At 37.8% G+C, this 72,089-nt stretch overlaps 4 protein-coding genes across 4 annotated transcripts in view; 1 reads left to right on the top strand and 3 right to left on the bottom strand.

Moving 5' to 3' along the window:
• The window catches only part of LOC145004831 (putative protein phosphatase 2C 6), a 2,967-nt gene extending 1,513 nt beyond the window's left edge, over positions 1-1,454 (bottom strand). Inside the window, exons 1-2 of the mRNA XM_078963838.1 lie at positions 785-1,454; positions 220-582 (exon numbers count right to left, since the gene is read on the bottom strand). Coding sequence (XP_078819964.1) covers positions 220-582; positions 785-1,087 — 666 coding nt within the window. The 5' untranslated portion in view covers positions 1,088-1,454. The remainder of the gene's footprint in view (positions 1-219; positions 583-784) is intronic.
• Positions 1,455-17,021: 15,567 nt separating this feature from the next.
• On the top strand, positions 17,022-18,559 carry LOC145004358 (RNA methyltransferase family protein). Its single transcript, XM_078963255.1, has 3 exons — positions 17,022-17,829; positions 17,932-18,177; positions 18,263-18,559. Exons 1-3 carry the CDS (start codon positions 17,098-17,100, stop codon positions 18,392-18,394), a joined length of 1,110 nt encoding a protein of 369 aa, XP_078819381.1. The 5' UTR covers positions 17,022-17,097; the 3' UTR covers positions 18,395-18,559.
• LOC145004357 (Chaperone DnaJ-domain superfamily protein) lies at positions 18,489-21,574 on the bottom strand. The gene is made up of 6 exons (XM_078963254.1): positions 20,656-21,574; positions 19,941-20,576; positions 19,785-19,865; positions 19,415-19,627; positions 19,242-19,325; positions 18,489-18,980 (listed from the first exon to the last, which is right to left on the bottom strand). Exons 1-6 carry the CDS (start codon positions 20,965-20,967, stop codon positions 18,633-18,635), a joined length of 1,674 nt encoding a protein of 557 aa, XP_078819380.1. The 5' UTR covers positions 20,968-21,574; the 3' UTR covers positions 18,489-18,632.
• A 24,190-nt stretch (positions 21,575-45,764) lies between these two features.
• On the bottom strand, positions 45,765-48,713 carry LOC145004908 (Protein kinase superfamily protein). The gene is made up of 7 exons (XM_078963932.1): positions 48,441-48,713; positions 47,914-48,055; positions 47,704-47,819; positions 47,417-47,627; positions 47,077-47,314; positions 46,772-46,922; positions 45,765-46,374 (listed from the first exon to the last, which is right to left on the bottom strand). The coding sequence occupies exons 2-7, from the start codon at positions 47,984-47,986 to the stop codon at positions 45,973-45,975; spliced, it is 1,191 nt and encodes a 396-aa protein (XP_078820058.1). The 5' UTR covers positions 47,987-48,055; positions 48,441-48,713; the 3' UTR covers positions 45,765-45,972.
• Positions 48,714-72,089: the final 23,376 nt, after the last annotated feature.

Below are 72,089 nucleotides of genomic sequence, written 5' to 3'. Positions count from 1 at the left end.
CTTTATTGCAAATATTGTCTATTTCAACCATTTATACAGAACAAGACGACAGAACAGAACAGACTGTATTGTATTTGACAAAATTTGCACTTTTTTGTCTCGCCTGAAAGGGTTAGATAGGAATTCTTCTATGCAAAAAGACGTAAATGTCCTCCATAAAATATATATGTCCGAAAAAACATGTCCAAATCATATAGTGTCCCATGTAACAAAAAGTACCTGTTTGATCAAAGCAACAGCAGTTGTTCCACTACAGAAACAATCAATAGATGGATGTGTCTTGAGTTCCATATCCATTAACCTAAAAGCTTTCAAAATCGACTTTTTAAGTGGAAGATGCTTTTCAGGAACTCGTTCTTTCTCACCATTACCAAACTCCAATTCTTCACACCATTTTTCTTCTTCTTCCTCCTCTTCTTCTTCCTCATTACCATTTTTGTTCTCACTATCAGAACCAGTCGTCCAGTGAGTAGACAACAAAACGGGAAGAGAATCCCTAACTTTCCTAGCGACCATATGTCCGTATGGGCCATGCCCATCGAATACTCCACAAAACACCGCTTCATTTGTCGAACAGAAGTTCTGATTCACAAAAAAATAAATAAATAAATAAATAAATAAATTTTTACTGTTTTAGATAGAATTTGAGTCGCATTAATTGCCACAAGTTGTCCCTGATTCAAGTAATTTCTAACCTAAACTGCTAACCCGTTTCAATTTGAAAGATTTCAATACAAAATCGTGTGTGTGGAGTGTGTGATGGTGATAATGGATTACAGCAAACCTCCCAAACGATCATGGCGTCTTGATTTGTGCCTTTCTTGCCCTGTTGCGTGTATAAACTGGCGACGCTACTGGACCCATTACCGAACAGCCTACCGGGAACCTGGTGGAGGGCACGTTCCTCCGCCGCAGCACTCCTGCTGCCGCCGCCGCCACCGAACTTGAGCTTTAAATCAGTGGATTTAAGATTGATCTTTCTACCACTCTTGGACTTCCACCGTCTATCATTTTCATCATCTTTGTCACCGTTGCCACCTTTTCTATGTCTCCGGCCGCTGCCGGTGGTGGAATAACACGTACCCATTTGCGGAAAGTTACAGAGGTGAAATCTTTTTTTGTTGGAAATTGGAATCGTAATTTTTAGATGGGGGTTCTCTTATTACATCAATCAATAAGAACAGTGAGGTGACATCTGAAAGAAAACAAATTTGGATCTACAACAAGCCTCCAAAAAGACAACTTTTACACCCTTGAATACAGATGAACAACTAGAAAAGAGGGTGTGCGTGTGTGTAATTATCAAATAAAAGTTCGTTTAAAGTTTAAAGTAGGTGGATAGAAGCCATTCCGATCAGTCCGCCCTACGAGCTCTACCAAGATTTCATTTCACTCAATTAAATATAATATTTTTGTACTTTTGAAAGAAAAAACATAAATGAATCTTTAGCTTGTTAAAAAAAATGCATAAAACTATATAGTGTTTTTTCTGACAAAATACAAAAAGTATCAAGTTTTTAAGCATTTTAATAGACTAAGAAAGATGATGCAAAAAGAATTTGAAAGATTCCTTTTATGTTGATGATAGTGTTTGTTCCTTTTGCCAACATTGGCGGACCACGAAGGATAAATTACATTTGGTGTTGGTTTGACTACAAGTGGGACGATTAAGGCTGGTTGAAGTGGTGATAGAAATTGTCGGGCTCCAAATCAGTTTGGCATATTTTTGCCGTTGGAAAGGGCTGTTGTTTGCCATGGCAAATAAAGGAAAAATGAGAGGAGAGAAAGTGTGGCAAGAGATGGGTTGCAAAGCTCCGGCCCTGTTTGATAGTTGCTAACTGAGAAAGTGCTAATTTAGAAATATCTGTCTGAGTAAGAAATTCTGGTTGAGTAAGAAATTATGTTGTTTGATTGTACATCTGATTGGATGTGCTGACTGATGTAAAATAACTATTTTACCCTGATGCTGACACACTATTCGTTTTTATGCAATTTAATAATAATAATAATAATAATAATAATAATAATAATAAATATGATGATAATAATAACGAAAACAATAATAAAAATAATAATAATAACCACTACACATTATATAAACCATTTGAGCAAATATAACAAAAATAACCTTCTAGCATAGTGGAAAAGATATGGGTCCTTGAATGTAAGGTCATTAGTTCAATCCTCATTGTTTTCTTTCTTTTTTCTTTTGCTGTGCATTGCCCTTTTAAGGGTAGAATTGTCTTATTTTCAGTCAGCAATGTGTATTAATCTGACTGGGTAAGCAACTTGAGCCAGCTATCTTACCGAGAAAGACACAAATCAAACAAAAATTGTCTGACTCGACCCAATCAGAAGGGTTTCAAACACACCCTCCATGCCACACATGAGGCACTGTGTTTGTCATGCCACATAAATGTTTGTTGAGCTTCACTCACTAGAGCCTAACGCCTATTGTTTTACTACATTCTTGGAATAACATATTGTCAAAAGGTTAATGTGTGTTCGACATACAACTTTTGAAAGTTTTTAGCATTTAACTTTTAGTTTTTAAGAAAAAACTCGGGGAAAAAAAAGTTTCGTTCGGCAGTAGAAGCTTCTAATTTTTAGCTAAAACAAAAAAACTCCAAAATCCAAAATTTATTTCGAATAACGTTTAATTGTTTGCAGAAGCTATGTGTCGAACACTTATATACAAATAAAAGCTACACTTTCCATCTTCTAGCTACCATCTACTAACTTCCAAATATCAGCTACTAACTTCCAACTTACATCTTGTTTTGTCGAACACATCCTAATTGTTTGTAGTAGTCTGATGGCAGTTAGGCTTGAAGACGTACACAACATACACTTCTCATATAGGAGTGTATGAGATCCCCTAAAGACATACACAACATATACTTCTCATATAGGAATGTACGGGAGCTCCACAGTATGGACATATTTTCTTATTCTTGGTTTTCTTGTATATAGGTTCGACCCAATAGTTAATATGGATTTGGTTATAAGTATCTGTAGTTAGGGATTTCAATATATCACTTTTGTAAACATTCGAGTAATAGAAGATTTACCCGCTTCCAGTCTATGGACATAGTACGTTGATCAAACCACCTAAATTATTTTGTGTCGTTTTTTCTCTAGGGGGTGTTTGGTACGGGGAAATAAATTGTAACGACCCGTTCCCGGTATGTTAATAAATTGTTAATTGTCCAAGTTTTCAAGAGGGACTCGGCGAGTTCTAGCCTGACTCGCCGAGTTGGGTCGCGTATTTTGTGCACGCGGGAGCCGGGGACTCGGCGAGTCCATATCCCGGACTCGGCGAGTCCGTCCGTCTGGGTGAAACCCTAAATCCCCGGGTTTGCCCACTATTTAAACCACATTATAGCCTCATTCTCGCCACTTTCACCCTGAGAACACAGTGAGAGAACCCTAATCCTCCCTTGAGAGCTTATAAGTGATTTAGTGCCATTTTTGTGAAGGTGTGAAGAAGGAGAAGAAGAAAGAAGCAAGGAAACGAGTTGTAGTGCAAAGATCCAAGGGCAAATCTGAGTTTATTGAGGTATTTTCGGAGTTCCCTTCGTGTTATATGCTTTAAACTTCCATTAGAGCTCTTCTAAGAGCTATTTGATGTTTGTTCCAAGCATTATGTTTGCATGAATGTCTTAATAAGTCGAAATACCCTTGGATCTGAATGTTGGGGTGCTGTAGAGCCCAGATCTACTGTCTTTTTGGAGTTACATTGCATATTAGCCATGGATCTACTCATTTTGTGCATCTTTTAGCCTTATTTCCCTTATTCTTGAGGTTGTGCACGTAAAGTTGGAAACTTTACGTGGTAAAACAGCTTATTGGACCCAGATCTATCATTTGCATGTGTTGGATTCAAGAGAAATCGAGTAAAAACTAGCTGCATGGCAGCGACTCGGCGAGTCGGGATGAGCGACTCGGCGAGTCGGGCCGCGAGTCCCCGATTCCTTCGTTTTTAGCAGTGCCGAGTGCACCCAGTGAGTTAGAGAGTGGACTCAGCGAGTTGAGGGTAGACTCAGTGATGGAGGGACTCGACGAGTTGTTCATACAACTCGGCGAGTCCAAGGCAATCTCCTTAGGATCAAGAACAACTCGTCGAGTCTGTTCATCCGACTCGGCGAGTCGTATGAAGATTGTCTGAGTTCTTGGATCAAGAGGGTACTCGTCGAGTCGATGCTACACTCGACGAGTCGCAGTGGGTATGAGTTGGAAGTGAGAGTGAGACTCGGCGAGTTGGGCGGCCCAACTCGGCGAGTCAGCCCCAAAAGTAAGTTGACTTTGACCAAGGGTAAAAGAGTCATTTTACCCCAAGTGCAGTGTTTAGTATTTGATTGAGTGTGTTTATGGACTTGTAGCCGAGGAGATTCAGGAGCAGCAGCCGTTAGCTTTCAGAGACACACACTCAGCCGCCAGTTTACGAGGTGAGTTTCCTTCCAATAGGGACGGGTCTAAGGCCACAATGCCGGCCCGTCCAGTTAGCAGTAGTTTCCGGACTTGATCCGATGCAGTAGTTAGTATGTTTGATGCCTTCGTGGCTCAGACAGGATTTGTGAGCTATGTTTTAAGTGTTATGTATCATGTGTTCCGGGCTACGGCCCGATGTAGTATGCAGTATATGTGTTCATGCTAGTTGTTATGATATGTTATGCTATGCTCAGTTCCGGACTTCGGTCCGATGCAGTTAGTTCCGGACTTCGGTCCGATGCAGCCAGTTCCGGACTTCGGTCCGATGCAGTTAGTTCCGGACTTGGGTCCGATGCAGGGGACAAGGTCCCAGTCAGTTCCGGACTTCAGTCCGATGCAGTTTCCGGGCTTGTCCCGATGCAGTGGGCAAGGCCCGATATGTGTTTATATGATATTGTTATTGTATGGTATGTGGTATTTTGGGGGAGCTCACTAAGCTTCGTGCTTACAGTTTCAGTTTTGGTTTCAGGTACTTCCGCAAGCAAAGGGAAGAGCTCGGGATGACGGCATCGCACACACCACCGCCTCAGCTTTAGCCTGGGATTGATTTAGTTGTTTGATTTGATGTAGTATGATACAGTTTCCGCACAGTATTTTATTATGCTTTGGAATACATCACGCATGGTTTTATTATATGATACTCTGATTACAGTTTTGATTATATTAAAAAAAAAAAAATGGGTCGTTTCATAAATGCAGGGAAAAAGAATTGATTCATTTTCTCTTGTTTGGTTAATAAAAAAAAAGTAAGGAATTGTGAAATAAATCAATTCCTTTTCCATCAAATCCATTCTCTATTTTTAAAAGAGAAAAGAGAGAAATGGCGTGATCGAGAATCAAAAGAAAAAATGCGGAGAAATCAAATTACCCCACATTCGAACCTCACTACCTCCAAGCGATCAAGATTTTTCAAACTTAGCTGCTAGATTTTCATGTAATCGGCCCATGTAAGTGATCAAAACCAATCATTTTTTCCCTACATATGTCGATACATAGGATCAAAGTCAGCAGTCTAGGATCGAAGTCACGACTGTATAGGATCGAAGCCAATATTGTTTCTCCATTCACACATTATTTGTAGCTTCTTCTTGGACGATTTTGGCACTATCCTCTTCCAATTCAAGGTGTGATTGTTAATCTTGATATCAATTCTTCCAATTAAAAATCCAGTTTTTTGAATTGTGTTAAAATCTTTCCAAGATCGATTCTTAAAACATGTTTGAATTATATTTTTGATGTTAAAATATGGTAACATTGTTAACAGTACAATGGAAAATGTTTTTAGTAATAATTAATATTAAAATAAAAAAAATAAAATAAAAACAAAAGGTGCATAATTTTACTAATTAAGATGTACATCATAATGCATTTTTATAAAAAATCTTGTTTGAAGATAAATAAACAAGGTAAAAAATACTCATTTCCATTTCATTGATTAATACAATCAAACAAGTGAAATGATTCTCAAAAATATTTCTCTAATGGATTCTCAGTTGTACCAAAACAGGGGAATCAATTCTACCAAACAGGGGAATCAATTATCTTTCTTCAGCTTAATTATCTTTCTCTGCATTTCCATTATCTGCAGCAATTTCATTTCTTTGTACCAAACGCACTCTTAATTTCTTTGATTGCTTACTTACAAAAGGTATATAGTTCTAAACCTAAAATGACCAAACTATTGGTGGTGTTTCAGAATTTACTCTCAACATAATGGACCAATAAGGAAGCTTGATGTGGGTCGTCCGGATATTACAATCTATCTTTAGACAACACTCGCTCTCGTATAAGATGAGTTCATTGAGACCTAACTTATCTTTTGTTAGACAACACTCACTCTCTTATAAGATGAGTTCATTAAGACCTAAATTTAAGATCTATTGAGAAAAACCACTTGGGTTGTAGTGATTTGATAAGACATGCGGAAAATATGGTGTGTAACATATTGATTCGTGTTTAAATCCTAGCACTACTCGACATATATGGCAATAAATGCTTGCATGCACTGACTCCATGACATAAGGTATAGCCTCATGTTTGAAGCGGGTGAGTAGTCGATGCGCAAAAGTTGGTCTGAGAATCCTCGTTAGGAAGGTTCCCTTTCCGAATAAAAATATCAATTGAGAAATGGAGAAACATGCATATAAAATTTACATATGTGCAATCCTTCCCAACTTGTAAGATAATATATATTAAGGGGTTTCTCATTTTGAAAGAGTACGAATTTATAGAATATTGAAAACCCCAACCAGTAATATTTTGATCATTAATAACCGTATATAAAGATATAGATCATTAATATTAAAATTTTGAAACCCCCAACTAGTAACAAGAAGAATTTGATCGATAAGTGTAGATATCAAATTAACAAAAACAAAAGTAATTATTGTTTCGATGAAAGAGTTTAACAATCAAACAACTATCTAGATTACTCAAAGTGTTTGAATACAATACATTCTAGAGAAATTAAATTGATTCTTACTTTTTATGCCTACAAATGTTCCTACCCAATAAAATTATGACAAGTATTATCTTTCCATATTTTTTAAACTAAATAATTAACACTATATTAGGAATATATCAAATACAATTAAATTGAATAGTGATTTGTCATAATTTTAGTGAGTAGGAATAATTATAGGAATAAAAGGTAGGAGGCAATTTAATTTCTCTACATTCTATTAACAAAGTTGCTATAATCAAAGTGTAACATTATTCGATAGATCCTAGAAAACATGTTACAAATTATAAGATAACAATTAATGCGTCCATTACTTTAAAAAATGTAACCTATAAATAAATGACGCCACATAAAAGTCATGTTGAAAATAAATATCTTAATGTAAAATGTTACATGATATGATAATTGTCGCTGTAAAATGTTGAAAATAAATACCCTTAATAAAATCTGTTTTTCTTTAAAAATTGAAAGGGTCAATGGTCAAGAATTCATCAACCCAGTAATGTTTAATTAATGGGAACATTAGTTTTAAAAGAAAAAGTCAATTAGCATTCGGTTTTCGTATCTCGTGTTGGACTTTACCTCTTTAACGAATAAAATCCTTTAATTTTTTTAACCGACGAGACAATATATTAAAAAAGCAAAGCTAGTAATAAGCCACACAAAGCAAAAGGATTACAAAATACATATTTTATATTTTATTAGATATGAAATACAATTTAGAGATCATATATTTATGGAATATACGATGAGACCTCTAAAGGTTAAGAACCACTCAAGAAAGAATTTTCATCTTTTCTTTATTTTTGATCTACACACATTTGTATATGGTTATCTTTTTTTTCATCTCAAACTTGAAGAATACACAAACATTATCACCATTTGCCACCGCTATCACCCCCGTATTACCACCGGTGAACCACCGCCATCAGATCCACAAGCTTCGACTGGCTCTTGATTTACAATTACAACTTCATATCTACAATTTTCAGCTTCAGATTTATGATTTTCCCGAAATTGAAGTCGGTTATCAAACAAAACTCTTCCGGTCCATATACCATTTTCGTATCGCCTACTCTAAAATATAACCGTTTTATTCCATCTAGAGATAAAACAGGGTCCGGTCGGATCTGATGAATGAACATTTTATGGAATAACAATCTGTCCTTTTGTAAACGAAAGACATCCAACAAATAACCAAATAGGGTATCTCAAAAATGTCACGTCTGACACCATCTAACACTTCGAATACTTCTCATATATTACAGCCCGAGCCTTTTAAGTTTACAATTGCTTTCACATTGAAGTAATTAAAATCATGTTGCACAAAACACAAAAACATATTAGAGAACTAAACAAATATTTAGTTTTTAAAATATATGATTATTAAGTGCAATAAGTATATAAACAATAATAATAATAATGCAAATACAAATATTTAATAAATAATTTATATATTTACAATAAAAAACAATAACATACACACAGTATAACAATTTTTCAACTTAAACGACAAATATATAAACAATTTTCCAAGTTATACGATAAATATACAAACAATTTTTATCTTTCTAATTATATAAAATAACATTTTCTAACCATATAAACAAATAATTTTTCAAATAAAACGACAACTAAATTAACAATTTTGCAAGTTATGCGACAAATATATACAAATTTTCAACTTATACGACAAATACAGACAATTTCTAATGATATTATATAAATTTTTATACTTCAAAAACAAATATGTACAACTTTTCTACTTATACGACAAATATATATATTATTGTGCACATACTGTAATTTAACTATTTTTCAATTTATAGAAACAATTACACGATAAGAATATATAATTTTTCAAGTTATACAACAACTATACAAACGACAAATAACATATTGTAAACATTACTCTAACAATTTATTTAACTAATAACTTAAAAAAAATAAGCATATTCTAACCATTTTACTAAATGTACAACCACCTAATGCACACTCTACGCAATCTCTATTTGTACATTCAAACAATCCACTAACAAGATAGCATTTAAACTTCAAGTTTACTAATAACAAATATCAAAACTATCAAATACAACAAAATTACCTTTTCACAAACATTATAATTTTTTTTTTTTACATTAACTAATACAATAAATAATAAAATAATAAAGAGTTAAAACATTAAAAGAGTTAAAATCTAACCATATTTGCAGGATTGTTGAAATAATCCTTTATTTTCTTCAAAAAAATCGCCAAAATCGCCCCGAGAGAGAGAGGGAGAGAGAGAGAGAGAGAGAGTGTGTGTGTGCGTTTTTCTGTAATGAAGAGTGAAAAATGAAGAAAAAAAAGCTTATACAGGAAATTCGGGACAAAATCGCACATGAAAGCCCAAATCGCAGATGGACTTTTCCATATGTGAACGTACAAACAGCTAAAGCACAACTGTGCTTTAGCTGCTTGTACATTCGCAGATGGAAAGCCCAAATCGATGATGAGGCTATTCCATCTGCGAAATTAGTGGCTATTTTTGCAAATTCGATTTTTTTAGCTAAATTTGTAATGTAATTAGTGTAAATGGCTATTTTTGTCATTCTCTCTCTCTCTCTCTATATATATATATATATATATATATATATATATATATATATATATATATATATATATATATATATATATAACATCCAGAAAATTCATAAAAATTTTAAACTGTTTTCAAACATCCAAAAACCACCCTTTATTATAAATTGTTTTCAAAATAGTTTGACATCAAAGTAATCCCAAAAATCATAACATGAAATATGAGGATGTGACAACCTGAAAAACCCCAGAGCAAACTAAGTCAAAGCTTCACCCATGTATCAGTAGATTCACAACGCACTTGATGCAATGGAACATTAAAAACCAAGAGAGAGCATACTTATACAAGTTTATATGTATATACACTTTGAAAGCCAAGTTATAATGAACCTTTGAAAGAATAATGAAGGAAACAAGCCTTAAGGAGTCAAAAGGAATCAACACAAGTCCAAGTAATAAGTTTAAAAGTTTGTTGGTGTATAACACTTAAGAATTTAGATTTTTAGAAGCCTTGGAAACCTAAGGACCGAAAACACATCTTAAGGCCCATTAAAGATTCGAAAACAAGTACTTTGAAGAGTTTACATACGAAAACACCCTTTCTAGAAGGCATAAATCCGAAAACACCCTTTCTATAAGGCATAAATCCGAAAACCCTTTTCACTTTGACCTTAAATCCAAAAACTCTTGTCCTTTTTGACTTTAGGAACGAAAACCCTTTTCTCTAGGCCCATTAAGGGCGACAACTCGTTACTAGAACATGCTTAATCCGAAAACTCCCTTTATATATATAATTCATCCAAAAACTCCCTAAATATCTTGATATCTTATCTTCATTTGACTTACCAAGGAGATAATTCCAGTAACCAACGTAAACATCACCTCAACCCCTTATTCTTTCCTTCCTATTTAAGTTACCAAATAGAGATCATTTCTATTTTACAATCTAGTAAACGAATTCACTCCATATTCTCTCTCAAATATCAAAATCTCTTTCATTCATCTCTTAAGATAAAGAAACTCCATAGACCATTCTTGTAACGACCCAAATTTCGAGACTACAAATTTCTTTTATAAAACATTACTTAAAACGTAATTATCAATCCATATCATAACCAGAGTATTAATTTCCAAAACACGTGTTCATTATCAGAGTAAAACATGCCCAGGCTGCCTAATCTGTGGTGTGTGCCATGCGATCACCCCGAGCTCTTCCCTCCGCTACCGGAAGTACCTGAAACCAAAACTGAAAATCGTAAGCACGAAGCTTAGTGAGTTCCCACCCTACCACATACCATGCATAACCACATACTGCACATACTGGGCCATGCCCGCTGTTTTGGGCCTCGCCCCTACCTCGGGCCTTGCCCGCTACAACGGCCCGCCGTTCCAAGCCCAGCCTGGCTTCGTGCCCCGCTCGGATACAAATCTATCTAACTTAGGCCTCGCCTGTCACTGGGCCTCGCCCGCTAACATATAATAGCACATAAGCATATAACAACACATAAGCTAACATATATTCACAAATCTTGTCCTGAGGCCTCGCCTGTATTAGGCCTCGCCCTTGTCCTGCTATTGATGAGTCATGGAACCCCGTCCACGCCCTTACTGATAGTGAGATACAAGCCCAACCCACACTCACTCTTTCCCTAACTTGGGTCTCGCCCATGTTCTGCTGCTAATGAGATGTGGAACACCATCCACACTCTGCTATTGGTGAGATACGGGACCTCGCCCACACTCATCTCCCTACCAGGCACATACATGTATCACACAGACAACAAGTATAAACTAACATATAAACCATTCATTGGGCACCCGCCCGCTATCATTGGACCTCGTCCTGAGTATCATACTAGCATATTGTGCCTAAGGCTAACCCCCGGGTCTTCCTACTTCTATCTACATGGGCCGATATTGTGGCCTTAGACCTATTCACACAAAGGGAAACTCACCTGCACTTGCTGAACTTGCTGATAACCCCTCTAGTTGCTGCCTGACAACTCTTTGAACTCCTGCTCCACTTGCTCCCCGAGCTACCATATCAATGCAACACTTAGCTTAACTGTCCCCCGAAAGTCACCAAGTCAACTCTTGTCACATTTAAGTCCTGGTCAAGGTCAACCTTACTCGCCGAGTCTGCCTGCTGACTCGCCGAGTTCACCGATTTCCGAGTCCTGACCTGTCCAACTCACTGAGTCCCCACTCAACTCACTGATCCGAGTCTTAACTCGAAAGGGTTTGGGGTTTCGCGACTTGACTCACCGAGTCCAAGGCAATCTTCAACAGACTCGTCGAGTTTTTCTTCCAACTCGCCGAGTCCACCCATGTGACTCGTCGAGTTGCACCAGTTCTTAATCCATACAGTGCTTTTCGAGCCATGCAAGGGCTCCAACTCATAGATCCATACTCCCAAAGCTCAATCCTCACGTAAAGTTGCAAACTTTACGTATAACTAAAGAGATCAAGGCTTAAAACACTTTAGGGCTAGGTTTAGGGACAAAAAGGCTTCACCAACTACTCATCTTCTAATGCTTTATGACATATTGGACCATCCCAACACTAGATCTGAAGTGGCAACGACATATCTAGACCCCAAACTCGAATTGGGTCTCAAACAACCATAAAACCCCTAAATCTCATAACAAAAGCAGATCTAGATGCAAAGGAGGGAAGATAGCAGCTTATTACCTCCAAGATGAACACCAACTGAAGTAGATCCCGAATCTTTACCTCCCCTTTGAAGCAACCTTCTTGATCTTCAAGTTCATTTCCAAAGTTTCCTTCCTCCAAAGCTATTTCTCTCAAATGATGGAAGCTCACACGAAATCTAGGGTTTACAGGTTCTCTAGGATGATAAGGAGGCTGAGGGAGGGACATAACACCCATTATATAGGATACAATTCTTGGGATTAGGGTTTTCCTCGTTCAGACCAGACTCGCCGAGTCCCCTTAGACGACTCGCCGAGTCGGTCACTAATTCCTGAACCTGGATCCCACTCGGACTCGCCGAGTTTCGCTCTGGACTCGGCGAGTTGACCCCTTTGACTTAGGGTTTTCTTTCCTTCTTGTCCTTACTGACTTTGGGTGTTACAATTCTCTTCATAATAGTTATAAGGTTAGTAAGTATTCTTCATTTTGGTGTTCATGCAACACATAAATTGTAGTTTTATCACTTTTCACACATATCATTATGTGTTTAAATATATTAGGGTACGACATCCTTCCCATGTTATAGCCTGAAGGTCACCGTTTTTATCTCGTTTATCAAACCACGACTAACCATAAGGTGAGTTCATACCCCCTACATTTTTATAACTTTTCCAATTTTTTTTTGGGGGGGTTGGGGGGGATACAAGTAAAACGCAAGAAACTTATGTTGATATACAATCACAGCTCCCGAAATTACTGAGCCATCAAATTCCTGACCTTGGTAAACTCGGCAAGTTGGGTCACCTCACAAGTAGCACTGACTGACAAGATCCAACTCTCAAATCACAGCTCCGAACTCAAATGTCGACAACCACCATGTGGCTAATTTCATTAAAATCCCAATTTACCAAAAATACCCTTAAAGTCAAACTTGGTCAACCTTGGTCAAATTTAGAGTCAACGGTCAAGGTCAACAGTCCACGTTGACCCAACTTGCCGAGTGCATCTACTGACTCGTCGAGTTCCTTCAGAATTCAGAAAACCACAAAAACCTGAGTCAACTCGTCGAGTCGTCAATACAACTTGTCAATTTCGTATAGTATCCAGAAGATTGAGGAAACCATGGGCCAACTCACCAAGTTGGCAGAGCAACTCGTTGATTTTTCCTTGTCTTAACTCATTCAGCCATCTCCCAAACGAGTCTAATGCTACAAACTATAGATCTGGTGTCATAGGACTGAGATACCATGTAAAGTTGCTAGCTTTACATCCATGCATGGCATTAAAGGGGCAAAAACACTCAAACACAGCTTAATAAGGGGTTTAGGGCATGAAGGAGGGCCAATACTTGATAAAGCTTGGAACTTTAGGCTCAAAGAGCCACAAAATATCCAGATCTGAAGTGGCGACTTCAAACATGCATCATTCCAAGAATGACTCCAATATGGACCAAGAATAACAATATCTTTCCACATAAGTAGATCTAAGCAATAAGAGGCCAATGTATCGACTTTATACCTCAAAATGGTTGCCACAACAGATTAAACACCAGATCTGTAGCCTTTCCCTTCAGCCAACTTCTTCAAGCTTCTTGTTCCTTCCAAAAGAGCACCAAAAATCACTCTCCAAGCTCACACACACGATGAGGGCAAAAGCACGAACTAGGGTTTTCTCTATATAAGGAGGCGATGAAGGAGGCCAACAATGAGAGCTAAGGCCTTTAAATGGGGTGCAAACCCTAAAAACTAGGGTTTTCATGTTCAACCTTCAACTCGTTAAGTTGGGGCCTTCCAACTCGTCGAGTAGACATTGAAAGATACGCAGGCATTATATACTCTACACGACGAGTTTGGAGCCTTCCAACTCGTCGAGTTGTCCTGAAAAATACATAATAAGCTTATATATATATATATATATATATATATATATATATATATATATATATATATATATATATATATATATATATATATATATTAACAAGGCCCCTCATGGGGGATTTGGGACGAGACTGCCCACCCCCATCCCCGCCCCCGAAATTAAAAGGGGGATTAAACTTCTCCGCACCCCCAATTTTTGTAACAAATAGAGTTAGAATGAAATATTATAGCAATGGGTATTATTTTGATTTTACACTTAAGTGATAAGTAAGTTATCTATATAGGTTGATATTAGACACTCAAAATACTCTTAAGTACAAGAAGGATAGTCCAAAGGGTGTGCAAAGTGTGTAACTATATAGACCCAAAATTTTTAAGGATCAAAATTATACTAATTTACCTATTAATATTCAAAAACTATGTAAAATGAATTTTATTTAGTTAATAAAAAAATACGATATACTTAAATGGAAAAGGTACACAGTTGCCTATTAAGCCTTTATGTATGGTGCTTTTTCGTCTTCTCCTTATATTCATGTATAAACATCCTCTTCCACCATCTTCTCTCAAAGTATACATCCTCCACCTCGATCATCTGCCCTCTGATCCGGTCACCGCCGCCAACTATCTTTGCCTCCAACTCAGTGAGAACAACCATTAGTTAAGGTTTTTTCTTATTCCAGTTTTGTGAAATCAAATTTGTGTATGATTATTAGATTTTTTGTTGAAAGTCTGGCTCTAATGGATTTTAACAACACTAAACATAGTTTTGCATTCCTTTTTTTTTTTCTTCAACCGTTGAGTTCTTATTTGCTTTGAAGTTGGTTATTACTCCCTCGGGTATTTGGATGCTCATGTATGGTGATTATTGTAATTTGCATTTACCAATTGATATTAAAAAACGATGCAAAATGCATTTTATTTAGTCAATAAAAATAGTATATACCTAAATGGAAAAAATACACACTTGCCTATTAAACCCTTATATGCTTGGTGTTTTTTCCGTCATCTCCTTATATTCACGTATAAACCTCATCCTCCACCATCGTCTCTTGAAGTACACACCCTCCACCACCATTATTTGCCCTTCGGTTTTGTCATCGTCGTCGTCCGTCTTCGCCTCCAACTTGATTAAAACTCAGTGACAACAACCATCAGGTAAGTTTTTCTCTTAAATCAATTTTGTGAAATCAAATTTGTGTATGATTACTAGATTTCTTGTTGAGAGTCTGGTTCGAATAGATTTTAATGACACTAAACATAGCTTTGTATTTCCTTTATTCTTCGGCCAATGAGTTCTTATTTGCTTGGAAGTTGCTTATTACTCTCTCAGCTATTTGGACGTTTATGTAAGGTGACTATTGTAATTTGCACCGACTTAGGGTTTGATAGAATTTTGTTTTAATTCTGATTTACCGATGCTTTATCTATAAGGCTGGAGGGAATGTTGTCATCGAAACCACACTATTTTCACTGCCACATGTGTGCCACATCACTTCTTACCACACCCAAAAGTGGTGTCACACTCTTTTTTTAATAATTTAATTAAATAAAACTTCATTTTTTATAAAAAAAAAAAAATATAATTTTTCAATACTTCAAAAAAAAAAAAAAAAAAAACATTACATTGCATTACTTAGATTTATTTTATTATTTTTTTAATGGATAATTTTTTTTAAAGATAATATTTTATTAATTAAAAATAAAAATCTCATACATTGTTTAACTTTAAAAAAGACCTAAGAATTTAAAAAAGCAAATTAGAAACATAAAACCTACAACTTAAAAAAAAAAAAAAAAAAAAAAACGATTAGAAACTTGAAAAAAAAACTAGAAATTAGTCGGGATTTGCGTAATGTATTTTGTAAAAAATGATAAGTATATAAAAGGTGAGTTAAAAGAAATAATAATAATTTCAAAAGCAAGGACAGTCAAAGAACACCAACCAATCTGAATTTGTGGCAGTTTTTAACTACACTGCGGCCTAAATCGTTGTAGACCGCACCTAGAGGCGGTGTTCCATGTGGCAAAACCAATTTCGACTCCCTAGAACCTAATTCTCTAAATGTGATTCTTTAGTAAAAGTATCACTTTGATTAGGCACATCGAAACACCCCTAAAATTCATTGAAAACTTGTACAAAATATGGAAACCTGACGCGACCATTTGAACTACTAATAGAGTATTGCTAGATGTTCAATCAGAATAAGTAGATGGTTGATCATAGTTGGGGATATATCATCCTTCTTAATAAATGAATGTTTTTTTTTTGTTACATGTCAATCTCTTATGAGTTTTGATACTTATCATTTTATAAATTACAATATTACAACTTATATAGTATTTAATAAGTTTCCTTTTAAATTCAAATTTTAAATTTCAAATTTAAATAAATTTTTGTTTAAAACTTTTGTATTTATTTTTTTTTGTTTTATCCGACCCGTATAGTTAATTTCTCATTTCACTAATCCGTTTCTTAGGTCAACAGAGTGGGAACGGAGAACGGTCGCGGGGAGGTTCCCGCCCGACGAAACACCGCACCGTCGGTGCGGGAATGGGTGATGGGACGATACCCTGCGTTCTCTCTCTTGCTGTGAGTAGCTGATTTTTTTTTTTTTTTTTTTTTTTTTTTTTTTTTGAGTTGCAGGTTTTAAACACAAAGGTTTTAAACACGAAGAAGATGAAAGTTTCTGGAAATAACATATTTGGCCCCTATATTTTGGTTTTATGGTAGAATACACTTAATTTTAAATTCTTTTTACAAAAATAGTTTTTGCAAATTACAAAATAGACCTTATATTTTTAATTTTCTACTAATTTAAATATTAGATTTAATGTAATTTTTAATTTAAAAATTATAAATCATAAATATCAGTTAATTTTATTTAAAAAAAAAAAATTGTGAAGGACTCATCCATTCCTTAGCTTTTAGTCTAGGGAAATGAGAGTGAGACCAAAAATGAGGGAAGTTCCGGTCTTATAACTATAACATCAAAATCTAATTATTTGCTGAGAATCTTTCGGAAGATCAAGCAGATGAATCTTTCGAGTTTGGCGCGACTCTCGTCTCTCTCAACTGTATTCGCATCAAGAACCCTCAATCGCTCCATTGCCTTCAAACCCATTTCTTGTTCTTCGTCAGTTTCCGTTCCCCATGCACCCACTTCATTAAACCCTAACCTCCCCCTATTTCTCCGACCACCCACCTTCACCGCAACCTTATCCGACCTGCAAAAATGGCAGAATTGGGCGAAAACCCTAGCGTCATCCATCGGTTCATCTTTCACAGATTCAGATAACGGCCCAGACTCCGAAATTTTACACAGAGAACTCAATTGGCTGATCGAAGATGCTCTACAAAACCCTAAACCATTACTAACTCGCAACGACTCGGAACACGACATTGTTTTGCAATTAAGAGCTGATTTGGGTGATCTTTACACTTTATGGAAGCAAAGGATTGAAAAGAGAAGGCCGTTTCAGTATATTGTAGGATGCGAGCATTGGAGGGATTTGGTTCTTAGTGTCGAAGAAGGTGTTCTGATTCCAAGGCCTGAAACAGAGTTGATGATCGATCTGGTGGATGATACGATCAAGCAGAATGTAGAGTTGAAGGAAGGTTTGTGGGTGGATTTAGGGACTGGTTCTGGCGCTATAGCTATTGGAATCGGGAGGATTTTAGGGGATTCCGGGAGAGTTATTGCAATCGATTTAAGTCCTATTGCTGTTCAAGTTGCTTCATTCAATGTGAACAGGTATAATTTACAGGTAATGTGTGTAAACATGAACCGATAATAGCATTAGATGGCGTGAACGATTGTATGTTTTGATATTCACTCGTGTGAACGATTGTCTCGTCATCTTTATCAGGATAAAATCTCTGTGAAACAAGGTTCATGGTTTGATCCATTGATTGAGTTTGAAGGAAGAGTTGCAGGTTTTGTGAGCAATCCACCATACATACCAAGTAGACACATCAATGGACTCCAAGCTGAAGTTGGTAGACATGAACCAATACTTGCATTAGATGGTGGTGAAGATGGCATGTCTGATCTTCTTCATCTCTGTAATGGCGCTGCTTTGATGCTAAAACCTGGTGGATTTTTTGCTTTTGAGGTAATGTTGTTTGACATTCATCATCAAGTTCAAAGCTTTATTTAATTAATATATCTTTAATCTTATTCGTGTTACTTGGATGTAGACAAACGGTGAAGATCAATGCTTGTTTCTTGTAGATCATATGGAAACCATTCACCATGACAGCTTCCACAATTTAAAGATCATACCAGATTTTGCTGGAATCCAGCGTTTTGTAACTGGGATTAGAATCTAGATCATGAATTATTCAAGCTTTAGTTGTAATCTGTTGAAATTATTCTTCAAAATTCTATGGTGTTTCTCTTCATTTGAGGATCTTGCATCATACATTTGGGGGGAGAAAATCCATTTTTATTATGAAAAACTCGACTCAATACATACAAAGGGAGCTGTTTTACAACCTTTCACTCCACCCAAATCTAACCAACCTATTACAAGTTTTACAACCACTAACAAACTAAATAATTAACTAGCTAATGTGACCATCGAGACATACGTGTCCATTGTTGCTTCACCTTCTTTGGTGAAAACTTAAAGGGGGTCCAATTCTTTCTACTTTTAGAAGATTCACAAAACAAACCAGAAGCAACAGCTTGTTGAAGCCACAAATCAAATTCTTCCTCTTCATCTGTCATTTGAGCATCCAAATCCCATGGATATAAGTTTGACTTGCACTTCTGACTTTTCTCCAATCCAACCATGTTTACTTGAAAAGTTGGTCTATGTGTATTTGGCCTACACGCCATTCCTTGACAAATCGCCCATTCCGACACATCAAATATCTTGCTTTGAGCACAAACAAACGCCCGTGGAATCTCCATCTGAATTTACAAAATTACATGTTAAATTTCGCAACAAAGTGACAATCTATCCGAAATTTACTCATTCAGACTGTTTGATATCATAATTAGAAGTCTCTAATTCGGTCTTATAGTCTTTGGTAATGCATGTTGAGTCAGACTGAATCTGACTCGATCAACAACTATCAAACAACCTCTTAATCACCAAAGTTCTTATTGAGTTCAATAGAGCCCATTCTAATTAGCAACTTAGTCTTTTCAAAATCTTGAAAAATTTCATACCTTTTGAGATTGATCTGACCCAAGTGAGCCTTTGTATTCAACCCATCCATCTCCATCCTTGGCTTGATGATATTGACAACAATCCTGAAACATACAAGCCTCATTAGTTTATATAAATATAAAAATAAACAAAAAAGGTTGAATCTTTAATTATCATTTTAACAACAACCCACCTGGCACCATCTTGCCTTTGACTTTGACCGATTTGTACATACCCATATATGCATTAGGTCACATTTTGTGCAATGTATGCGTCTTGATTCATCAGAAAAGTAATCACTCGTCTCTTGATGAGATGAACTAGCAGATTTGTGAAACAAAGTTTTTGAATCTTGGTTTCTCAAGTGATCATCATAGTCCCTTTTCTTTATAGAATCAGAAAGAATCTGAAAATTGGTGTGATTATGAGTTCAAGATCTTTATATATATATATATATATATATATATATATATATATATATATATATATATATATATATATATATATATATATATATATATATATATATTATATAAAATTAGAAGATATACTGATATACTTGCCTCATATGCACATTGAACTTTCTTAAAGGATTCACTTGCCAATGGGTTTCCCATGTTTTTATCAGGGTGCACTAGCATGGCCTATAAGGGGTCAAAACGAAAGTCAATTGACCAATAAAAAAAAAGAACCAAAAATTATATTGAATATTGCATAACCTTTTTCTTGTATTCTTTCTTCAACAAGATAGCATCAATCTTATCATATCGAGTGAACCCTAGTGTTTCATAGTGATCCACACAGCTTATAATTCTTTCCATTTCATTGACTTCATTTTCATGGGTTTTGACCACGGGAATGGAGATGCTTGACTTCGACTCTTTCTTCTCTTTGTTCATAAAAGTTGGCTTATTGCTTGAAGATTTACACGAGTTGACCTGTTCATGTTCATCTTCCTCACCATTAACACAGAACTTGCTCTCTGTAATGTCATCTTCAAGAAACGACTCTGGAACTTTTGGTTCTTCAAACTGTGTCGTTTCACTCTTTTCACTCAAATCATCACACCATTGGAGCATAAATGTCAATGCATCACATGATAGGAAAGCAAGATTAATCGATATCAAAACTCCAGACCACCCAACTTGATGTTTTACATAGTAGAGTGCGTATACCATTGCCACTAAAACCACAAATCTTGTGTGGTTTAGAGAAAACAAGAAACCTCCAAAAATTAACAAAGAGCCAGCGATCCAAAAGTTAGCATACATCCGTAGGATTAGAATGGTGAAAAGTCCCACCATTAATAGACCAGGAGTGTAACCTAGATAACGAACAGCACAGATAGCAGTTACCTGGAGAAAAACGATTAGCGACTTTCAGGGCAATGAACGAAGAATTTGAAGTTTTGTAAGGGAAAGTTCGTAATCTTACCATACTCAGAAGCAGATATAAGAGGCACGACATTGATGTCAAACTAAGAAAACAACTCCATATAATGATGAACAGAGCCGCTGTGCCCAAATCGAAAACCGATTTACATCCGCGAAGAAGACAATCCTTCCACTGAATCATCGAGAAACGCAATAGGTTACCCAGTCTTCCAAACGCATAACAAACATTAGGCCAATGCCGTCTGATAAATCCACTGAAACCAGAAGCTGTCTTCTTCGCAGCAACAGAGCACCAAAGGCTCTCCAATAGCAGCCACTTCCAGTCTTCATTGAAAACCCCAAATTTCTCCATTGATACCCAGTGATTTTGATCAATAATTTTGATTAGAACACATATTACAGAAAGATTGTTGCCCTATCCGTGTGGGCGCTCATGTAATTTGGTTAGATTTGACGAAAAGGGATTAGTGCTGTAGCTCGTGAAGAACACTAATTTGCTTCACATGTACGTTTTCCAAAAGAGAAAACGCACACTCTCTATGACTGTTGCTTGCACTTTTGACATAGCTAATGATGAAAAAGAATGGCTTGCTGTTCTTTTTTTTTTTTGACGCAGACAGGTAACTGGTTATTACAGTGGTCGGATCTTGATAAAGTGAAATCGAATAATGCAGATTATGGTAAGTAGTAAGTACACAATGTGATTGTGGATATGAATCAGAAGAAGGGAACAAGAGAAAGATGCTTATGGGTCTACGGAGGAAGAAAGGGGAGCAGCGTCTTTAATGGATACGTATCTTTATTACAGTGGCGGAACCCTAGCTCTCGTTGTTTCTTTTCCGGTGGAAAAGAAGGGGAAAAAAACCGTAGTGGTCTAGCGCTTTGAGTTTGAGCTAATTCGAGGAGAGGCTTGGATATTTTGAACTTCCACGTGTAATTCGTGGAAAATATTCTGTCTAAATAACTTCAATCTTATAATAATAAAATTTAGCTTTCATTAGTATATGTATAAGTTATATAATCTTTCGTATAAAGTTGGAAGATCTATGTGTCGTAAATTTTTTTGTATATAAATATATATTTTTGTTAAATACCAGGGTGCTGTTTTTTTTTTTTTTTTTTTTGGCCAAAATTTCTGCAGATCGCGGACCATATCTATAGACATGTGCAGTAGAAAAGAAGATCAAACAGTCTGAAAAAAAAAACTTTTATTTTTTTAACATCTGCAGACTATTAAAATAAAGTAATTTTTTTAACTTCAAAGTGATTTGTTTAATAATTTTATGACTTTTTTTTTATATAAATAGTTAACAAATCTAGATCAATTTTTATGTATTGTTGTATAAAAAGTGAAAATAAAATGGTACGAATTAACGTATATATTTTATAAAAGCTAACAATTTTGGTTGCAAAGTTATATATAAACATTGGAATTAAAAATTAAAGAATTTGACATATAAATGGATGAAAATAAACTTCGATTTTTCAATTAAATCAATTAAAAACATATTATAAATGTTTTTCCAAGAAATTGATGATATTGTATTAAATTATGTTTAATAAAATTGGCACACAAAATATAAGAATATATTATGATTTTTTTTCATATTAATATAAACAATTTCAACGATCATTATTATAATACATCTTTATTTATAAATTTATCAAAAATGTTATATTTGTATCGTCGAACTTTTTTTTAAAAGTATTGTAACTTTTTTTTTTCAAATTCTTTATCGTTAATAAAGTTGGAATAAATATAAATTAAAAAAAAAAAAAACTAAACAAAATAAAGATATATGTGGTTTTTTCGACTAGAAAATGTCTGAAGATGTTAGAAGACTCGGATTCACATCTGCGTCAAGAAGATCGCACGCAAACATTTGTAGGTCTGCAGTCTTCAAAAAAACAAATAGCATGTGAAGGCTAATGTATGCGTGTGGTCTGCATGGCGTAGACAGAAGAGCCCAAGAAGATCTGCAGACAAAAAACAAACAACACCCAAGAAAACGTATGTTGCATAAATTTGTTAACTAAATGAAAGATCAAAGATGTCAATACTATCATATATTAAATTTGGGAAAATTGTTTCGACTTTACCCTTTTAGTCCCTAAAGTTTTTTAAGAGAACAAACTATTTTTTATCGGGACGATTTGGTCACTTTTGACAAAATGAAGAGGTAACTCAGTTACCCCTTTGCTACATAGACATTTAACTAATTTCGAAGGAGGTGCCAAAGTAGTACAAGTCAGAAAGTTGAGGTTATATTTAATTAAAATGTAATTAATTTTTACAATATATCTTCTTCATTCGTAAATCGTATTTGCAGATTGCTTGAACGAAATTGGAGACCGACTTCCTGATCTCGAATGAATGAAACAAAATTGGAAAGGGAGACAATACCCTTAAGCGAGAGTGGTGGTTGGTCGGAGGGGGTCGACGAAAGCAGCAACCGGTGGTGGCGATGGTTCATAGCAGCGACGACGTGGTGGTAGGGGCTACTCTGGCAGCTTCTATTGGTTCGTTTTCGGTGAGCTCGACATGAAAGGGAAAGGATGGACAAGCAATTGGTCTAAATCAAAGCAAACAACAACAACAACAAGTGGTTGTAGGCGGAGGTTGGCACCTGGGTTTTACTCCGATCAACAGGGAAAAAAAGAGAATGGAAAGGGTGGTGCCTCTCGGTGGTGAAGGAAAACGGGACTATAGGTGGCTGAGAAAAGAGCTCCGACAACAACAATTATGGTGGGTGTTGGTGATTTCTGATGGGGAACAAGATGGTGGCAATGGTGGTTCTATGGTGGAACAAATCCAAGAAAGAGAGGAAAGTTGTGGTAGTGGTGTTTTTACATGTTTTATTAATCTAAGTAGTGGGGGAATATAAGATGGAGTTTATGGTGGATGGGTTCAGAAGGAAGAAACAAGTTTTTTACACATTTTCGTGTATATCACCGGAAGGGAAAATTTTAGCACGATTCTTCATTTATTTAGTTGACTTTTATATATATATATATATATATATATATATATATATATATATATATATATATATATATATATATATATATATAGAGAGAGAGAGAGAGACCCAATTTTTATTTTTATTTTTTTACTAAAAAAATTTCAAATCATAAATCACATCAGCTTTAATTTGATATATTAGGTCGTAGTAAAAAAAAAATAACATCAATTTGTTCCCTAAAAGGATACGAAAAAAACTTTATCAATTTGTTCCCTAAAAGGATACGAAAAAAACTTTATCAATTTGTTCCCTAAAAGGATACGAAAAAAACTTTATCAATTTGTTCCCTAAAAGGATACGAAAAAAACTTTAAGGAATAAAATGGTAAAATCAAAATATATAATATGACCATCATTTTCCCATTAAATTTCTAAACAAACCGAGAGATCTTTCATATCCATAAATAATTCTAGTGAGGGATATTTGTTAATTAAAATTGTTAGGATGTATATTTAAATTAAGTTTTTGTTTTATTTTTTTTGGTTCCAGATTGTTTAGCCATTTTTCTTGAATGAGTTAACCCTAGCAATTCTATCTATATGTTTTTGTATTTGATGATCGAATAGGGTTTTGTGTTAAACACCAATTTCTTGGCATTATTCATCATATTTTGCTTTCTCTTGGGATATATTTGTTCTTGTACTATATTTGATTATTCATCGTTTTTTGTGTACGTCTAGTTTTTTTCTTTGGTTTTAGGATTTATATGTCTTTGATTGTTGCTAACATGGTTCATAGATATGACTATCTTCGGTTTATTGGTGCTCAACTAGATGGTAAAAATTATGTTTATTAAAGTGATGTCATGAAGAACATGTTGTGTAGAAATATATGATATAATCTTACGGCACAAAAGTTAAACATACTAACGAGAAAGCTACCAATTATGTAATATCTTGACCTTTGGAAAACCAATAATTTTAAGATTATTATATGGATCACTAAGTATGTTGTTTTATTGACACTCAACTAAGTATAATACAACCACATAATATTGGATTCATTTAAAAAGATTATACACTCAGTTAAACATTTCCAAATATTGTTGGATACAGACACTTGTGCCATCCATCGTAATAATATAACAATACTTTTTATTCTAAACTTATTAAATATGTTGAATTGAATCATTAAAAGTATAAATTTCTAGGTATAGTTCTTAATGGTGTTATAGTCTTCTTTGGAAGGATTATGTGTGACAGTTCTTCATTGTACCGCTCATCCCATAGTTAAATCGATTGTTCATGGATTAATTACAAGAGACTTGTCCTCAAATCTCATTATCGATAAATGATATAAACTATGTACTTCCCTTGTTGTTTTGGTTATCCCGTAATGATCTCGTGTTACAATCTACTTTATACTAACGATTAAAGTCGTTTATGATTGATGTGCTTTCTACAAACAAAATAAGAATTAGTAGTATGAGTACCAATTATTATTCAACAAAGGAAAACAACAACACCCTTCACACCAAACCAAATCATTTAAAACATTTCAACAAAATCCTTCTAGTCCTACGCCATAAGCACCTTGTTTATCTTTGTTTTACTTGTCATCACCATGTGCTATCTACTTTGGATCCATATGTTTTTTAATAGTTCAAAGAGTTACTTGATCTAATCCCACTCATATGCCAAGTTCCTCACATAGATGTTTCTTTTCACCTAGTTCTTCCGGTATTCCATCCTTCTTATGGATCTTGGAATCTGGTGCATCTTATCATAATTCACCTTAGGTGTCTTCATTTGTATCTATGTATTTTATGATTATTAGTGGTATATATATGTCACTAAAGCTTTTGTGTTTTGTTTTTACTCCTAGTGTATCTCTTACTCCCACTTATGTCTTTATATTCCCAAGTTTGCTTTAAACTTACTTTAGTTAGTCAATTATGTAAACATGGTCATTAGGTTTTTCTGTTATGGTTATCTTTATTACGTACAACACGCACTATCTTAAAAGATTATCGGGACCGATGGCATGCTAGGTGGGTATATGTCATGGATGAGCAAAAACTTGATATGACTAGTCGGTTCATTACTTGTCATACTATATTCATTTGTGGCATCTTCAATTTTCTCGGCCAGAAAGACCGATTTAATTTATGCTTTTAAAATAAAATCAGAGTAATTTTCCAAAAGATGTTGCGGAATTTATTCCTAAAACAAAATATAATAAAAATTTTAACAAAACATTTCTTAAAGTGTGGAAAAATTGGGCATTTTGCCAATGAGTTTCCGTCTAACAAAAGGATGTGTTTTGGCTGTAATGAAGAGGATCACATTTTGAAAGACTGTCCGAAAAAAGAAAGAGGCAGCAAAACCCAACATTCCCCCAAAGCCGAAAGCAAGAGCCTTCCAGATGACACTTGAGCCTGCGAAGGATGAAGCTGATGTCGCTTCAGGTACCTTTCTCGTAAACGAATTACCTGCTCAAATTTTGTTTGATTCTGGAGCCAACTACTCCTTTATTTCGCATGAGTTTGGTAGAAAACTAGCTTTGCCTATTGATAGACTAGATAATGTTTTATTAGTTGAAGTTGCTAGTGGCAAGTTTGTATCTGTTACTCATCGCATGAAAAATATCTTCATTGACTTGAATGAGAATAAGTTCCACGAGGAATTATTTCCTATAGAACTAAATGGTTTCGACATCGTTCTGGGAATGGATTGGCTTAGCGCCAATGATGCCGAAATATTGTGCAGCAAGAAGATAGTAAAAGTAAACCCGCCAGGGAAAGAGTCATTTATGGTGTACGGGGATAAACGCCGAGTAAATTCTAAACTCATTTCCCTAATGAAAGCCAGAAAGTGTTTGACCAAGGGATGTACATCATATTTAACATTCGTGATCGATGCTAAGAAGGAAAACAAGGTGATGCAGAGTATTCTAGTGGTGTGCGATTATTCGGAAGTATTTCCCGAAGATCTTCCTATATTACCACCTGATAGACAAGTGGAGTTCAGAATAGACTTGTTACCAGGAACCACGCCAATAGAAAAAGCACCTTATCGATTAGCACCGATGGAGATGAAGGAGCTGATGATGCAACTTCAGGATTTATTGGACAAAGGTTTCATTAGACCTAGTTCATCACACTAGGGAGCTCCAATGTTATTCGTAAAGAAAAAAGACGGGGGCATGAGAATGTGCATTGATTACAGAGAGCTGAATAAGGCAACGATAAAGAATAGATATCCATTGCCGAGGATTGATGACCTGTTCGATCAACTGCAAGGCTCAAGTTATTTTTCAAAGATCGATCTTAGGTCAGAATATCATCAGCTGAAGGTAAGAGAACAAGATATCGAGAAGACTACATTCAGAACTAGATATGGACACTACGAGTTCTTGGTTATGTCGTTTGGACTAACCAATGCTCCAGCAGCGTTCATGGATTTAATGAACAGGTTCTGCAATCCATTCCTTGATAAATCTATGATAATGTTCATAGATAACATTCTGATTTACTCGAAAAGCCAAAAGGAGCATGACAGACACTTGCAAGAAGTATTAGAAATCTTGAAGAAGGAGAAGTTGTATGCAAAGTTCTCCAAATGTGATTTTTGGATTAGAGAAGTCCAATTCTTGGGTCACGTGGTCAACCAAGAAGAGATAATGGTTGATCCAGCAAAGATTGAAGCTGTGATGAAGTGGGAACAACCGATATGTCCCACGGAGATCCGAAGCTTTTTAGGATTAGTTGGGTATTATCGAAGGTTTATCCAAGGCTTTTCTTCGATAGCTACTCCATTAACAGCTTTGACCCACAAGGAGCTACTTATGCATGGAATGATAAGCATAAGGAAGCATTCGAGTTGCTAAAGAAGAAGCTATGTGAAGCACCGATTCTTTCTCTACCCGATGGAGTTGAAGACTTCGTTGTTTATAGCGATGCGTCAGGTGTTGGGTCGGGTTGTGTTTTAACCCAAAGAGAAAAGGTGATAGCATATGTGTCTTGACAGTTAAAGGAGCATGAAAAGAACTACCCCACACGGTAGTTTTTGCTCTGCAAATTGTAACATCCGGATTTTACCAGGTATCTTGTAAATTTAATTTTGTTGAATTGTGAGGGGGACTCGGCGAGTGGGAGCTCAGACTCGCTGAGTAGGGACGCGGAATTGAACAATGGATCGCGGCTGGACTCGGCGAGTCCAGGATATGGACTCGGCGAGTCTGCGCTGTGTAGAGAAACCCTAAAATCCCGGGCTTGAGGCCTATTTAAAGGGCCTTATGGCCGTCATCTGTGCTCACCCAACCCTTAGAGAGAGACCCTTGTGTTCTTGAGTGATTGTGGAGAGAGAAGAGCATTTCTTGACCTTGTGTGTGCCATTTAGCAAAGAAGAAGGAGATTCTAGGCAAGAGGAAGCAAAGGAGGCTGCTATTTCGTGGATTTGGAGCTTAGATCATCAATCTAGAGGTATGATTTCGGTCCATATTCTGTTTGGTGAAGCATTATGCGATTTAGGGCTTATTATGGTCATTTATGGGATGATTTGATGCCCAATGGTTCCCTCCTTGTGTTGAGGTTATGGATCTGGATCCATAGAGGTCCAGAGAGCCTCACTCATCAAGCTTTATGTATAACAATGGAGTCTAGGACCTTGTGTTGTGGTATTTGAGTCAAAAACATCATATATGGTCATATAGAGGTTGTATGTGCATCAAGATTGTAACTTTACGTGCTAAATGAGCTTGGAGGGACTGGATCTATGGATTAATGGACTGGATCTGACCTTATGAGCAAGATTGAGTCATTGCATGGCACGGACTCGCCGAGTCTGAAGAACAGACTCGGCGAGTAGCATGAATGTTGCCTGACCACACAGTGAGTGGTCTTGCCGAGTTGGGGAGGGTGGACTCAGTGAGTCAAGGGGGAGTCAGAATGGACCGGTGGATTGAGTCAAACTGGACTCGCCGAGTTGTTCTTGAGACTCGACGAGTTGAGTCGTGGTGGCCCCACAACTCATGCCAGGTGGAACTCGTCGAGTTGAGTGAATGCTCGACGTGTCAAGGGAGGATTCCAGGGAAATTGGTGTATACGCTCAGACTCGCCGAGTCGCTATAGCGCACTCGCCGAGTCCGGTCAAAGTTGACCGTTGACCGTTGACCAGCGTTGACCTAAATTTACTTGTTATAGTGTGGTCAACCCTAGTTGGGAAAGTGTTAATTAGGGATGTATTGTGCTATAGGGGGACTACAGCTCGGCAGATCGAGTGATTAGCGATTTCAGGTTTACGATTTACCGAGACACACGAGGTGAGTTTTCTCATTATACTTTACCTTGAGTAGGTAACCAGAGTTATGTGATAAAGTATTTGTATGCTATGTATGTTATGTGTTGTACTGCATTATTTCTATGTGGTTTATGTGGTGCATGTCTATCAAAGCTAGAACCTGAGGGTTCACCGAGTTTGGGTGCACGGACCCACAGAGTTATAGCCTAGAGTGGCTAATATGTGTTATATGTGGTATTTTGGGGAACTCACTAAGCCTTGTGCTTACAGTGTTTGATGTTATTGTTTCAGGTACTAGTGACGACCGCGGGAAGGCGCCGGCTTGATCCGTACACACACACGTTTGGAGCTTGATATTATGATCTTGGGATTTTGTATTGTCTTGTTTGGATAATTAAAATGGTTGTTTTTATGAATATTGATGGAATTATGTTTTATAAAAATTGAAAAAAATTGTTTTGAAATTTACGGCGTTACAAATTGGTATCAGAGCCTTGGTTTGAGGGATTCAGGTACACCTTCGGGGGTATTTGAACTCAAACTGAGGAACTGAAGAGGTATTTTCAAAATAAATCCAAAATCTTCTAAGAGGAAAAGATTTTCCAGGAAGAAACGTGTGTACGATCAGTCAGCGCCCGAACGGTGAATTCCCAAAATACCTTTATATTACGTGATAATTATTATTAATATGATGTGTTTGTATGCTAGAGTAGGCTAGGTATTGCTAATAGGACTAGAGTGGCCTGTTTTGTGATGCCTTAGCCTAGGGAGGGGTGAGCTGCTATGAGATGCTGAGAGTAATTAGGTAGCAGCTAGGGCTTTGTGTGAGATCTGTTACAAAGCGATTTAAGTATAATAGAGTACTTGGGGATTGGGATCCGAAGAGGAAGATTTGGGGTATGTACTGTGACGGTGCGGACAGCAGTATTGGGCCCGTACTACTGAAAGCACCGGTGCGGTACACAGTCCAAATAAGAATCTTGGGATACCAAGAATCAAGGAGGGGTGGATTGTCGAATGTAAGGGTGTTCGAGTGAATTCTAATTATCGCATGTTGTATTTCAGAGGTTGATCATGGTGAGGACACGTCACATGCCGGAGGATGCCGGACCTAGTGATGAGGAGATTCGACAGATCATTCATGAGGAGGTGGCTGCGGTCATCAGAGCTGAAATACCAGAGATGTTCGGGTCTATTAAGACCGCGTTGATTGAGACATTTGACGAGCGCTATGCCGCTCTTTCTGAGGCTGCTGTTGCAGCGGCTACCGCAGCGATCGCTGCGGCAAGACCCCAGGGAGGTGATGCGTCATTATTTAGGGAGTTCAGCAACACCAAACCACCAGAGTTTGATGGTACGCAGGATCCGGTGGCAGCTATGAGGTGGATATCTGATATGGAGGGATGCTTCTTCACTTGCTCGTCCCCTGAGCATTTGAAGGTTCGGTTCGCGCTGAACCAGCTTCGCTTGGGAGCGAAGGACTGGTGGAAGTTTGTGACGGCGCACTTCACACCTACTGAGCTTTCGGCAGTGACCTGGGAGAGGTTCACTACCATGTTTCGAGATGAGTACGTTCCTCAGGTGGAGAGGGAGCGTCCGGCACATGAGTTTCTGACCCTCAAGCAGGGTACCGAGTCAGTTACAACGATTACGAGGATGTTTCATGAGAGGGCGATGTTCTGCCCTGAGCACGTGTCCACCGAGCACGCACGTATGAGCCGTTACCTGAGCATTCTGAGACGGGATATTCGGGAGTTCGCTGCGAACTCCTCGTATCGGACATTTGCTGAGCTTCAGGCAAATGCTCAGAAGAGGGAGATTGAGCTTGAGACTCAGGCCAGGGAGGAGGCGGAGTCTCTAGGGAGGGATCGGCGGCCGGCACAGTCCCAGCCGGCAGCCAAGCGGGCCAAGCCCGCTGATCCCAGACCCGGGAGCCAGAAGGGCCGCACTTGTGGGAAGTGCGGCAAGGGTCACGATGGAGTCTTTCGAGCAGGGTCTTGCTACAAGTGTGGCAAGGAGGGGCATATGGCCAAGGACTGCCCCAAGGGGTTTGCTGTGTGCTTCCACTGCAACCAGACCGGACACCGGAAAGCAGAGTGTCCGCTGCTGCGCGGAGCATCTCAGGGGTCTGCTCCCGCCGCCATCAGGACTACAGAGAGTCGGCCCGTGAAGGCCGAGGCACCGAGGGCTCGAGGGAGAGCCTTTCAGCTGACTGCGGAAGAGGTCCGCGCTGCACCCGACGTTGTGGCTGGTACGTTTCCTTTCTATTATTTATTTATGGGGTTGAGATATTATGCTTATATTATGCTATGCATAGGTACCTTCCTTGTGAACTCTGTACCTGCTTTAGTGTTATTTGACTCGGGTGCGAGTCGATCTTTTGTATCTTTGACATTTAGTCAGCATATCAGTGTTAGTCGTGGGGCACTGAGTCGGCCCCTGCGGGTTTCCATAGCCGCCGACAGAGTGATTTGTGCCACGGAGGTCCTCCGGGGATGTGTATTGGAGATTTTTGGGGTTGAGTTCCCGATCGACCTGATTCTTATTGCGATGGGTGATGTCTGTGTTATAGTGGGCATGGACTGGTTGAGCCGATTCGGCGCGGTTATCGATTACGAGCGTCAGCTGGTGACTATACGAGATCCTAGTGGGGGAGTTCTTTCGGTTTACGGCGAGGGTACACGTTCTGGATCAGCCTTTTGTTCGGCTGCTAGGGCGAGGCAGTGTTTACAGCAGGGCTGTAAGGGTTTTGTGGCGTATGTGATGGATACACGAGTGATCTCCGAAAGACCGAGTTCAGTGGATGAAGTTCCGGTGGTGCGTGAGTTTCCAGACGTTTTTCCCGAAGAGTTACCAGGTGTGCCTCCCGTGAGGCAAGTGGAGTTCGGTATCGATTTGGTTCCGGGAGCCGCGCCTATCGCTAAGGTGTCGTATCGCCTTGCACCTCCAGAGATGCAAGAGTTATCCTTGCAGCTTCAGGAGCTGCTGGGGAAGGGGTTTATTCGGCCGAGTAGCTCGCCGTGGGGAGCACCCATCCTGTTTGTGAAGAAGAAAGATGGCTCGCATCGCATGTGTATTGATTACCGGGAATTGAATAAGCTGACGGTCAAGAACCGTTACCCGTTGCCGAGGATCGACGATTTATTCGATCAGTTACAAGGAGCATCTTGGTTCTCCAAGATTGATTTAAGGTCGGGCTATCATCAGGTGAGAGTGCGGGACGAGGACGTCCAGAAGACAGCATTCAGGACGCGTTATGGGCATTATGAGTTTGTGGTGATACCTTTTGGGCTCACCAATGCCCCGGCTGTGTTCATGGACCTCATGAACAGGGTATGTCGGCCGATGTTGGATCGGTCGGTGATTGTGTTCATTGATGATATTCTGGTATATTCGAGATCTAGAGAGCAACACGAGGAGCATTTGAGGGAGGTTCTTGGAGTTTTGAGATCGGAGAAACTTTATGCAAAGTTTTCCAAGTGCGATTTCTGGTTGCGGGAGGTCCAGTTTCTGGGACACCTCGTTAACCAGAAAGGGATATTGGTCGATCCGGCCAAGGTTGACGCAGTGATGAGGTGGGAGGTGCCAAGGTCACCTTCTGAGATCCGGAGTTTCCTTGGGTTGGCAGGGTATTATCGGAGGTTTATTAAGGATTTCTCCAAGATTGCAGTTCCACTCACCAGATTGACCCGGAAGGGTGTTGCATTTTTATGGGGTCCCGAGCAGCAGACCTCCTTTGAGACGCTTCGCCAGAGGTTGTGTGAAGCTCCGGTATTAGCTCTTCCGGAAGGGATGGAAGGTTTTGTGGTATTCTGTGATGCATCGATGTTAGGACTGGGAGCAGTGCTGATGCAGAAGGGACATGTGATAGCATATGCATCGAGGCAGTTGAAGCCTCATGAGACGAGGTACCCCACACATGATTTGGAGTTGGGGGCAGTGGTGTTCGCCCTCAAGATTTGGCGGCACTACTTGTATGGGGTTCGTTGTACGATTTACACGGACCATTAGAGCTTGAAGTACTTGATGGATCAGCCTAACCTAAATATGCGGCAAAGGAGGTGGTTAGATGTGGTCAAGGATTATGATTACGAGATCTTGTACCACCCGGGCAAGGCTAATGTGGTAGCCGACGCGTTGAGTCGCAGGGCGGAGAGTACTCCACTGCGAAATGTATGTTTGAGATTGACCGGATAGCTCCAGTTCTGGACGCCATTCGTGGGGCACAGGCCGAGGCTGTGCGTCCGGAGATGTAGAAGAGAGAGCGGGTCGTTGGGTTGGTTTCTGAGTTTGTATCGGATAGTCGAGGGCTTATGACTTATCAGGGCCGGATCTGGGTACCGTTTGTGGGCGGCACGCGTACTACATTGATGGAGGAGGCTCATAGATCGAAATTCTCGATCCATCTCGGGGCTACAAAGATGTATTTGGACTTAAGAAAGGAGCATTGGTGGCCTTGTATGAAGAGGGATGTCGCATGGTTTGTTGAGAGGTGTTTGACCTGTCGAAGGGTAAAGGCCGAACACCAGAGACCGCATGGCAAGTTGCAGCCATTGGAGGTTCCCGAGTGGAAATGGGAACAGATCACTATGGATTTCATCACCAAATTGCCGAGGACTGCCAGAGGAGTCGATGCAATTTGGGTGATTGTGGATAGGTTGACAAAGAGCGCTCACTTTCTTGCCATCGGTGAGAGTTCTTCGGCGGAGAAGTTAGCGGAGATTTATGTGAGGGAGGTTATGTCTCGGCATGGGGTGCCGATCTCGATTGTTTCAGACCGCGATGTGCGTTTCACTTCCCGTTCTGGAAGAAATTTCATGAGGAGTTGGGTACTAAGCTGCATTTTAGTACCGCATATCACCCCCAGACCGACGGCCAGAGTGAGCGGACGATTCAGACACTTGAGGACATGCTTCGAGCATGTGTATTGGACTTCGGGGGTAGTTGGGATACGTATTTGCCCTTGGCAGAGTTTTCCTACAATAACAGCCATCATTCGAGCATCGGTATGCCACCCTTTGAGCTGTTGTATGGTAGGAGGTGTCGGACTCCCATTTGTTGGGGAGAGGTTGGGCAAAGGGTAATGGGCAGTACAGAGATCGTGAATCAGACGACAGAGCAGATTCAGCTGGTCAGACAGAGGTTATTGACCGCTCAGAGCCGACAAAAGAGTTATGCGGATAGACGCCGGTCCGAGCTTGAATTCCAGTTCGGCGACTTCGTTCCCCTGAAGGTTTCTCCTTGGAAAGGAGTGATCCGGTTCAGGAAGAGGGGCAAATTGGGGCCCCGGTTTATAGGTCCATTTCGTGTGATTGCAAGGGTAGGCCGGGTAGCCTATCGGCTGGAGTTACCAGCAGAGTTGGGGCAGATTCACAACACTTTTCATGTATCGCAGTTGAGGAAATGTATAGCCGATGAGTCGGCAGTGGTTCCATTAGAGGATATTCAGGTAGATGCAAGCTTGAATTATGCTGAGAGACCAGTGGCCATTAGGGATCGGAAGATCAAGATTTTGAGGAACAAGGAGGTACCTTTGGTATTGGTTCAGTGGCAACATCGGAGGGGATCAGAAATGACCTGGGAGCCGGAACGTATGATGCGGAAGCAGCATCCGGAGCTGTTTTAGAGCGAGACTTCGAGGGCGAAGTCTAGTTTTAGTGGGGGAGAGTTGTAACATCCGGATTTTACCAGGTATCTTGTAAATTTAATTTTGTTGAATTGTAAGGGGGACTCGGCGAGTTGGAGCTCAGACTCGCCGAGTAGGGATGCGGAATTGGACAATGGATCGTGCCTGGACTCGGCGAGTCCAGGATATGGACTCGGCGAGTCTGCGCTGTGTAGAGAAACCCTAAAATCCCGGGCTTGAGGCCTATTTAAAGGGCCTTATGGCCGTCATCTGTGCTCACCCAACCCTTAGAGAGAGACCCTTGTGTTCTTGAGTGATTGTGGAGAGAGAGGAGCATTTCTTGACCTTGTGTGTGCCATTTAGCAAAGAAGAAGGAGATTCTAGGCAAGAGGAAGCAAAGGAGGCTGCTATTTCGTGGATTTGGAGCTTAGATCATCAATCTAGAGGTATGATTTCGGTCCATATTCTGTTTGGTGAAGCATTATGCGATTTAGGGCTTATTATGGTCATTTATGGGATGATTTGATGCCCAATGGTTCCCTCCTTGTGTTGAGGTTATGGATCTGGATCCATAGAGGTCCAGAGAGCCTCACTCATCAAGCTTTATGTATAACAATGGAGTCTAGGACCTTGTGTTGTGGTATTTGAGTCAAAAACATCATATATGGTCATATAGAGGTTGTATGTGCATCAAGATTGTAACTTTACGTGCTAAATGAGCTTGGAGGGACTGGATCTATGGATTAATGGACTGGATCTAACCTTATGAGCAAGATTAAGTCATTGCATGGCACGGACTCGCCGAGTCTGAATAACAGACTCGACGAGTAGCATGAATGTTGCCCGACCACACAGTGAGTGGTCTTGCCGAGTTGGGGAGGGTGGACTCAGTGAGTCAAGGGGGAGTCAGAATGGACCGGTGGACTGAGTCAAACTGGACTCGCCGAGTTGTTCTTGAGACTCGGCGAGTTGAGTCGTGGTGGCCCCACAACTCATGCCAGGTGGAACTCGTCGAGTTGAGTGAATGCTCGACGTGTCAAGGGAGGATTCCAGGGAAATTGGTGTATACGCTCAGACTCGCCGAGTCGCTATAACGCACTCGCCGAGTCCGGTCAAAGTTGACCGTTGACCGTTGACCAGCGTTGACCTAAATTGACTTGTTATAGTGTGGTCAACCCTAGTTGGGAAAGTGTTAATTAGGGATGTATTGTGCTATAGGGGGACTACAGCTCGGCAGATCGAGTGATTAGCGATTTCAGGTTTACGATTTACCGAGACACACGAGGTGAGTCTTCTCACTATACTTTACCTTGAGTAGGTAACCAGAGTTATGTGATAGAGTATTTGTATGCTATGTATGTTATGTGTTGTACTGCATTATTTCTATGTGGTTTATGTGGTGCATGTCTATCAGAGCTAGAACCTGAGGGTTCACTGAGTTTGGGTGCACGGACCCACAGAGTTATAGCCTAGAGTGGCTAATATGTGTTATATGTGGTATTTTGGGGAACTCACTAAGCCTTGTGCTTACAGTGTTTGATGTTATTGTTTCAGGTACTAGTGACGACCGCGGGAAGGCGCCGGCTTGATCCGTACACACACACACGTTCGGAGCTTGATATTATGATCTTGGGATTTTGTATTGTCTTGTTTGGATAATTAAAATGGTTGTTTTCATGAATATTGATGGAATTATGTTTTATAAAAATTGAAAAAAATTGTTTTGAAATTTACGGTGTTACACAAATATGGAGGTATTACCTCTATGGCACGAAGTGCAAACTTTTCACTGATCATAGGAGTCTCCAATATTTCTTTAATCAGAAGGAATTAAATATGAGGCAGCAATGTTGGCTAGAATTACTCAAGGACTACGGCTGTGAGATACTTTACCACCTTAGTAAAGGTAATGTTGTTGTTGATGCTCTGAGCCGGAAAGTCAATCTTGAAAGAAAAAGGCCAAGAGCATTGAGAATAGAAGTTTTCTTACAATTGTGGAGAGTATAAAGAAAGCTCAAGAAGAAGCTTCTGAGAAAAATGACCGAAAGGAGGCATGTTTGGGCAAAACGTTGGTGTTTGGTACAAACGGTCATGGATTGTAGGTATTCCAAGATCGTATTTGGGTGCCTAAGTCAGGAGGAATAAGAGATCTTCTGATGGAAGAAGCTCACAAAACCATGTACTCAATTCGTCCTAGCAGTACTAAAATGTATAGGGACCTGAAACCCTACTACTGGTGGCCAACGATGAAGCTTGATGTTGAAAAGTATGTGGTCGAGTGTGTGACTTGTGCGAGAGTCAAGACACAACATCAGAAACCATATGGGAGTTTAGAACCTTTACCTATGCCTATGGGTAATTGGGAATACATTGCCATGGATTTTGTCACTAAACTGCCCAGACCAAAGAACAGTCACAACATGATTTGGGTGGTCATTGATCGCTTCACTAAGAGTGCGCACTTCATAGCAGCCAATGCGAAATGGTCTATGGATAAGCTTGCAAATTCTTACGTGAAGGAAATTGTGAGGCTTCACGGTGTTCCGTTAATGATTGTATATGATCGTGATAGTCATTTCACCTCAAAGTTTTGGGAAAGTCTACCAAGAGGAAATTGGTACCAAGTTATGTTTAAGTACAACTTACCATCCGCAGACTGATGGTCAGAGTGAAAAAACGATACAAACACTTGAAGATATGCTGAGGGCATGTACCCTAGAATTCCTAGGTAATTGGGATGAACATTTACCTTTGGTAGAATCTTCCTACAATAATAGTTTCCACTCGAGCATAAAGATGACACCTTATCATGCTTTGTACGGACAAAAGTGTCGTACGCCGTCTTATTGGCTTGAGGCTGGGGAAAAGCAGTTTATGGGGCCCGAGATGGTCCATCAAACCGCTGAAAAGTGGAAAATAATTAGAGAAATAATGTTAGCAGCTCAAGATCGTCAAAAGAGCTATGCTGACAAGAAGCGAAGGCTGATGACTTTTGATGTTGGAGATTTGGTTTTTCTTAAAGTCTCTCCGTGGAAGGGACTTATAAGATTTGGTAAAAGGGGAAAGTTGAGTCTAAGGTTTATTGGACCGTTTAAAGTTCTTTAGAGGATTGGGAACCAAGCTTACAAGTTAGAACTACCAGAAGAACTAAATGGTATTCATAGCACTTTCCATGTGTGTTATTTTAGGAAGTTCAGGGGAGAAGTTCCTGATATAATTCCAATTTCGGAATTGAGAATTGATGAAAACAAGAGGTTAATTAAAGAACCAGAGACAATTGTTGACCGAAAGACTAAGAAGCTTCGACGCAAGATGGTTGAATTAGTGCTTGTCCGTTGGAAACATACGAATGGGCCAAATCTCACCTGGGAAACAGAGAGTGACATGTTGAGTCGCTATCCGCATTTGTTTGTTGATGTGTGATTCCGGGGATGGAATCATCCTAAAAGGGAGAGAATTATGAAGCCCGTGTTTCCAGGCTAGGCATTATCATTGATGTAATAGTCTAGGTTAACCCTTGTAACTCTTTTTGAAGTATTAATGATGAAATATTTGAGTATTATGTGACTTATGTGTTTATTTTCTTAATTATTATAATTTAATGAATTAAGAATAAAATAAGCATCAAATTTAAAGTGTTAGATAAGCCCGATATCTTTGCTTGAATATGTAGTGGTTGAAACAAGGATTCTGGAGATATAAAGAATGCCGAAAGCCGAGTTATAACGAAGAAGTTATGACCCGTCGAAGTTTCGCGACAGAACCGACAACGCTGAGTAACGTAAAAAGTAAAATTTACGTTAGAGCAATATTTAACCTTAGTGATCTAAACGAAATTCATAGATTTCGTTAAACCGAGAGCGTGCATAAAAAGAACGCCCAAATTTGCTCGTATGAGGAAGTTATGATTTTCCGAAGTTTCGACTTAGTAGTATGCAGTCCGAATACTCGATTTGAGACTGAGCGGTTTTTAGCCGAAATAATCTAAATAAGAATTGAAGATCTCATTAATAGTAGTGAAACGATAAAAATACAAGCGAAAACGGACGTCAGATGAAGATGTTATGAATTTATAACGGAGTTTTCCTGCCCCGGCCTACTAAAAATAAATAATAAAAATAAATTCAAAATTAGCTGACGGAGTCTAAACGAAAGTTGTAGAGTGTAGTCTCACTTACGCGTGGATATAAATAACGTCGAAAACGGAGTTCGTATGAGGAAGATACGATTTTTTGAAGTTTATTAAATAATTAAATATTAAATTTAATTATAAATACCCGATATTATCCAAGAGGGGGGGGGGGGGGGGAGTCAGCGACCTTATCCACATTACGCCCAGTGTAACTTAATTTACGCCCAACGTAATTCGGGGTTTCAGCCCCCTATAAAAGGAAGTCGAGGCTGCCGAGTTTCAGTTGCTCATTTCTCTCATTCTCTCGCATTTTTACCTCGTTTTTCGTGCAAGAAATATTCCGAAGCCCCGATATCATTCCCGAGACCCGAAGCAAGTCCCGAAGCCCCGAAGATCCCGAGAAGTAAAATTCCCAAGCCGAAGCTCTGCCCACGAGGATCCCGACTTTTGTGAAGATCTTCCAGATCTGCCGAAGAATACTACTTCTACAAGCCGTAGTGCTGTCCGATCATCTTTTGATCAAGTGAGTGTGTAGTCACTTTCGTCTAACGCATCATTATGAAGTATTTTATACGAAATATGTGTTATGTGTATATTTTGTTGTTATATGTGTGAATGTATAATCACTTTCTTCTATCTCATAGATATGATTTATTCTTTATGAATATATATTGAGTGAGAATGCTATACAGGTTTTATATATTGAGTGAATATTTATTCTTTATGAATATTTATACTTTCTTCTATCTCATAGATATGATTTATTCTTTATGAATATTTATTCTTTCGTCTCATCTGTTGTTTGGAATATATATTGAGTGAGAATGCTATACAGGTTTTAAACTATGTATAAAAATATATATTTTTATCTACTAATATGTTGGGTAGAACATGGGTAGATAGTTGATGTGTGATAAACATATGAGAGGCCTCAATGTTGTTTTTGATTCAGTCATCTAGCGGAGTTTAGATGACGACCATAGACTTTTCTAGACAGTCATGTGGAATGCTAGCAAGCTCGCCACCTGTAGGTGTTAATGAACTTGGGTGTTCATTCGTTGTACTCCATCCCCCTCATGGTTGCCTTTTTTGACATATATTGCCAGGAAACCCCCGAATGCATGTGTTGTCGCCCTGATGAAATATTCTAAGACTAGGTCCCTTGTGTTAGTTGTTTTAGGGACGTAAAGTGAGAATAACAGGAATGGATAATTGTGTTATTGTTGGTTGTTGAAATTAAAATAATTATTTATTGTGGGTTGAAAACCCTATATGCTCACCAGGCTCCCAAGCCTGACCCTCTCAGTTTCTTTGTATTACAGGTAGTGGTGCTAGAGCATAAGTTGGATGATTTGTCAGGATATTTTGGATTATAGACATGTTGTAAGGTTTGTATTGAAATGTTTATGCTTTTGGTCTGTTTATCGGAACATGACATCCCAAGTATTGTAATATAATGAAAAATACATTTCTTTAAGAAATGCTTTGGTAAATCTTATTTTTATCATATTTCGTTTTGGGAATAAATTCTGCAACTCTTGTAATCAAAGGATTACTCTGAAATCATTTTAAAAGCATAAATTAAACTGGTCTTTTATAGCCGTGATTTTGGGGATGTTACACCCCCCCTCCCATTAGGATGATTCCGTCCCCGGAATCACAAATCAGTAAACAAATGCAGATAGTGACTCATCATGTTATTCTCCGTTTCCCAAGTGAGATTTGGCCCATTTGTATGTTTCCAATGGACAAGCACTAATTCGACCATCTTTCATCGTAACTTCTTAGTCTTTGATATTTGCATATTTAGTCTTATATTAAGTATATATTTTTTTATCATTTATTAGATAATTTATTGCATATCATGGACAAAAGATACTTAAAAGTGTTTGAATTGTGTTTTCAGTCCAAAAGAAAAGCTTGGGGGCCACAGAAAGCAGGAGAAGTGGTTGGGAGCTCGGGAGTTGAACAAAGGAGAAAAATGTTAAAAACATAAGATACTCGGCGAGTTGGGTCGACTACTCCGCGAGTCGCATCGAAGGATCGAGAAGATAAGGACTCTAAGACTTACCGTGCACGGGAATTAAGTGATGGACTCGGCGAGTCGGTTCGAATATATATATATATATATATATATATATATATATATATATATATATATATATATATATATATATATATATATATATAGCTTTCCAGATCGACATAAAAAATTTATGGAACCCTTGGGGAGAAGTAAGCTGCGAATCAGAGTCAGGAGAGAGCTGGAGAATGAAGATACAACCCTAAAACCAATTCTGAAGAAGATTTGAGGCAAACCTACACCATTCTTACTTTAATCTATTGTTCTTCATTATGTTTAGACTTTTTGATTTCGTTTTTATGCTGTTAATCACATCAATCATGAGCTAAAACCTTTAAACTTCTGTTTGGGTAGACAAAGTTGATACTATGGATTGATTATTTATGGTAGGATTGATTTAATATTGGTGATTTTGTTTATTCTAGCTTGTTAAAGAACCTCATGTGTGATTGATATTTTTCTATTATTAGGAAGTTAATTAAGCTGTATGAACATCTCTTAATTGCTACCTCATATAATTTATATGACCACTTTGTTATATGACTAGGATTAGCGACTATGAAACTAGAATTAATAGCAAAATAGGTAAATTCATGTGTGAGCTTGTGTGATAACCATCAACAAGAGGTTAACTGAAGGACTAAATTAGTTAGCTGTTACAAGTCTAAATTAACCCGAATAAATAACCTAGTGAATTAAATTAAATTAGACAATTGATCACTGTTTGAGTTAGTTTGTTCCCTAAGGATTAGTGCAGCGAACACGAAGCTAATCACTTGCATCGGTAGCCAATAAAAGAATTAATCCATTACATTATTACCATAATATCAACCATAGGATCAATTGAGTTGAACTAAACAGAAGTCCCCTTCGTCATTGAATTTAGTTGAATCTTTGCTTTTCTAGTTTTTAGTTTAAGTAATAGTTAGTAAGTTTCTAGTCTTGTAAAACTAGAGAAAACCCCCTTTTTATTATTTAAACTTAGATATAATTAGCTCTTAGTTTTAATTTACCGTTCCCTGTGTTCGATACCCTACTTATTTAGCTTTATCACAATTGATAGGTCCACTGCCTTTGTGTGTTTATTTTATAATTAAAAGTAGGTTTAAAACTAGTTCGTTTCACACACACCAGTCTTACAGTCAACGATTCTCTCTGGTTCTTCGATTAACCTCTTGCTTTCATCCAACCTTAACTCAGAAATTGGAATTATGCCGGGAACATCTCCCGTGAACTTCCTCAAATAACACACATGAAAAGTGTTATGAATACCATCTAGTTCTTCTGGTAGTTCTGGCTTGTAAGCTTGATTCCCAATCCTATAAAGAACTTTAAACGGTCCAATAAACCTTTTACTCAACTTTTCCCTTTTACCAAATCTTATAAGTCCCTTCCACAGTGAGATTTTATGCAAAACCGAATCACCAACTTCAAATGTTATCGACTTTCTTTTCTTGTCAGCATAGCTCTTTTGATGATCTTGAGCTGCTAACATCTTTTCCCTAATCACTTTCAACTTTTCAAGAGTCTGATGGACTATTTTAGGTTCATAAATAGCTTTTCCCCAGCCTCAAGCCAACAAGACGGCGTTCAACACTTTTATCCATACAAGGCTTGATAAGGTGTCATCTTGATGCTTGAGTGGAAACTATTATTGTAGGAAAATTCTACCAAAGGTAAATGTTCATCCCAATTACCTTGAAATTCCAGGGTACATGCTCTCAGCATATCATCAAGCGTTTGTATCGTTCGTTTGCTATGACCATCGGTTTGCAGATGGTAAGCTGTACTCAGACACAATTTCGTACCCAATTCCTCTTGTAGACTTTTCCAAAACCTCGACGTGAAACGGCTATCACGATCCGATAAAATAGTTAAAGGCACACAGTGAAGTCTTACTATCTCCTTCACGTAAGCTTTAGCAAGTTTATCCATAGACCATTTCTCATTGGCTGCAATGAAGTGTGCACTTTTCGTAAACCGATCAACGACCACCAAAATCATGTCGTGACCGTTCTTTGTTCTCGGTAGTTTACTCACAAAATCCATGGTGATGTCTTCCCATTTACCCATGGGTATAGGTAAAGGTTCTAAACTCCCATATGGTTTCTGATGTTGTGCTTTAACTCTCACACATGTCACACACTTGGTCAGATACTTTGCAACATTGAGCTTCATCATCGGCCACCAATAGTAGGGTTTCAAATCCCCATACATTTTGGTGCTACCTGGATGAATCGAGTACATGGTTTTGTGAGCTTCTTCCATCAAAAGATCTATTATTCCTCCTGTCTTAGGTACCCAAATTCGATCTTGGAATACCTTCAGTCCTTGAATGTTTATACCGAATACTAACGTTTTTCCCAAAGGTTCTTCCTTTCGGTCATTCTTCTCTGAAGCTTCTTCTTGAGCTTTCTCTATACTTTCAACAATTGTCGAGACAACTTCTATTCTCAACGCCCTTGGCCTTTTTCTTTCAAGATTGACTTTCCAACTGAGAGTATCAGCAACAACATTTGCTTTACCAGGGTGGTAATGTATCTCACAGTCGTAGTCCTTGAGTAACTCTAGCCAACGTATTTGCCTCATATTCAATTCTTTCTGATTAAAGAGATATTGGAGACTCTTATGATCAATGAAAAGTTTGCACTCCATGCCATAGGGGTAATACCTCCATATCTTTAGAGCGAAAACTACCGCTGCCAACTCCAAATCACGGTGGAAACATTCGAATGGGTTGAACCTCACCTGGGATACAGAAAGTAACATGATGAGTCGCTATCCACATTTTTTTGTTGATGAATGATTCCTGGACAGAATCATCCTTTTGTGTGTGTGTGTGGGGGGGGGGGGGGGGGGAGGATTGTAACGCCCACGTTTCTAACTAAGCATTTCGGGGGCGGGGGTAAAAAGGTTGGATATTTCGGGGGCGGTGGCGGGGACGGGGGAACGAGGAAACTTTGGGGGCAGGGGCAGGGGATGTACACCTCGTCCCGTTTTCCCCCCGCTGACATCCTTACTCTCTCTCTCTCTCTCTCTCTCTCTCTCTCTAGGTAGCCTAAAATCGAGATTAGTGAAAGTATGGTGTGTGAGTAAGAACAAACGCAAAAATTGGCTTTACTGATGGAGTTCTCTCATTATTCACCGACCAACCTAAACGGAGAAGACGAAGGCCAGACGTTAATGAAAACAAATCCTGAAGAAGAAGCTCCATTAAATTGAGAACCCTAAATTGGAAACGGATTAAGCTATGAGGACGAAGAAGAAGCTCTAGTAATTTAAGACGATTCAAAATGATTTGCAGGTTTCTGATACCAATCTAACTAGAATGGGAAGAAACAGAGCAACATTGATTTCTCTTTCTCTAGCTCTTAAATAACAATTATCACATCTTTCAAGGTTGCATCTTTTGGCATCCTTTGATAATGAATAGTTGTCACCATTTTGAGCTTATAGCCTCCTTTGTTATAACAAATATGAATTGAAATCATTGAGTTGTATCGTGTCAAACACAAAATTAACAAGATGATCTATAGGTTATTATATGAACAATTGAAGTTTTCAAAGGTGTAACTTTAAATAACAAGGATGTATCTGATATAGGAAACACGAAGTAATCAATAAACGGATCTGATTCTGTACATACACTTTCAAGATTTTTTTTAATTTGTTCTTTCCATCATTTAAAAACACATACAAAAAAAAATGTTATACACATATCATCAGAGAATGTTCCGACTGGTAGCATACCTTTCGACTCTTCCGACTGCAACAGTTCCAATTCCACCAATTTAGTTCATAGATTTGGTCAAGAGCTCTGAGCCCTGAGGAGAGTTGGGATTCAAGGGGAGAGAGAGAGAGAGAGAGAGAGAGAGAGAGAGAGAGAGACCTTTTTATTTTTTAATTATTAGAATGAATACATAATTATTAAGCTTTAAAAATGAATTTAAAAATAAAAATAAATATCCAATGATATTAACATCATTTCAATTTATTAAGAGACCAAATCTAGTAAAAATAGTTCAAAACAATTTATTAAGAGACCAAATCTAGTAAAAATAGTTCAAAATCTAGTAAAAATAGTTCAAAGGATTATAAAATCAAAAGTCAATATATATTTTTTTACATAATCAAACACATGCGATATCAACTCATTCCGCAGCCATTAGCCCACCACACAAATACTTCCAAAAAAAGCATTATTTCAAAACTTGCCGTAGATGACACCTTACCACTTCTATTAACCTCATTTGTTTACTCCTAACACGACACTTTAATCTTCAATTACAATATCCTCCAAATCTTAATACAAGTCAAAATGTTGAAAAATCCCCAAAGAAAACCCAAATGACCAAAATCTCTACAAAATTTTCAGTCTAAAACCAAAAAATAAATATTGACAAAAAAACCATTTTAGCAAATTACAACAAAACAAAAATAAAAGTCAAATCTTTGAAACAATCCAAAGAACTGTGAAAATGAAGCCTGTGTTGATCAAGAATAGACCATAATCTCTAAATCTTTACTTTTTAAGAAAATTCATCTTAGCAAATCCCATAAAACAAAAATAGACAAGTTAAATCTTTGAAACTATCCCAAAAATGTGAAATTGACACAAAAATTGATCAAGAAAAAACCCTAATCAGAAATCTCCACATTTTCTATCTAATCGAGAAAAACAAGAAACTCAATTTTGGCAAATTGCTTAAATGCAACAAAACGCAAGTCATATCTTTACAACAATCTCAAAGAACAGTGAAATTGAAGCCAAAATCGATCAATAAGAAACTCTAATCTCTAAATATCTACTTTTTTTTTTTTTTTTTTCCATCCAATTCCAAACGAGAAAAGAAACCTTTACAAGAAACCCATCTTTACATATTGCCTAAAAACAACAAACCACATCATCAAGCACTCCACATAAAGCCCACGTGGAAGGTAGACATCAAAACACTAGTATTATTTTGCGCATGTGAGAATTTGAACATTGTAACTCCTATAAGGAAGCCAAATTGAAGCCAAAATTGATCAAGAACAAACGCAAATCTCCAAATCTCTACTAATCTTTCCATCTAAACCAAAAAAGAAACCTTTACAGAAAACCCATCTTCGAAGAATTGCATAAAGACAAAAATATACAAATTTACAAACCATATATACCTCCAACCCCTTGCCCTAACCTCCAAAAAGATCAAGTTTTTCAAAAACAAAAAAGAAAACAAAAAAACATGCGAATTCTTCAATGAACTTGGGTCAATTAGTCCGATCCCACACATCCGTAAAGGTCATCGTGGATTGTGATGTATTATTTGATGTTAATAACGAATGCTCTGCATTATCAGAACCTGAAGATGTAGTAGTATTGAATATGTTCTTTTTAGGATCATGATTTGCAGTCTTGTTTGGGGTGCTTCTGACCTTGAGATCCATGAAATCTGAAATAAGACCCGGTTTTGTAATATTTCCCTCATCAATTTCCATCTCACCAGATAACATTTTGACCACGGTTGACATCACGGGTCGAAGCTTTGGATTATCTTGGGTGCATAAAAGACCGATTTTTAAATATTTACACGCCTCTTCTACATCAAAATCACCATTTAATTCCGCGTCTATAAGCTCTATCAATTCGTTTTTTTCATAAAGATCCCAAGTCTGTTACATGAAACACAACAAAATTAGACTAACCCATGTGGTGTTTTCTATTTTAAATCAAGAATGTCATAAAGGGTATCTTTTTGTCCTAAAAAAAAGACCCTTTTGTGACATTCTTGATTTCAAATTAGACTATAACCCAAGTGACATTTTGTATTTGAAATCAAGAATGTCCCAAAAGGTTTTTTTTAAACACCCTTTTGGGGCATTCTTGATTTCAGATTAGACTATAACCCAAGTGATATTTTCTATTTGAAATCAAGAATGTGCATAAAGGGTATCTTCTTGTCCCGAAAAAGACTCATTTTGATGATCTTTTGAGGTCAAACCTGATGAGGATTTTAGAAAATCATTTATAGGAAAGATTGTTGCTTTAATCAGTATACAACTAACTTACCCTTTCAAGAATAAATTGTTCTTCGATTGGCAATAGTGAGTTTGTGTTGCATCTCCCACTAACAATTTCAACAAGAAGAACACCAAAACTATAAACATCGGCTCTGCGTGTCAACTGGCCACGAATTGCATATTCTGGTGCCAAATAACCACTGCCATAATCAAACCAACACAAATTTAGTGAATCTTGATGATAATAAGAATATATATAAATCAAAGACATGTGTCTTATGGACTTAATGGAATAATTCATAATCAGAAAGTACTTAATGGAAAAAAAGAAAAGAAAAGGAAAAAGGGTCTTACATTGTTCCAGCCACACGTGTACTGACATGTGTCATGTTTGCAGGGATGAGTTTTGCAAGACCAAAATCCGAAATCTTGGGTGTTAAATCTTTATCAAGAAGAATATTGCTTGCTTTAATATCCCTATGTACAATATGTGGGCGCACTTCCTCATGTAAAAAAGCAAGGCCTTTAGCAATTCCTATGCATATCTTACTTCTTGTTCGCCAACTAAACTCTAAAGAACTATGCCCATTACCTTCAAAGAAAATTAAAAAAAAAAAAATTCAATCTTTTTAGCGAAATGTAACTTCCAACACTAACAATTGAAGGGAAAAAGACGCTGAATTTGTGAAATTACCAAGAAGGGTCTGAGCCAGGCTGTTATTTTCAAGATAATCGTATACTAAAATCCTGTGGTTGCCCTCGACGCAACATCCACAAAGCTTGGCTAAATTTTCATGCTCGATATCAGAAATTACTTTGATTTCTGTTAAAAACTCTCTTGCGCCTTGTTTTGATTCAGCAGAAAGAACCTTTATAGCAGCGTCTTTCCCATGTCTTAGTCTTCCCTAAAAACGACAACGTTTTTTACACATTAAGATTGATAACGATAAAGTGCTTGAAGAACAAAACACACACACTTACCCTGTAAACGGGACCAAATCCACCTTCCCCAATCTTGTTGGCGGGACTGAAATCATCAGTCGCACATCTTAGTTCCTTGTAGGTGTAGAGTTTAAGATTCTGAACTTCGGATAATTCTGTTTATGATTAAAGAATTAACAGATTAGAAACTTTTATATGTGCATTAACAAGATTAAAAACTTATAGATCGATGATTGTTTCAGGGTTTACCATCTTCGAATTCATAAAACCGGCTAGTTGGTGGGTCTGCACTCCGGCGAAAGAAGAAAGAGAAACAACCCATAACCTATTGAGACACCGATTTCTGATTTTTGCTTGAAGAATCTTTGGTTGATGCTTCTGGATTCGGTATCTGTTATGTAAAATTATTAGTATCTAGAAATTATTAGTATCTAGAAATTGGATTGCATCAACGAAGAAAAAAGAAGCGAATCAGCCCCTGTTCTTCAAAAACAAAAACGACCTTTTTGATGCTTTTATGTAAAAATAACAGTAAAAGCATTATCATTTAAGAGAAAGTAAGCCATATTCATTAGCTAATCTTCAGAGAACTCCATGATTGAAATGCTAGCTGAAACACCCACATGCCCTTTCGAAGTTGGATTAAGAAAACGAAACTCGAACAACTCAAAAGAAGAAGATAGAACAAAAAACAAAACACCGACTAGATAACACAAATTAGGAACATAAACCTAACGAAAAGTAGCAATCAAGAGCAACCCAGTATCGGAAATTACCTCAGAAGCAACCGATCGAAGATTGGATTATGGATTGATGTGGGTATTTCAGTTGGCGGTGGATACGATTAGGTTGAGAAGGTAATTGGGATTTAGGGCAATGGAAGTGTGTGCCCCCTTCTGTGGTATATTAATCAAAGTGTAGGAAGTCAGCTAAGTAATGCGATGGATCTTGATATCTTCCTTCCTGGAATGAGCTTAATAATTCTTCTAGTTCTCTCGTATGGAGTACGGAGTATGAACACACAAAAGGTCATGAACCGAATTCACCCTTTAAAAAAGTATGGAAAGTCAACGTGAGGGTTGATTTTCAAGATTTGAACTCATACCTGGCCTCATTGTCGTCGTATAGTGAGGAATATTTGTTGTTTATACCTTTTGAGTCCCTACACTTATATCCGAATACCGGTTTTGGTTTTTATGTAAATACTTTTTGCTTTTTATTCCTTAGAATCACGATTTTGTACCATTTTTTTTTAATGTAAATGAGAGAAAAACCTAGGTGCATTTTTTTGTACATTAAACGTTGATTTTCCTTTTGAACTTAGATGTAAATGAGAGAAAAACCTAGGTGAAATCAATTGTGATCCGACTAAAAAACGGGTCCAAAATCCCAATTCTATAAGATTTGGTTAAGAAGACGATGAGCATACCCTTGTATAAGGTAGGTGAATGGTTGCTAAGGGGCTTCCTTCCACTATTACTAGTGAGCTTCCTTCAACTAGTTGAAAAAAAAATCCTAAAATGTCTAGCCAAAATCCCCACTTGACTAAAGGCTTTATTAGGTTAAGAAGATAATGAGCATACCCTTCTATAAGGTAGGTCAATAGTTGCTAGGGGAGCTGAATCTACCAGTCATAAAGTGTCATCATTTATAGCGATTTCATCCTTATGATCATATTGGATTCAATTTTAAAAACAATGATGTAATGGGATACATAAATAGGTGTTGGGAACAATTATTTATATCATTTTTAACTAATTTTATTTACATACTTACGGATTTGTAATAGATATAATGTTTTTGATTGATAATTATTCGTCTACTTTGAGTTTTCTTATCACGATGATGGAAGTAGTGTAGTAGTCAAGAAACTTTCACATTTGCCCTATGTATCATTTTTGTGCAACATTTTTTTTATCATGTTAATCCATTTCTATTTTGATATCTTCTATAATACCGTTTTTACGTGAAACAATTTCATTTTATTTTTCAGCGTCTTTTTGGTTGACTTATTCTAAGCTCAGTAGTGAAGCCAACATATTATTAGGCATCATTGGTGAAAATTTTACACCACAATAAAGCCCTCATAACTTGGGTTAATATTGTAGAATGTGTTTAGAATATCATCTAGGTATTTGCAACACATTTACAAGCCTTCTTAAATGATGTAAACATCATTTTTAAGCCAAATAATTACTAAAGGAAGTATTTTAACGTGGGTTCGTATGAAAATGACAATATTTCTATCTATTTTATAGGCAAAATTCTTATAATTTTATAGCGTTAATATGAACAGTAACGAATCTAGAACATAAAACAATATAATTCACTATTTACATTTAACCGATGAGAAATGAAAAATCTAAAAAAATAAGCTTTGAAAATCTTGATTTAAACACGTATTTCTTTTGCAAAAACATCAAAGTATTTCATTTAAAATATTTGAGTTATAATCTTTCATATATATATATATATATATATATATATATATATATATATATATATATATATATATATATATATATATATATATATATATATATATTAGATGAGTCAAGTGACTCACATTTCATGTAGTTACCCTCATCATTTAAAATGAATAATAATAATAATAATAGAAAAAAAAGACTAAACAATGTCAAAAATAAATTTTATTATACAAAATAGATGGTTATTTATTATTATCATTTTACTAAACACATTACTTTCTCATGTGACCATTTATAATGTTATTTTTATATTGGTTATAAACCATCCAAACAACACACTACTAATTTAGGAAAGAAAATATTGAAAATGTCTTCAAATTGGTAACAAACTAAAAAATGTTATAAAAAGAAACCACCGTTTTTAGTTTTTATATTTCTTACATATCATAGTAGATAATATTTCAATTTTATAATTTTGGCCTATGTTTTAAATTTTATTACAGATTTTGTCAAAACTTTTAATTTGTTATAAATATGAACCAAACTTATTTTTTACAAATTTGCTTTAAAATTAGTTTATTCTTTTTTAACTTCTTTTTCAAATTTTAAACTTTTTTGATAACTTTTTTTTTATATTTCTATAACTTTTTTGCAACACACATAACACTTATTTGAAAAAAAATTACAATAATATTAAAACTTTTCTTATAATCTTTAGATTTTTATTAGATTATCTCCTTTTTATACTTTTCTTTACAAAAAAATTATAAATTTGGTTTATATTTTTTAATACAACATTTTAAACTTGTTTTATAAGTTTTTAAACTTTTGTCATGTATACCTTTTTTACATATTGTTAAATAAAGATTTAAACGAAAGTATTTATAAATTTTGTAGAAAGGAATAAAAAAAATTATAAATTTGATTTATAATTTTTTTTAATACAATGTTTTAAACTTGTTTTATAATATTTTAAACATTTTTATGTATAAATATTTTTATATATTCTTTAAAAAAATTTAAATGAAAACATTTTTAAAAAATTATAAAAAAAGTTTAAAGTTTTGAATATTTTGTAAAAAAAAAAAGTTAAAAAATCGCTGTAAAAATTGTTGTAAAAGAAGTTATATAAAATTATAAATAACCTTATAAAAGTTTTTAAACAATTTAAAAAAAAAAATCTTAAATTTTTTTAAAATGTCTATTGTAGAAAAATTAATTTTGTAAAAGAAAAGATATATTATATTCATAAAAAAAATGATCAAATTTATAACAAAATTTGTAATCTTGAATAAAATATAAAATTAAAACGATAAGTATGATATAAGAGTTGGAAAAATAAAACCCATCAAAAAAATATTTTTCTATAATATTTTTTTGGATTTATTGAGGAGTTAAAAATATTTTTCAATAATTTTTCTTTTCCTAAAAATATCATCCCACTGAAAAATAAGAATTAACGTCCTGTGCAACAAGTAAAAGCAGTTGGGTGGGGCAACGGCGGGTGACCGGTCTCTCCAAATTGATTGAAATGCGCGGCGTTGGGTAAGTCAGTGACGCGGTCACACGTACACAACATGGGGCCCACCGTCAATTAACTCACTAGTGATTTATAAAATAAAATAAAAAAATAAATCAGCAATACTCTATAAATCAATGTATGATTCGGTCTCAATTATGTATGATTTTTTGTCCGTATCTAAATATATTACAATCACTGTGTTAAGACTTGGGGTATTATTTATACTTTTGTTTTAATTTTACAATCGAAAACCAAGTTGACTAAGAAAAAAAAAAAGCTAGAAAAACCCAATTTCAATCAATTTTTTCGATTAAGTACCAATTTTTATAAATTGTTTTTACCTTTTTAAGATAAAAACGGGGACCTCAAACCGTGCTCAGGCCTTACCGCTTGAGATCCGATCCAAGCTATTCAAGGTCAAAAGTCAATTATGTTTGCTTGGTCAACATATCCCACAATGTGGACACCACTATTTTACTATTTATCCTGTTCACTCTTGCCTCTGCCTTATAAAAAACTCTTAATTTGCACTTTTGTTCTTAATATGTTCAATGTTTAATGAGGTAAGTTGGAGGTAATCAAAACAGTTATTAATAAGTGGTCCATCCATTTCTACCAACTTGTCAATCTTATTTGTTATATTAATGTATTTTTTATATTGCTTTCACACATTAAATTCTATCTTTCTTATTATTTTCAATCCACTCAATTTCTTTATATATTTATTTTTTAAATTAAATATTTTTTTAATTTAAAACTAAAATTAATATTAATATTTCATTAAATAAAACATAAACTACGGTAAAAATAACGATGAAACGACAATAAAAATTAGAAGACAATAATTAAATTCTTAAACATTTAGACTGGAATTTTAAAATATCTCAGACCGCCTCATATGAAAAGTCTTTCATGTAGCATTCACAATACTCATTTTTTATTGAATTTTAATTATTGACATCAGAAATTACGAAAGCACAATATTTTGGTTAAAATATAATTGAAATGGGTAATTTTCTCCTGCATATCCATTCATTTAGAGTTAATTTGATAAGCTGAAAGGTTCAAACACCTAACTTGCAATTTAAAGTTTTCCAAAACTCACACCAAAAAATCATTAGCTCTTTGTTGATTTCAATGTTTATTACCTTCCAAAATGCCAATGTAAGCTTTTACCAACACCATTTTCTTTTGTTCATAACATTTTTCGGATTTTTGGCGTTGTGTTGATTTGTTGTTTGATTCTTTGGATTTGGGTGATTAAAGGGGAAGGACATGGCTAGCATCCATTTGAAAGTGAATTGAAATGCACTTTAAGAAAATGGAAATGTAATTAGAGAGAATTAAAAAGAATGGAAGAAAGTTGGAATAGAATTGTGGAGAAGATGTGGTTTTTAAAGTGGATGAGATTTGCATTTATAGTTCCCGACTTTTTTTTGGAAGATTGATCATTTTTATAAATAGAGTATAAAGAGATAATTGTAACAGTTTACCTAACTCCTTTCTTCTCCCAAATAGCATATCGCCTGAGGTCAAGCCGATTTAACCGGCGGTACCGCCTCCAAACTAGGACTTACCGTGTTCCACTCCGTCCACCATAAGATTGGATCTTAAGAACCTTTTTACTTTGCAAAAATCATTATCAGGATTGAAAGATCTCATCAAATTGAAATAATATAAATTAAAATTTTTTAAAACACGTCTATTGTAACATTCAATTCAGGTGAGCAATTGTCAAGTTTAAAATTTCAAAGTATTTCACTTTACTCACGACGTGAGGAATGTATGTCACGTCGTGAGGAGTTTAATGCGTACGTGCATCACTTTTGGGCTCACGACGTGAGCACATATTAACTCACGACATGAGAACTGTCTGAGAGGAAACCCTAATTTTGGGGGTTTTATTCTCGTATTTAAAGGAAATGAGGGCTAGGGTTAGCCCACCCTTAGCCTCCATCACCTCTTTGCACTCTCCTTTGAAACCCTAGCATCCATTGTAACACCCGTAGATCCGGGCTATTCAATTTAGAGACAATAAGCATCAAAAATGACTTTTTGATGGAAGATTATTTAGAATGGGTAATCTTAACTAAGTTGTAGTATATGTTACAAGGATTTCTTACATATAAAGAATGCCGAAATCCGAGTTATAACGAAGAAGTTATGACCTGTCGAAGTTTCGCGACAGAACCGACACGACACAGCGCGATGTAAATAGTGAATTTATGTTAGAGCAGTATTTAGCCTTAGCGATCTAAATGAAAGTCGTAGAATACATTAAACCAGCATAAAAGAACGTCTAAATATGATTTCGTATGAGGAAGTTATGATTTTTCGAAGTTTCAGCATTAGCAGTATGCAACCCGAAATTCGAATATTAGATCGAGCGGTTTTTAGCCGACACAACCTAAACGGGAATCGAAGATCTCGTTAATATTAGCATAACGACAAAAAGACAGACGAAAATGGAGTTCAGATGAAGGAGCTATGAAGTTTGAACGGAATTTTCCTATCCTGGCCTACTAAAAATAATATATTAAAATAAAATCAAAATTAGCCGATGAAGTCTAAATGAAAGTTTTAGATCTTGTTTTTACCTATGCGTGGATATAAAGAACGTCGATAACGGAGTTCGTATGCGAAAATTATGAATTTCTGAAGTTCGGGGCGCGAAACCCCAAAACTGTCAGAACTCACGAGGTGAACATATGTGGTTCACGAGGTGAACAGATGATGGACGTCTTCCAGGGCAAGTGGCCATGACGAACGCAGCGACGTATCGAGCTCACGAGGTGAATATTAGAAACTCACGAGGTGAACCTAGAAAATTCACCCTATAAATAGAAATCAAGGGTCAGCTGAGTTTGGTTGCTCATCTCTTACTCTCCCACTCCTGATACTCTCTCTAAGCCCTATTTTAACCGACCGAAGCCCCGGTATCATCCCAAGACCCGAAGCGAGTTCCGAAGCCCAAAGATCCCGAGAAGGACCAACGGCGATCCTATCCTAAAGGAGAAGAAGGAGTAGGAGCAGAGCGGAGAATCTTTTTTGATTCCAGCCGAGCAGACTAGTAAAAGGAAGGATCAAGAATGTTATATATTTCAGGAGCTAGATCAGTTGCCAATGAACAAGTCAGAATTGCATCAACAAAAATAGATGGAATTGGGCCTAAAAAAGCCATTATGGTTCGTTATCGATTAGGTATCAGTGGGAACATAAAGATAAAAGAATTAACTAAGTATCAGATCGACCAAATTAAACAAATGATAGGTCAAGATCATGTTGTTCATTGGGAATTGAAGAGGGGAGAACGAGCAGACATCGAACGATTAAGTTCTATTTCTTGTTATTGTGGAATTCGTCATCAAGATGGATCACCCTTACGCGGTCAACGAACTCATACTAATGCTAGGACGTGTCGCAAGCAAATTCGGAAATGAAAGAAGTCTACCGAAAGCCTTGGTACTTGTGTGATCAATCACACTGTTCAATAGTTCACTTCAATTTTGACTGGGGGATTTCACCGGTTACTAATACAGTATCGGTATAGTAGGCCTCCTTGGCCACTCCACTAGTGGCTCGGCTTCGTCCTAGAAGCTACTGCTTCCACCTCTCTAGGCTTCACTATCGCTCATGACTGGTATATGGATCTCTCTATGTTGTGGTCAGCCTTCTAGAAGCTTCGCCAGAAGCGACTAGTCGCTTCCCGAATGCCCCTTTCCTTGCCGCCAAACCACTAGGAGACTCAGCAAGCTAGATTGCTCGCATTCTATAAACGGTAGCTTCCGTGCCCTTCCTGCCTACTGAAGTGGATGTGAATGATCGTGACAGCTCTTAAAATCCTATTCAGTCTGATTAGATATGTCACTGAAAGAAAGTGATTCTGTTCCCTCTCTTTTTTTTTAGGATTCCGAGGATGGGCCGACCCATCCTAACATCATTTATGAGGAGTCGGACGACGAAGCCTCCTCCTCAGATAAAGATGTCACCGACGCAACTCTCCCGACAATCAAAACTTTATCTATTTATTTGTTTTTTGGCGGGTTCGGTCAGGAGGGACAAAAGAGAGATTCTATCAGTCAAAAGCAGATACCCCCCCCCCCCCACGCTCTCGGCCATTCCACACACTGCCGGCTTAGCCGAACTACTTGGATCGGATCAATTCACTCTTTCTTTATCGCAAGCAAATAGCCAAAGAGCTGATGAAAGAGCATCGTCTTCTCTTATTCCTGAAAACATCTTCAGAGCAGTTATTACAAAAAGACTTGCATCTATAACAGGAAAAGCAAGCAAAGACCTCCCCTTTGGTTTGGTGGCCTCCTTCCTTGATAACAGTAATTCCCGAGCCGAAGCTCTGCCTGTGAGAAGCCGGTTTTTGTGATGATCTTCCAGATCTACCGAATAATACTACTTCTACAAGTCGTAGTGTTGTCCGATCGTTTTCTGATCAGTGAGTGTGTGGTCACTTTCTTCTAACACATAAATATTAAGTATTTGCTATGAAATATGTGTTATGTGTATAATATAAAGTTGTTTATACGTGTGGGTGTATAGTCCCTTTCATAAACACGAGTATAATACAAGTATTGTTTGAATGTATTAAGTATATGTTTGGGTGAGTGTGTAGTTACTTTCTTCTAACATATAAATACGGAGTATTTGCTATGAAATACGTGCTATGTGTTTATATATTATTTGTCTATTTGAGATGGGCATGGAATTGAAGTTTTATATAGGTTTTAAATGAGTTAAATTGTATACGTATTTTATCTCTACAAATATGTTGGGTAGAACATGGGTAGACGAAATAGTTGGTATGTGATGAAGGATGAGTTTGAGGATGAGACAAAAGATAAACCTCGGTAGCTATGGATTTAGTACTGTAAAGATAAGCCTCGGTAGCTATGGATTTAGTATTGTATATAGATGAACTTTGGTAGCTATGGATTTAGTACCGTATAGACAAACGTTGGTAGCTATGGATTTAGTATTGTTAGATAGATGATGATAGCTATGGACTTAGTACCTTTTAGATAAACGTTGGTAGCTATGGACTTAGTACCTACATTGGTAGCTATGGATTTAGTACCCGATGAATGAACCATAGCAGCTATGGAATTAGTGTTTTACGAAAGAACCTTGGTAGCTATTGTATTAGTGCCTAATAAAGAATCCTGGTAGCTATTGTCTTAGTGCCTAATACGGAGTGAACGAATAGATGATTCTTACAGTAGACCCTTAAGAGTAAGGAAGATAATGGGGATGGGTAATTGGGTTGATTGTTTGATGATTAAATATAATAATTATATTATTGTGGTTTGAAAACCCTGTATGCTCACCAGGCTCCCAAGCCCGACCCACTCAGTTTTCTTTGCATTATAGGTAATGGCACAAGAGTATAAGTTGGTGGACTTGACGAGAGATTTTGGATTATAGATCAGTAGTTATGAATAATTGTTGTAATGTCTATTTTATATTGTTTATGATTTTGGTCTGTATCGGAACATGACATCCCGAGATTTTGTTATTTAATGTAAAATACATTTCTTTAAAGAAATGCTTTGATAAATTCTTATCATATTTTGTTTTGGGAACAAATTCCGCAACTATTTTCTTTAAAAGATTACTCTAATCTTGAAGCTTATTTGTGGTGATTTTAGCCAAGGAAAAGAAGAGGAAGAGCATCCAGTCCATTATTTATGCATTCAAGTCTTACAACCAAGCATTTGCACATCTTCTGGACCTTTTGTGAGTTTCAAGTTCATTGATTTATGTGTCCTTAAGCTTATATCTAGGTTTTTATGCTTAATCCTTCATATTCAAGATTGTGTAGTGACTGAAATCCAAAAAGTTGCAAACTTTATGGATATTCAGTGTCCCTTGAGTAGTATATATGCTAAATCTGGAAGATGGTTGAATTTTATGTCTCTTGCATGAGATTTGGTGTCATTTTCCCTTTTTGTGCCCTAGCTAGTGTTTGGGACATGCATGTTTAAAAAGCCAGGATTTTTCTGGACTAAATAAGACACTAGGGGGGGGGATTTAGTTTATGGATCAAAAAGAGATTAACAGTTTCATTAAGAACTTATGATCAGAGCGTTCTCACGACTTGAACACAAGGGGTGTGTTGACGTGAGGATGGGGTTCCTCCACTAGTTTGAACTTATTAGGTCACGAAGTGACTAGCGGTTGTGGGACTTTCAAGTGTGAATTGATTTTAACTTTTACCAGGGTTGACCAAGTTTGACTTAAGAGTATTTTGGGTATTTTTGAGTTGTAGTTAAGATTGATCACTATTTGATGAATAGGTTTTCGGTATAGTTGATATTCAAAGTTGTATCCTTCAGAGATCTTTTGCAGACTGAGAGGTGAGTTTCCTCACTATACTTATGGGTCGAAGCACCAAGGTCGGCCTATTAGATTTGATATTCTGATATATACTTATTGATGATATGTTGAGTATGTGGTAGATCTGTATGACTATATGGTGGTTGCTGATATGCGTTAGGCTGGTAGATATATAGGACTACATGTGATTACCGGTTGTATGATTATATGTCTACTGAATATGTTTGTTATTTGTTATAGGTCGACAATGTTATGTTGGGGTTGAGACTACTGCTTTTTGTTGTTGGTCAATAGACTGGGGAATTCCAATCGGGAGGTTGTTGGCAAGGGTAATCCAACCAGGAGATTGTGGACCCAATATGTTATATACAAGGCAATCCAACCGGGTGATTATGGGCCAGTGTAAGATAATCGGGAGGTTGTGGACCCAACATGCTGAATTGTATATGATATATGTTCGTGTGGTGGTGCTTTGGGGGAACTCACTAAACTTTGGCTTACAGTTACAATTTGTTGTTTCAGGTACTTCAGATGACTGCAACAAGGCGAAGGCGTGATCGTGTACATCCTTCGGTTTTATGATAGTTAGATTTTGGGATATTCTGATTATGGAAATATACTTTTGAAACAATGATTTTGTAATCAATTATGGTTTTGGGTTGTTTTTGAAAAGTTAAAACTTATTATGATTTTTAGGATGTTACAAGTTGGTATCAGAGCCCTGGTTTGAGAGAATTGGATGATGTGAATCCATGCTCAAACTAAGGAACTGGAAGGATTTCAAAAGTTTTCAAATTAATTTTCAAATTAAATTCAAATTATTTTCAAGAGTAAATAAGGAAGGATACGATGTGTACGATCAACCAGAGCAAGAAAGTATACCCCAACTTACCACATTGTTATTTATTTTGATATGATAGAAACGACATGCTAGTGATATGCTAGAGATCTTCAGGAATTGCATGATAGAATTGTCTTATGTATGATGCCTGATAGAATTGGGTTACATCTCGTATGAAATTGACATCATTACCATAGTTGCTTAGTATATGCATCATAGTTTTACATAACTAAGATTTTATAGCTTGAGATGTCTGGTTTATCATTATTTCATGTTCCTTGTTTGGTTGTAGGCTTAGGTTAGAATAAAATATTAGACTGTCTATAGGATCGGTGTTATGTATGATTACCATACATGAGCGTTGCAGGGTTAGTGGAAGTTTCATGGATGAGTATATGTGTGAGCAGTCGGCCAAATGAGGAATGTTTATCCGCTCTCGAGAGAGTGATGATAGTATGTATGTGTTTGATTAGGTGTCTAATCTCATAACTATAATTGGTATATACTTGAATTAATAGTAGCATAGTCCTTTTGGGTTGCCTTTACACTAGCAACTAGACAAGATGACCTATTGAGAAAGAGGAATAACTTATTATTTGATTAATAAATTGTAATAAATGATTTATAAATATATTATGGAAATAATATATTAATTAGAAATCATATTATTTAATTAATATTTAATCAAAAATTAATTTTGGGATTAAATGAATTAATTAAAAGTACATGGGCTATTTGACAATTTAGTGATAGTTATGGATATGGGCTCTTGGACCACCCTAGAAGGGTTGGACTAAAACTTCTAGGGAGTCCCTAGAACTTTCATTCAAAGCCTTGGATGGTGTTAGGTGCATTTTGTGCACCTTTTTGCACACTTTTTAGTCCATTTTATGCATCTTTTTAGCATAGTTGTTATTCATTTTTGTAACGTCCGTGTTTCTAGGCTAATCACTAATGATGATGTAATAGTCTATGTCAACTATTGTAACGCGTTTTGAAGTAATAAGAATGAATTATGTGAATTTATGTACCTTATATTTAAGTATGACGACATAAGAAATTAAGGATAAAAATAAACGTGAAACTAAAATGTTAGATAAACCTGATATCTATGAAGAAAGTTGTAGTGGTCGTAACAAGGATTCCTGAGATATAAAGAACGCCGAAATCCGAGTTATAACGAAGAAGTTATGACTTGTCGAAGTTTCGCGACAGAAACGACATGACGTTGTGCGACGTAAAAAGTGAGTTTATGATAAAATGCTTTTTTATCCTTGGCAATCTAAATGAAAGTCGTACTATAGGTTAAAACGAGAGTGTGCACAAAAAGAATGTTCAAATCTGACTTCGTATGAGGAAGTTATGAATTTTGTAAGATTTGGCATACCAGTATGCAGCCCGAAATTCGAATTATAGATTAAGTGATTTTTAGTCAACACAACCTAAATGAGAATTGAAGATTTCATCAATAGTAGCTCAACGGTAAAAATACAGACAAAGAAGGACATCGGATGAAGAAGTTATGAATTTTTAACGGATTTTTCCTGTCCCACCTGTTAAAAATATAACTTTAAAAATAATGTCAAATTTAGTCGACGAAGTCCAAACGAAAGCTGTAGAGCATGGTCTTACCTACATGTGGATATAAAGAACGTAAAAAACGAAGCTAGTATGCGAAAGTTATAAAATTTTGGAAATTTGAAAAACAAATTTCGAGGTAGTACGCCCAGTGTACTCGTGTACATGGTCCGGAGTCGGCCACGTCGCCCTATACCTTCGCACGATGGACGAGTGTTTGTAGTTGTGATGTGTTCGAAGCTTGGAATCTGATCAGGCGCCACGTTACTCCTTACGCTTAGCATACGAGGGTACGCCTAGCGTGCAGAAGTACACCCATCGTATCGAAGTTACGCCTAGCGTAACAAGAGGCTTCGGCCACCTATAAAAGGGGTGCAAGGCTGCCCCAAAACATTTTACAAAATTTTCACTCTTTCACCCTTAAACTCTCTTTTAAGCAACACTAAACCCCCGAAGCCTAGGGTACCTTCCTAGCACCAGAAAAAAGCCTCGGAGAGCCCAAAGTCTCCGAGAAAAAGAGTTTTTTGAGTAGTAGAGGTTTAGTTAAGGAGGTAGGGGATGGTGAAGGTGGCGTGTGGGTTGAAATGGGGGTGGTAGTGAAGGAGGTTTGTGAAGAACAATTAGGCATGGGCCTATGGGGTAAGATGGGGTGTTTTTTTTTTTTTAATTTAATATTATCAAAAATTAAAAATAGGTAAATTAAAAGAAAAAAGACATCGAAAGTGTAAGATAGTCTTTTTATATGGATAAGAGTCAACCGTTTAAGAAAATAAAACCACGGAGACCATCGGTATGACGTTGCACATAACATGGGGGGCGGGGGGCAAATGGTGCAGCTGCACAGTGCCCAATTTTCTTATTATATATCCTATATATTTTTATTTAAAAATAAAAACTTATATCAACAATAAAGACCATTTTTTTAGTTCGTCATGGGCCTTTGAAGAATTTTAATTCCTCATACCGTCTCTGACCCTTAAAGTGAGACTTTTGATATACCATAGGGACGAATTTTGAAATTTTGTCTAACTATAAAAAGAAACCCCGAATAATGATCCTGGTTTATAATAGAAACTAGAAAGGTTTCCCGCACGTTGTGCGGGGCGGAAAGTGTTAGTTTTATGTGTATGTTATTATCTGAAGTATATTGCGTGAATGGTATCCCAATAAAGTACATTGCTATTCTGTGTACTTTGTCATAGTGTCTACCAAAACAACATCAATTGTTCGATACCACCATCAACCTTCTTAGTCAAAAGAAAGTACAATGTAATGTACAATACATGCGTAAAGAACTTCTTGATTTAATAGGTAACAACTTGATCAACCATTTGATTAAAAATTAGTTCCAACCCACCATAAGCAATTCAATAGCTAACCACTTGATAAACCATGTGTATTACATGAGAAATCAATTAAAAATTACTATCTGGTAAAAAACCTATCGTTACCACCAGAAATGAAAAATAAATAAATAAATAAATATTAAATAAAAAAGGGTTACATATAATAAATAACAATGTATTTTCATTTATTCGTTTATCACAGCCTTATGAATAATGAGTGTTGGCTGTCAAGATTCTACTTTACCAAAAAAAAAAAATAGCAACCTGATTTAGTAAATGAGATTGTTGGATAAGTTTAATTTTTTTTCATAATATATAGATGTGTTTTTTACCTTAACATGAGCTGTAGCTATTTAAAAAAATGTGTAGGGTGATGATGGCAACTGTTTGGCTAGATTTCCTGTTAAAAAAATGCAATGACTTAAGCTTGGAGTTCACTCTTCTTTTCTTCAAACTCTTTGATGTAATCCTCCTGAATATGCATGTGGATTATTTTAAATATGAAAATTTTGTTATAAGAAATCAATAAAAATTTATCAAAAGTACTAATTAACAAAAAAAAAAGCTACCTTTGAGAACGCAAGTGTGTTAATGCCTGATGAAAGGGTCATCATGCCATATAGCATATATGATATAGTAACAAGGTAGAAAGGCAGAAATTGAATAGGTTCCAAACCAACGAACCGATGTCGTCTCTATTATCGTTGTATCCTCTTCTTCTGATTAAGAAACAAAAATCTCAACATTAGTAGCAGAAATTGAATAGGTTCCAAACAAAAAAAAAGGTAAATCATTAAGAAAGCAAAATACAATTACACCATAATAAGAATGAAAAATATACACAGGAAACCTGGGATAGAAACCACACAACCAGGTTTGAGCACAAACGTGAAGTAGACAACAACCAAAGTGTGGAATAAAAGATGCACAAAAAAGTGTCTCCGGATGTCAGCAAGTCAGCGATCAAGTAGGAGGACCAGTTGTGAGGCGTTATAAACCCAAATTAAATCCCTTCATGTTGCAGGGGCAACGACTTTAACCGGAATCACTGAAGCAAATATAAAAAGGAGATGAAGTTGAATGCTTACGAGGAATTGGCTCTGATTGAAAGAAGTCACAGGAAATGGTAACGGAAATAAAGTCGGCCAATCGATTTAGGTTTCCCTGAGTTGGTTCAGAATATCACAAATCCTGCTCCACCTCCAAATCTCCTTCTCGACTATCACCACAAGTTGGTTGTGGGCGCCTGGAGTTGTTGTGCTCTGTAACCTCCTTTAAAGTGGCCATTATAAACTGCCTGGAGAAAAATTCAATCATATATGACGAATATCACAAATTTCAGGATCTCAATAGAAATTATCAATACCAAGAATGGAGAAGTGAAGAAATCTTAACTTGGTCCTTTATTATTGTTACATTCCAAATATTCAAACCAATTTAAAGCTTTTTAAAACATTTCAAACCATTAAAAATCATATCAAAGTTTTCCCAGAGACATAGGTAAAGCAGGAGGAGCTGTACGATCACGCCTTTGCCTTCCAGGGGTCATCAAAAGTACCTGAAACAAAATCAACAACTGTAAGCCCTCAAGCTTAGTGAGTTTCCCCAAAATATCAACGTCATACATATATAACCATATTGTATAAACATATAAGAAAATAGCAAACAACATGCATAATGAGCCATTAGTCTGACTGGACCGATTCCCGGTCCTCAACCTATCTGGACCACTCTCCGAGCCATCGGCACGTCTGGACCCCCCCCTCGGGGTCTTCAGCTTATCCGGACCGCTCGATGGGCCTTCGGCCTAACTAGATTTGCCCGGCCCAGGCCTGCACTCTACCTGGTCCGCCCGGGGTGTCTTGGCACTACAGCACACAACAGGACCTGCCTCAACCCTTCTCCATACCAATAAACATGTGCACATAATTATCGTACACTAGCATGCAATAACAAAGAGTCATACAGGTCTAACCGATCACTAGCATAGACAACTTCCTACAACCAGGATATCAATCAAACAAATTACTAGCATAGCAACCATCCTAAACCAGGATGTAATCTAACATAGCAACCATCCTAAATCAGGATGTAATCTAACATAGCAACCATCCTAAACCAGGATGAAACTCAGAAAGGGTCGGCCTTGGTGCCGTAGAACCTGTTGATATAATGAGGAGAACTCACCTCGCAAATGACATCTGAAACTAGAAAGCTTCAACTCCCATATCACCAGCACGAACTTTACTACCTATAGATACCATAAAATCCTCTTTCATAAATCTCCAAATTATCATAATACCCTCAGAAGTCAACAGGTCAACTCATGGTCAAAATCAAAGTCCACAGTCAAAGTCAACAGTCCATGTTGACTCAACTCATCGAGTGCAGTTCACCTACTCTTCGAGTCCTTCCTAAACTCGAGAAGTCGTGAAATCCTTGATTGGCTCGTCGAGTTCTCCTTTAACTCTCCGAGTTCATATATGTCCAAGAATTGGGAAAAACCCCATCCGACTCGCCGAGTCTTCTAACGACTCGCCGAGTTCAAGGCAAACTTCAACAGACTCGTCGAGTCGTTCATCCAACTCGTCGAGTTCATGGCCATCTTCATCGGTCTCCCTGAGTTGTTCATTCAACTCGCCGAGTCCTCACAGACCTTCATCCATGCAGACGCTTTTAAGCCATGGCAAGGCTCCAGATTATAGATCCAAGCTTCTAAGCCATGATTATCACGTAAAGTTGCAAACTTTACGCACATGCAAGGTTCTAAAGGCCCTAAATGACCAATCTATGCCTCCAATGGAGCTTTACAACTTGGGAGAGTCTCATTCTTGCACAAGCTGGAAACTTTATGTACTAAGAAGCCCAAAAGGGCTCAGTTCTGAAGTTACAACTTCAGATCTGAGATTGCAAAGAAGAATAGCTTCCAATCATACTATGAAAATCCTATAATTTGACTAAAGAGGGGATCTAGAATGAATGAGGTTAGGGTAACGATTTATACCTTCTAGAAGCTGCTAAATACAATAGATTTCAGGTCCTTCAAGCTCCTTGCTTCTGAATGCTTGATGTCCAAGCTCTTTTCTCCAAGAAAATCCTCCCCCAAGCTTAAAAATGCACAAAATGAGTACACACACACGATTAGGGATTTAGAGGGACAAGAAGCAGTGAAGGGGAGGCTGGGGAAGGCCAATGATCCTTTAAATAGGGTGAGATACCCCGAAATTTAGGGTTTCATCTACCAGCTCCTACTCATCGAGTCCCTTTATGGACTCAACGAGTAAACCACTAAATGTGCGATCCCACCTCGCTGCTACTCGACGAGTAGGGCAACCAACTCGTCGAGTAGATCTTTAACCAAATAAGATTTCATTTAATTCCATACCTGAGAATCGGGGCATTACAATTCTCCTCCACTTGAACTAGATTTCTTCCTCGAAGTCTGCTGCAACGAATAACTCCGGGTAATGATCGCGCATCTCCACCTCTGGCTCCCATATCCATTCGGACCCCCTCCGATGCTCCCATTGCACCTTCACCAAAGGTATTTCTTTGTTCCGCAAAATCTTCTTCTTCTTCGCCAGAATGGCCACAGGCCTCTCCACGTAATTCAGGTGCTCATCGACTTGAACATCATCCAGTGATACTACCACCTCCAGATCCATGATGCACTTTCACAGCTGCGAAATGTGGAAAGTGTTATGGATCCGACTAAGCTCTTCATGCAGCTCTAATTTGTAAGCCACCTTGCCAACCCTGGCAATGATCCTGAACGACCCAATGTAACGGGGACCTAATTTCCCCCTCTTCCTGAAGCGAATCACACCCTTCCAGGTTAAGACCTTTAGGAGAACCATATCCCCCACCTGAAACACTAACTCAGATTGATGTCTGTCGACGTAACTCTTCTGCCGACTCTGAGTGGTCTGCAATCGCTGCCTAATCTGTTGTATTTTCTCGGTAGTCGTCAGGACTACTTTCGTCCGTCCCATCACCGTGTGTCCGACCTCACCCCAAAAAACTGGTGTACGACATTTCTATCCATACAAGATCTCGAAAGGCGGGGCGCCAATGCTAGCATGATAGTTGTTGTTGTGGGCGAACTCTGCAAGCGGTAGGTGGGAATCCTAGCTCCCACCGAAGTCAATGACACTCACCCTCAACATGTCCTCGAGGGTCTAAATGGTCCGCTCGCTCTCACCATCTGTATGGGGATGAAATGTTGTGCTGAAGTGCAATCACCTGCCCAGTTCCTCGTGGAACTTCTACCAAAAACGGAGGTAAATCTAACATCCCGGTCGGAGACAATGGAGATCGAAACCCCATTGCGAGCAACGATCTCACGGACTTACACATCGGCCAACTTCTTGGCCGATGAACTCTCCCATATAGCCAAGAAATGTGCACTATTGGTCAATCGATCCACGATGACCCAAATGGCATCAAACCCATTCGCCGTCCTTAGCAGATTGGTAATAAAGTCCATCGTGATTTGTTCCCATTTCCACATGAGAATCTCCAGGGGCTGCAACTTGCCATGAGGCCTCTGATGCTCGGCCTTAACCATCCTACAGGTCAAGCACCTCTCGATATACCAAGCAATTTCTCGCTTCATGCACGGCCACCAGTAGCTCAAACTCAAATCCCGGTACGTTGTGGTGGCCCCCGGGTGAATAGAGAAGTGATACTTATGAGCCTCCTCCATGACTGTCTGTCTGACTCCACCAGACATAGGAACCCATAGAGAAGTGATACTTATGATCCTCCTCCATGACCGTCTCACCCCTGATCCTCTCTAGTTTTTCAGTTCTCTGGTCGCATGCCCTCCACCTGAGCGTCTCTGATCAAACTCACCAGCGGAGAATCCACCTTTATCCTCATACATACCACTGGGGTGGAAGACACAACTGATTTGTGGCTCAAAGCATCCGCAACCACATTCGCTTTACCAGGGTGGTAAAGGATTTCACAATCGTAGTCCTTGACTACATCCAGCCACCTACGTTGCCTCATGTTCAAGTTCGGCTGATCCATGATATGCCTCAAGCTCTTTTGATCCGTGTATATGGTACACTGGACCCCATAAAGGTAATTCCTCCATATCTTGACGGAGAACACTACCGCCCTCAGCTCCAAGTCATGCGTAGGGTATCTCATCTCATGCGGCTTCAACTGTCGCGATGCATAAGCTATCACTCTCCCTCTCTGCATGAGGACCGACGCAAACTTGTGATAGAAGCATCAAAGAACACTACAAAATCCTCAACTCCCTCCGGGAGCATCAAGACTGGGGCCTCGCACAATCGCTGCCGGAGGGTCTCGAACGCCCTCTACTACTCAGGGCCCCACCAAAAATCCACCCCTTTCCTCTTCAGACGAGTGAGGGGTACCATAATCTTGGAGAAATCCTGAATGAATCTCCGATAGTACCTTGCCAATCCTAAAAAGCTCCTGATGTCTGAGGGAGATTTCGTAACTTCCCACTGCATGACTGCCTCGATTTTGGCCGGGTCGACCAAAATCCCATCCCGGTTAACGAGGTGTCCCAGGAACTGGACCTCTCGTAACCAAAACTTGCATTTCGAGAACTTGGCATAAAGCCGTTCTCGCCTCAAAACTCCCAACAACTCCAGCAAATGCGCCTCGTTCTGCTCTCGAGTCTTGTAAATACACCAAGATATCATCTATGAACACGATGACCGAGCGATCCAGCATCGGTTTGCAGACCCGATTCATCAGGTCCATGAATACTGCTGGTGCATTGGTGAGCCTAAACGGCATCACCACGAACTCGTAATGACCATAACAAGTCTGAAACACGGTCTTCTCCATGTCCTCCTCTCTGAACCTGACCCAATGATATCGAGACCTTAAGTCTATCTTGGAAAACCATGACACACCCTGCAATTGATCGAAAAGATCATCTATCCTCGGGAGTGTATAACGGTTCTTCACCGTTAACTTGTTCAATTCCCGATAATCAATGCACATCCTATGCAAATCATCCTTCTTCCTGACGAAGAGTATCGGCGCTCCTGAAGAACTGCTCGGACGAATGAACTGCTTTCCCAGCAGCTCCTATAGTTGTGATGACAACTCCTGCATCTCTGGTGGTGCCAATCGGTACAACGCCTTGGCGATAAGGGCCGTACCTGGCACTAAGTTGTGACATCCCCATTTTCACGGTCAGAAAAGACCAATTTGTTTATGCTTTCTTTTATAAAATCAGAGTAATCTTTTAAAGAAAACGGTTGCGGAATTTGTTCCCAAAACAAGATATGATAATAACATATCAAAACATTTCTCAAAGAGAATGTATTTTCATTTAATAATAAAACCTCGGGATGTCATGTTCCGATACAGACATATAAGCATAAACAAAACTTACATTCAATTACACTAATGATTTACATCTCCTTTAATCTCTCAGTGCAAAACAGCTTCGTATCGATACCTGTGATACAATTAAACTGAGTGGGTCAGGCTTGGGAGCCTGGTGAGCATATAGGGTTTTCAACCCACAATAATATAATTATTATATTCAATCATCAAACAATCAACCCAAATATCCATCCCCGTTATCTCCATTTATTTCTGAAGTACCTTCCCTAAGGAATTATCCTAAGGGTCATCTCCTACATCGTATTTACCTCTCATCTCCTTACATCACATTTCCTTGTATGTTTGTTCCTAAGGATCATCGCATGAATACGTAGTCACAACATCGCCTGGACTAGTAAGTCATAATAAGGGTTAGACTATCATCGCATGAATACATAGCCACAACATCGCCTGGACTCGTAATTCATAGTAAGGGTTAGGGTATCATCGCATGATTACACAGCCACAACATCGCCTGGACTCGTAATTCATAATAAGGGTTAGGGTATCATCGCATGATTACACAGCCACAACATCGCCTGGACTCGTAATTCATAATAAGGGTTAGGGTATCATCGCATGATTACACAGCCACAACATCGCTTGGACTCGTAATTCATAATAAGGGATTAGGGTATCATCGCATGATTACACAGCCACAACATCGCCTGGACTCGTAATTCATAATAAGCGATAGACTATCATCTCATGAATACGTAGCCACAACATCGCCTGGACTCGTAATTCATCACCTATCTATCATCACCATTATATCCTCACCTTTCTCTTATCACATTCTTTCAACACACATCAACTATTTCATCTACCCATGTTCTACCCAACATATTTGTAGATATAAATTACATATATAGTTTAAATCATTTAACACCCATATAAAAACATCAATTCCAAGCCCATCTCATATAGACAATTAATATATATCGCATAACACGTATTTCATAGCTAATACTTTATATTTATGTGTTTAGAAGAGAGTAACCACACACTCATACATATAAACAACAATATATATACATAACACGTATTTCGTATAAAATACTTCATAATTATGCGTTAGAAGAAAGTAACTACACACTCACTTGATCAGAAGATGATCGGACAACACTACGGCTTGTAGAAGTAGTATTCTTCGGTAGATCTGGAAGATCTTCACAAAAACCGGACTCCTCGCGGGTAGAGCTTCGGCTCAGGAATTGCACTTCTCGGAATCTTCGGGGCCTCGGGACTTGCTTCGGGGCTCGGGAATGATACCGGGGCATCGGGATATTTCTTGCACGAAAAACGATGCAAAAACGCGAGAAAACGGGAAGAAATGAGCAACTGAATCGGCTGCACTCGACTTCCTTTTATAGGGGACTGAAGCCTGATTTACGCGGAGCGTAAATTTCATTACGCAGGGCGTAACGACGATAAGGTCGCTGACTCCCCCCATGGATAATATCGGCCAATTTTTATTTAAATTAAATTTCGAATTTATTAAATAAACTTCAAAAATTCATATCTTCCTCATACGAACTCCGTTTTCAACGTTCTTTATATCCACCCGTAGGTGAGACTATGATCTACAACTTTCGTTTAGACTCCGTCGGCTAATTTTGACTTTATTTTTATTATTTATTTTTAGTAGACCGGGACAGGAAAACTCCGTTATAAAATCATAACTTCTTCATCCGACGTCCATTTTCGCCTATCTTTTTATCGTTTTACTACAATTAATAAGATCATCAATTCTCATTTAGATTGTTTTGGCTAAAAACCGCTCGGTCTCAAATCGAGCATTCGGGTTGCATACTATTAAGTCGAAACTTCGAAAAATCATAACTTCCTCATACGAAGTCAGATTTGGGCGCTCTTTTTATGCACGCTCATGGTTTAACGTATTCTACGACTTTCATTTAGATTGCTAAGGCTAAATATCGCTCTAACGTATATTCACTTTTTACGTCGCGTTGTGTCGTGCCGGTTTTTTCGCGAAACTTCTACAGGTCATAACTTCTTCGTTATAACTCGGATTTCGGCGTTCTTTATATGTACGGAAACCTTGTAACATATACTATAACTTAGTTAAGATTATTCATTCTAAATAATCTTTCATCAAAAATTCATTTTTGACGCCTATCGTCTCTAAATTGACTAGCCCGAATCTACGAGCGTTACATAAGTCGATCCTGAACTCGACCTGCCTCTCCGGAGGCACTCCGGGTAACTCCTCAGGGAACACATCGGCAAACTCCCTGACCACCGGAACCTCTAAAACTGGAGTCTGATCCCTGACCCGCGTATCCACCACATACGCTAAAAATCCCGAACACCCCTGTTGAATGTATTGTCAAGCCCTGGCAGCTGAACAAAACCCTGACCCCACTCTGGTGCCCTCGCCATAAACAATTAGTTCTCCCCACTTAGGTTTCAAACTATAACTCGCTGACCCTCGCAATCTATCATGGCACCAACATGGCTAAGCCAATCCATCCCTACGATTACACACACTTCCCCCATAGGAATCGGTATCAGATCAATCGGAAAGGGCACTCCGAAGATATCCAACTCGCACCCTCGATAGATTGAAGAACCAGAAACTCCATGTTCGTTGGCGATAGAGACTCGCAACGGACACTCTAGATCGCCCACGTGCACACCAAACTCCCTACTGAAAGTCTGAGATACGAAAGACCAACTCGCCCCCGAGTCAAATAAAACCAAAGCAGGCAGGGAATTCACTAAGAACGTACCTAACCACAGGTACAACTGATAAGCATAAAACATATGTAATAAATGAGATAAAGGATAGAAACATAGCCGCAACCACATATGGTGCTGCTCTGGCCTCTTCTGCGATAAGCTGGAAGGCACGTGTAACGCCTGTGTTTCTGGGCTTGCCATTTTTAGCAATGTAATAGTCTAGGTTAACCTTTGTAACCCGTTTTGAAATAATAGAAGTGTATTATTTGAGTATTATGTGTTTTGTGCTTAATTGCTTAATTATGTGGTTTGATTAATTAAGAATAAAAATAAGCATCAAAATTTAAGTGTAAAATAAACTTGATATCTTTAGACAATGTTGTAGTAGTTAAAACAAGGTTTCCGAAGATATAAAGAATGCCGAAATCCGAGTTATAACGAGGAAGTTATGACCTGTCGAAGTTTCGCGACGGAACCGGCACCGCTGAATGACGTAAAAAGTGAAATTTACATTAGAGCGATAGTTAGCCTTAGTGATCTAAACGAGAATCGAAGATCTCGTTGTTAGTATCAAAGCGATAAAAAGCTAGGCGAGAACGGACGTCAAACGAAGAAGTTATGAATTCATAACGAAATTTTCTGTCCCGGCCTATTAAAAATAAATAATAAAAATAAAGTCAAAATTAGCCGACGGAGTCTAAACGAAAGTTGTAGAGCATAGTCTCACCTACGCGTGGATATAAAGAACGTCAAAAACGGAGTTCGTATGAAGAAGATATGAATTTACGAAGTTTATTAAATAATTTGTATTTAATTTTAATTGGAAAATTCGGCCTTATCCGAAGGCGAGTCACCGGACTCATCCGGAGTACGCCCAGCGTACAGCGAAGATGTCGACATTCGCACTCGAGGACTTCGGATGACGAACGCAGTGACGATTTCGGACCTGTACGCCCCGCGTACTCCGAGGCATCAGCCTCCTATAAATAGGATGCGAGGGCAGCCGGCTTCTTTGCTATTTTTCTCCATTCTCTCTCCTGTTTTACCTCGATTTGCATGCTAGAAATACCCCGAAGCCCCGGTAATATTCCCGAGTCCCAAAGCAAGTCCCGAGATCCCGAAGATCCCGAAAAGTGCGGTTTCCGAGCCGAAGCTCTGCCCGCGAGAAGTTCGATTTTTGTAGAGATCTTCCAGATTTGCTGAGCATTACTACTTTTGCAAGCCGTAGTGCTGTCTGATCATCTTTTGATCAAATGAGTGTATACTACCTTTCATAA

Source organism: Lactuca saligna, chromosome 7, assembly GCF_052625555.1.
Source record: "Lactuca saligna cultivar CGN05327 chromosome 7, ASM5262555v1, whole genome shotgun sequence".
Taxonomy (NCBI): domain Eukaryota; kingdom Viridiplantae; phylum Streptophyta; class Magnoliopsida; order Asterales; family Asteraceae; genus Lactuca; species Lactuca saligna.
The sequence above is the reverse complement of the archived record's forward strand: the minus strand, read 5'-3'. Positions and strand labels throughout refer to the sequence as shown.

What these genes read in the sequence shown, in the direction of transcription:
- LOC145004357 (XM_078963254.1), bottom strand. Translation starts at nt 20,967, where the DNA reads ATGGAGAAATTTGGGGTTTTCAATGAAGACTGGAAGTGGCTGCTATTG. An exon ending in AAGTTCAATGTGCATATGAG is followed by an intron (nt 19,628 to 19,784) that starts GCAAGTATATCA and finishes ACCAATTTTCAG; the next exon opens with ATTCTTTCTGATTCTATAAA. An exon ending in CAAAGGCAAGATGGTGCCAG is followed by an intron (nt 19,326 to 19,414) that starts GTGGGTTGTTGT and finishes TGTATGTTTCAG; the next exon opens with GATTGTTGTCAATATCATCA.
- LOC145004908 (XM_078963932.1), bottom strand. Translation starts at nt 47,986, where the DNA reads ATGGGTTGTTTCTCTTTCTTCTTTCGCCGGAGTGCAGACCCACCAACT. An exon ending in GTTTTATGAATTCGAAGATG is followed by an intron (nt 47,820 to 47,913) that starts GTAAACCCTGAA and finishes AATCATAAACAG; the next exon opens with AATTATCCGAAGTTCAGAAT. An exon ending in AACAATTTATTCTTGAAAGG is followed by an intron (nt 46,375 to 46,771) that starts GTAAGTTAGTTG and finishes TTCATGTAACAG; the next exon opens with ACTTGGGATCTTTATGAAAA.
- LOC145004358 (XM_078963255.1), top strand. Translation starts at nt 17,098, where the DNA reads ATGAATCTTTCGAGTTTGGCGCGACTCTCGTCTCTCTCAACTGTATTC. An exon ending in TGAACAGGTATAATTTACAG is followed by an intron (nt 17,830 to 17,931) that starts GTAATGTGTGTA and finishes CATCTTTATCAG; the next exon opens with GATAAAATCTCTGTGAAACA. An exon ending in GTGGATTTTTTGCTTTTGAG is followed by an intron (nt 18,178 to 18,262) that starts GTAATGTTGTTT and finishes ACTTGGATGTAG; the next exon opens with ACAAACGGTGAAGATCAATG.